Source organism: Lactuca serriola, chromosome 2 (assembly GCF_051521515.1).
Source record: "Lactuca serriola cultivar US96UC23 chromosome 2, Lser_US96UC23_V15, whole genome shotgun sequence".
NCBI classification, from domain to species: Eukaryota; Viridiplantae; Streptophyta; class Magnoliopsida; order Asterales; family Asteraceae; genus Lactuca; species Lactuca serriola.
The window spans coordinates 112,624,925-112,697,013 of NC_136409.1; the positions used below are offsets into that span (position 1 = coordinate 112,624,925).

Below are 72,089 nucleotides of genomic sequence, written 5' to 3' on the forward strand. Positions count from 1 at the left end.
TGACAAGCTAATCGAGGACTACACTAATGACGATTTCGACAAGATTGAAGATGATGAGAAAGAATTGGCTATTCTTACCATGGCTTTGTCCCCAAACATTACTCAAGGTTTCCGAGAGTATAAATTTGCTAAGGATTTGTGGGAAGCATTGATTGAGGTGTATGAAGGGAATGTGGATATGAAGCAAAGCAGACATGATTTGCTTCGTCAAAGATTCAACATGTTTAATCATATTCTTGGGGAGGCTCTGTAAGTCCAGTTGCATAATTTTATTGCTCTCAACACAAAAATGAGCATTGTTGGAATTGTGATGTCTCGCTCTGAGATAAATAAGAAGTTGCTCAATTCAATTCCTAGGATTTATGATATGAATGTGTCTATGATCAAGAAGACAAATGACTTGAGCAGGCTCTCTCTTGCTGGAGTGGTGGCTATCATCAAGGCATGTGAAATGGATGACAAGTAGAGAGAAATTAATCTTGTCAATTCCTACTCAACTGTAAGCTTAAGAGCATCCATTAATAGTGCATTTTCAGTTGTACCATCACATCATGCCCGTCCATCTTTTGGTCTACCAATGGCATCTCCCAATTCTTCTACGTCCACTTCCACCACCAAATTCACCTCGCTGACTCCAGTCGCTGCCAAAGGAGCTGAAGATAACATGGATATGATGGCTGGATTCATGAACTGCTACAATGCCTTTGTTGCTGGTGAATTAGTTCCTCTAGTTATGATTGGAGAAATCGATCAAATTCACCCTGAGGATATTGACGAGATGGGCATATCATGGCAAATTGCTATGGCGGTGTTTAGGGCGAAGAAGTTCACTCAGCGAACTGGAAAAGGATAACTAGGGAGTGAATGTGGATAAGAAAGTTTTGTTCAACAAGAGTAAGCTGAGGTGTTACAATTGTCATAAGGCAAGTCATTTTGCTCATTAGTGCACCAAGCCAAGAGTGGAGAATACTGCTGAGAGGGCTTTGGTTCCAGCTGGAAACAACAGAGAAGCGCCTCTGAATAATGAGAATGTTATGGTGGCATAATAATTTTCGTGGGAAGATCAGATGTAGGCTCTTAATCTTACTGAAGATGGAAGAGCAAATCTTGCACAAATTGAAGATGGTGAGGATGCAGATTTGCCAGAGGAGAATATGTTGGAGTTGCAGTTCGCTTTCATGGTCTCCACCACTCCTACCACCAAAGAGGTTAGTGACGTTTCATGCTCTAAATCTTGCGTAGATAAAGTTAATAAATATTATGAGCAAAATGAGTTATTAGTTAGACAAGTTTTTAATCTTAAAAATGAAACCTATGAAATTAAGAAAGTAAACAAGCCTCTTAATGAAAAACTAGATGCTCAAAATAAAGATCTAATTAGGATTAAGGATGAATATAGCATTTAGGATTAAGGATGAATATAGCATTAAAAGTGTTCACCATCGTTATGCTAAAGAGGAAATTGCCAAATTAACTGCCGAACTTGATGCGTTAAAAGCTACATTTAAAGATGCTGAATTTAACTTTAAGAAATTTGATGTGTCAATTGAGATAGTTGAATCTATGATAGAAAAACAATTGACATGGAAAATATAACCAGAAACTTGGCTTACGGTATCACAGTGTACCACCTCCTTTTAATGATAACTATACTCCGGCTTCTAAAACCATAGAGACAGAAAAATTTGTTCTCTATGTCTAGCCCCTGTATCAGTTGTAGTTAAGAATAAACATTCTGGCCCCACTAAAATTGACATGGAACTCGACGAGTTGGGAAGCTCCTACTCGTCAAGTAGAGACCACTAGTGGGACACGGAATTCAGGACCTACTCGATGAGTTGGAAGGCCCGACTTGACGAGTAGGTTCTATAAAGGAAAAACCTAATTTTTAGGGTTTGCACGCCAAATAATCTCCTTAAAAACTTGAGGCTGACCATCCATCAGCCTCCAAACCCTAAGAACGTATGTGCTAAACCCTAATCTCCATTTCCTTTCATATTGTGATCTAGAGTGACTTTTGGAGCTTGAGAAGAAGAAGATAGTGAGAAGAAGGAGAAGATCCAACAAATAAGGCCCTCGCTCTTGAGTTTGAATATCTTCTGGACTATTGTAAGCATTCAAGATTTGATTTTTATCTTAGATTATGGCTAGATCTTGAGTATACTCTTAATTTCGTGTCATTCTTGTTGATTGCCTGCATGGGGTTCATAAAGTTTGCAACTTTATGAATCTCCAAGGCAAAATGGTCCCATAGTGGGCTAGATATAACTTTTGGTCAAGCATGGATGTGATGCATGTAATTTAGGGTATATTGTCCCTCTTTGGCCATTTTGTCTTCAAGACATGAATTGAACATGCATGTCCATAAAGTCTCCATCTTTGGAACGTTTGAAGGACTAGAACCTCTTATGGAAAGGACCGATTTCAGATTCCTAGAGTCTTGAACCATATGGCTAAGCTTTTGAGATTTCCAACCTTTGTTAGACGTTTTGGAGCATTTAAAGTGCTTCTGGGGCATAAAGTTGGAAACTTTATCGTCCTAAACATCTTTAAAATTTTGATTTAAGCCCTAGAGTCCCTGCAATCAACGTATCATCCGATATGAAAACCAACGGGAAAAACTCGACGAGTTGGAACAAGATTCCATGTCTATTGGAGATGAGTGAACTCGACGAGTTGATGAGACAACTCGGCGAGTTTGCTAATGTTTTTATCGGTTTTATGGACTCTAAAGGAACTCAACGATTTGTTAGATGCACTCAACGATTTGGGGTCAACAAGGAGTGTTGACCTTGAATATTGACTTGGACTTTGACCAGGGTTGACCAAGTTTGACCTTAAGGGTATTTTTGGGATTCCGAAATTTTGACAAAACTAGTCGTATGATGATTGTAGGCAGTTAAGTTGGACATATGTGTTGGGACTTATCTGATCTTATCTTAGCAGTTCAACATTCTTGAGAAGGTGAGTCTCCTTACCATACCAATGGGTCGAAGGCACTAAGGTCGATCCATTTTATGATATGTGGTACACTAGTTGATATAGTGTTATGTGGCAGGATTGTTGATTATATGCTAGGAGGTATGCTTGTTGTATATGTGGTACGTTTGTATCAAAGACCATGGGGAGCCCGTGACACCTGGATGTAAGACCATATGGAGAGCATATGGCTTTCCTATTAAAGACCATGGGGGAGCCCATGGCACCTGGATATAAGACCATGTAAAGAGCCCATGACTTTCCTATTAAAGACCATGGGGGAGCCCATGACACCTGGATGTAAGACAATGTGGAGAGCCCATGGCTTTCCTATTAAAGGCCATGGGAGAGCCCATGACACTTAGGTGTAAGACCATATGGGGAGCCCATGGCATCCCTATATGTTGTATGCATGGCTTATGTGGTTTATGTAGCTTTTATAGCTAATACGGATTATGTGATTATGCAGATTGTGTGGGGTATGCTCTGGGGAAGTCACTAAGCATTAGCTAATAGTTTGTTGACTGTTTCTGGTACATCTGAGCCTAAGGTCAAGGGACAGGCTTGATGGCGCGGTATGCACTCTTTTAAACTAAATAAGATTCTTTTGTCATATATTAATTTTCATTATTAAGTATCAAAATATATCATAAGTTATGATTTATAATGTCATGTGCATCTTTTAAACTAAATAAGATTCTTTTGTCATATATGTATTTATTAGGGGTGAGCATGGTGCGGTTTGGTGCGGTTTTCAGACCAAACCGAACCGCAAACCGCATGGTGCGGTTTTTGTATTCTTAAAACCGTTGGGTGCGATTTTTCAATGGTTCGGTTTTTCGGTTTTTAAATGCGGTTTTAGTTTTTATCGGTGCGGTTTCGGTTTTTAAACCGTGTTACGAATTTGGTGCAGTTTTTTTTTTATTTTTTTATTTTTTTTTAATGTTTTTTGGTGCGGTTTTTTAAAACTGTAAGAACTGAAAACCATGTGCATATAAGCTTGTATTGTGCTGTTTTTTTAATACATTCATTTTCAGCTCAAAACAAAATTACATAATCAAAAATTGTAAGTCGCTTAAAATACAACTTGTGACCACTTTCACAAACTAATTAATAATTGAAGGTTGGTTGATTTTGACTTAATTTGTTACAAGTTTATTACATGTAATCGATTAGTACGTTTGGCTAACAATAGAACATTTCTTTTGCACCCCATAGAGTCTTATACAAACACAAAATAAACATATAATAAATATTTTATCGTTTATAACTATTTTAAATAGCATGTATATAATATACATTGATTGATTTATTACTATACACGCTTGCGGTGCGGTTCGGTTTTGGTGGACCAGTTTTTAGGATAGAAACCGCACCACACCATTGACCTTCGGTTTTTGCAAAAATTAAATCCGCACGAATGGTTTTTGCATCGGTTTCGGTTTTTCGGTTGCGGTTTATTGCGGTTTTGTCGGTTTTTCATTAGTCGGTTCGGTTTTTGCTCACCCCTAGTATTTATATATCTTTAGAAGTTATATAAATTAAAAGAGTTTTTATAAAAACTAGAATCTTCATTTTTTATATAAAAAAAGAAGCCAAGGAGATAATAAAATGAAAAGAAGATATGTTTGCATCTGCTTAATCAACACTCAAAGGGAAGGACTTGAATTAATATGATTAAAAGCTTATCATTTGTCTCTACGTTTTGACTAGTGAAAACAACGAAAATTTGAGGCCTTCTCTGACTCTGGTTTTCTTATCGTGTTAAAAACAAATAGCAAAAGAAGTTGATACTTTCTACTCTAAAGCCTTGTTTTGTTCTTAAATGCTTAAGAGTTTCTTTTATGATGGGAAGTGCTAGCATTTTATCAATTTAACAAATTGTTGGTGTTTCTACTAAGATCGAGTTCTACTGTATATTCATAGTCAACTTACAACCTCCCAACAGGAATCAAAGACTTCAAATGTTGTATTCTTTTCTCTTATTGTTGTTTTAATCTTTCCATGATTGTAAAATGAGCATTGGTGCGTTAAAATGGTATTAAGTTTTTCAACATTTTAAAGCTTTCGTTGTCCTTTCTAGTGTTTCTTGAAACCGATTTTCGAATAAAAGACAACAATTGTTATAAAAGCCTTTTTTACAATCTTGGTTATATTAAATGGTTATTTGCTATTATCTTTGATTTTGGAAAACATGGATGATTTTATTTATGTTAAATAACTACATACATATTTTCTATCATAGCATAAAAATGTTTATAGTTGTGAATTTTTTTGACTTGAAGTTTACATGCATACTTTTAATCAAAAAAGTAATCTTAAAAAAACAAAATGTTATATATATATATATATATATATATATATATATATATAAGTAGGATCAAATGATAACACCAAAAAAGTTAAGACTGTGAGAACAAAGTACATTCAATTGTGATTCCATGTTTTTATTTGAGGAAAAATGATAAATTTTTACGTCTTTAATTTCCATTGATGAGAAAAAACATACCCATGTTGATTTTACGTAAAAATTTATCATTTCTCCACAAATGAATATATTTGTTCTCGTATTCTCAACATTTTAGGTGTTCTCATCTAATTCCCTTAAATTTAGCATCAGTTACCAAAAAACAAAAAAATACTCGGTTTTCAATTTCTTTTTATTAATGGAACAATACTATTAATCCTTTAGCCAATTAATTTCAGCTAACCCCATCCTGTAATCGTTAATCTTAAGTGAGCGAAAAACTTATGTATAGATCTATGTGAGGCTAACAACCCCACCTAAAGTTGCAAGCTACAAGCTTGATCGTCAAATCACAACACCCATAACTTTTTAAACTATTTTATGACGTCCGATGAAGCGTTGTGTAGGGAAAATATCAATTCGAAAGCTCAATTATAGGAACTTATTGTTGCATTGTTCGGTCATCCTTAACTAATTAAATTACCTAGAGGGGGACCGCCTTGAAGTAGTGATAGTATACATTAATAAGTGAAAGGGGTTAATATCTTATAAGTGAAGTATGTGGAAGGGTATAAAATGTTATACGGAAGCGGTGAATACAAAAGAGAAGTTATAATACTAAAATACTAAGAATATTAAATATAAGGATAATACTATTCTAGTATAAGTATTTAGAACTATCTTCAAAGAATCTAAGAATTATGCGAATGAGGCAGTACATATGAGAAGAGAAGTTATAAAACCAATATACTAAGAGTATCAAATAGATCTAAGAACAATGACAATACTACCTTAACATCTTATCAAATACCTATTCATAAACAAAGATCTTATACTAAAAACTATTTAAAGAGTGTTTTCAGTGTTTATAAAAGCATGTGAATTCACCAACATTATGGTAGTCTAGTATGATTTGGTAGATATGTGGGACTACCTGTGGTACTCTTTGTTTAGCTGAATATGTTATTATCTGTTATATGTTGACATAGTGTGTTGGTTGGGTTGAGGTTTTATCGCTCCGTGTTGTAACCAACAAACCCTGGAGTATGCCAGATATTAGCTGAGGGCCAGGGAGGGCTTGCCAGAATCATATTGAAGACTCATGAGCATTCTAGATACGAGATAGGTCCGGGAAGGGCAAGTCATACTCATACTGATGGCTTATCAGTGTTCAGTTCAAGGACTGACTAGGCTGGGGAGCAAGCCAGACATAAGCTGTGGGCCGAGGGCAAGCCAGACTTATGTTATGGGCTCAGGGATAATCCAGTCTCTTAAGTTGTAGACCCATTACATGTTGTTTTTATATTTGTGCTATTTGTTATGTATCGGTATTTTGGGGGAACTCATTAAGCTTTGAGCTTACAGTTTTAGATTATGTTTTAGGTACCTCAGAGGATTTTGGGAAGGCAAAGACGTGATCGTGCACCTCCTCATGTTTTTAGTTTTACGATTTTGAGATTTCTCTGATGTAAAACTTATTTTGAAAACAATTTTCAAACAATGATGATTTTCGGATGGTTTAAAAAGTTTAAAATTTTCTAGAATTTTATGAATGTTACAAAATCCCCCAAAAAATAAATGGTTGTGTCACCAAATATCCATAAGGCTACTCAAACATCATGTTCATGTGACAATTAAATGGACTAACTACACTTAAAATACACTTTTTCAAGATTATTAATACATTTGGCTACTCTTCTTAACACCTTAGGCTACTCATTGCATAATTGTAAGTGACAAAATCCCCGAAAAAAAACAATGGCTCTGTTACCAAATATATATAAGGATACCCAAACATCATATTCATGTGGCATGTAAATGGAGTAACGTCACTCAAAATACATTTTTTCATGACTTTTGAAACCATTTGGTCTCTCATTTTATGCCTTTCACCATTCTTTTTAAATAGATACGACCACTAACTCGCTAATGTGACCAGATGTATTTTATGTGACTTGACCTTCGGTCACACATTTAGTGAAAACGAATGTGTGATTTTATGCATACAATCACTCATTTGTCATGTGATGAAAGCCCTTTTTTGTACTAATGATTACAGACTTCGACATCTACCTAAGACTTCAAAACATCACAACAACTTTGAATCTATAAATTTAAGTGGAGAAATTCCTCATTATTTTTTTAATAATCTATAGACTAAGTGTATGAAGTTGAAGGGGGGAATAGTGTGTGTAATAACAATCAAGGTGATATCAAGGAAGGTTCAAAGGGATTAAATCATCATGTTACAGAAATATATCTAACAAGCCATCATATCCCTTTTCTTCCCAATGTTAAATATTTTCCATTTGGTCATGTAGAATCCAAACTTTTGTAGCAAGTTGCATTAACGAATTAATGAGAAATTGTAGAAAATTGAGCACAGATAATTATCAGACAAGTGGAAAATAATTTTGGATTATACGCGCTGTAAATGAATGTGTCCAAGTCATTTATAAATTGAGCATAAATAATACTTTTAATTGATAAAGTTATGTGTATGATTTTATGCAGGTAAATGAATGTGTCAAAGTTATTTATAAATTATGTTTATTGTTAATTCGAACATAAATTGTGTGGGAATGACTTGCATAAAACAAAAGTGGTGCTTATACATACATGTAGAGGAAGTAGGAATTAGCAAGAATAATGTAGCGACTTAACAAGTAACAAATAAAATGTATCAAGCAAGGAGTAACGATTGGCAAGTAGCAAAATATTTTATAACAGATGTTAAGTAAGGTCCGGACATGTCATTCCCGTAACAGGAGGAAAAGACACTACCGGGATAGTTCCTCCATTAGTGAGGTAGATGTCTAATAACAAGTTGTCAAGATGAACTAATCATGTTCTTTTTCATTAGCTTAGGCTTGGAGCCTAACTATATCGTGAAATAACTCTAAGTAACAAATATGTATGATGCCGGTAACTAACCGATCTAGAAAGTTGAGTGGCATGATGTCTTATTTAATCAACGTGGAGTAGTTGAATAACATGATGTCGGTAAATAAACGACCCAGAATAGTTGAATAAAAAAGCCCATAGATTTTTGAATACATCTGACTCTCGAACTAACGATAACAATAGATCATATATTTTTTCATATCATTGCACGTCTTTCAAAAAGTATCTTTATGTCATTTTTTGACATATTAGATATTATTTTGTGTCAAAACTCATGCGTGTCCGGTGCTAAATCCAATAGGTAAACAAGCGAGAATACCTAGATCCAAGAAGTAAACAAGCGAGAAGACTACTTGGAACAAATTTAGATTGGGTGGATTTTCTTTATTATTCTTTATGATCTTTTATAGATGGTAATTGGCTTGTTATGGTTGTAGATATGAATTAGGTAACTACAACGACCAACTTGTTATTTTTAAAACAAAGGTTTTTCTTTTTGACCATTTTGCAAAACATCACAAAGTGTCATCAAATGTTTTTTTCTAAAACCATATTATAAAAGCCAAGAAATGTTATGGTGATACAAGTCTCTCTCTCTCTCTCTCTCTCTCTCTCTCTCTCTCTCTCTCTCTCTCTCTCTCTCTCTCTCTCTCTCTCTCTCTCTCCCCCCCCCCCCCCCCCCTCCCTCCTAATATGCTTTATGATCAAAGAATAAGGAGATCCATGACATAGTAAGAAAAAAGAAACTACCGCCAAATTAACATTAGCGAAATAACAAAAGCCAATCATGAATCATCTTACATGATTTTTTATTCATTTGGTGATAAATAAAGGATGCATAATTTCAAGGATGGAATGCAGGCTAGTCTAGTTTAGTACACCAAGGCCGCAACCTTGAATAACCAAAACATGATACCCATTAAATGCGCACACTATGGAGAACCACAGTTTCAATAGTGAGACCAGGTCCGAACCCAAACAATACACCCCACTCTAGACCCTCTCCGGTGGTCTCAAACCCGTCTATAGCTGATGAGTGTCGCATTTCATTTAGAATGAAGAGGACACAACTACTAAACATATTTCCGTATTCACTGAGTATGTGTCATGTGGCCCGTAGTTTATTGGGTGTAAGGCTTAGTTTTTCCTCCACTCCGTCCAAGATGGCAGTGCCCCCTGGATGTACAATCCAGAAAAGTGAGTTCCAGTCAACAATGCCCAAGGGTAGAAAGGCCTCTACCAAGCTGTTTTCAATGCTGTTCGCGATGAGTTCAGGAATGGATTTATGGAGATGGTATTTAAGTCCGACCTCTCGAATGTGTCCTCTAAGCATGCTCTTTGTATCCGGGATGATAGTCTGGGAAGCAGAAACAATCTCGAAAAGTGGCTTTTCAATATCTAGCAATGGGTCAGAGCCAACTATAATGGCCCCTGCACCATCACCAAACAAAGCCTGACCTACAAGACCATCAAGATGGGTCTCATCGGGCCCTCGGAAACCTATAGCAGTGATTTCCGAGCAAACAACCAATACACGAGCCCCCTTGTTGTTCTCTGCCAAGTCCTTGGCTAAACGAATGGCTGTGCCACCTGCATAACAACCATTTTCGTATATCATCACACGTTTGATTGAAGGACGAAGAGCTAGAAGCTCGGTTATTTGGTTATCAGCTCCTGGCATGTCAACCCCACACGAGGTGGAAAAGACAAGGTGGGTGATCATTGACTTGGGTTGGCCCCATTCCTTGATTGCGTGTGTTGCAGCTTCTGCACCAAGTTTTGGTACTTCCAAGACAACAATATCTTGTCTTTCATCTAACGATGGTGCCATGTAAGCACAAAGACTTGGCTTCTCTTTCAAAATATCCTCCGTCAAGTGCATGTATCGCTTTCTAATCATTGATTTATCACCTGAAATACCAAGAAAGAGTAATTTTTTAAAATAGATGTACTACAGTTACGTCAACAACTACATATGATTTACAAAACCTACACATGCGTTTAAATTTTGCTTTAAGTTCTTTCTTGTTCTCGCTATTTGTAACACGAAAATAGTAATCTGGATAAGTGCTCTGGAGCACACAGTTAATTGGTGTAGCAATCCCGATAGCCAAAATCGTTGCTGGACCTTCAGCTCGTTGCGCCATTCGGAGTTCCAGCACACTAACCATTTTCAGGTGAAGCTAGAAAAAACGGCAAGCAATTGAAAAATTTATTGTGTGCTGAGTAATTGGTTGTAGAGTGTCAATTTATAGAATGCGTAAATTCGTCCGTAGATTTTAATGATTTTTGTGAAGAGACTCAATAATATACAACACATGGTTAAAAAACAAAAGTGTAGCACACCTTTAATTAAAAAAATTCGTATTCAATAATAAAAACATGTTTTCATTGCAATCTTAATATAAACTAAGCATCAACTAGCATATCATAGTTGATATATTAATTGTTAACATGTCACTTGTTCTATGGTGGTTGTCACTCATTGGACACTAAACCATAGAATATAATTAAAAAAAATTTCTAAGGTTATACCAAATAGTATTGACAAAAAAAAAATAAAAGATGTATAAGTTTAAGAATAATTTTAGAATTATATTTGTTAATAATATATAATCATAGGTTGATGTAAATATATTATTTATAAAAATTTATTTTTTTTTATAAATATTTGTAACTGTTCTAATTAATTGAAAATTATTTATTTTAAGAAAATATTAATTTTCATTATTAAGTATCAAAATATATCATAAGGTATGATTCATAATGTCATGTGCATCTTTTAAACTAAATAAGATTTTTTTTTGTCTTATATCTATTTATATATCTTTAGAAGTTATATAAATTAGTAATAAATTGTAAGAGTTTTTATAAAAACTAGATTCTTCCTTTTATATATAAAAAAAGAAGCGAGCGAACAATAAAATGAAAAGAAGATATGTTTGCATCTCCTTAATCATAAAGTCATGTCCTTATACATGTAGCCTTTTGTTGATAGATACATGTTGTCTTAAAGCATCAACATCCAATGGGAATGACTTGAATTAATATAATTAAAAGCTTTTCATTTGTCTCTACGGTTTGGCTGGTGAAAACAATGAAATTTTGAGGCCTTCTCTGACTCTGGTTTTCTCATCATGTTAAAAACAAATAGCAAAAAGAGGTTGATACTTTATACTCTCTTTAAGAGATAAGCGTTGTTTTATTCTTAAATGCTTAAGAATTTCTTTTATGATAGGAAGTGCTAGCATTTTATCGAGTTAACAAATTGTTGGTGTTTCTACTAAGATGGAGTTATACTCTATATTCCTAGTCAACTTACAGCCTCCTAAGAGGAATCAAAGACTTCAAAGGTTGTATTCTTTTCTCTTATTGTTGTTTAAATCTTTCCATGTTTGTCAAATGACCATTGGTTCGTTAAAATGGTTTTAAGTTTTTCAACATTTTAAAACTTTTGTTGTCCTTTCTAGTGTTTCTTGAAATCGATTTTTGAATAAAAGACAACAATTTTTATAAGAGTCTTTTTTACAATATTGGTTATATTATATAATTATTTGTTATAATCTTTGATTTTGGAAAACATGGATGATTTTATTTATGTTAAAAAATTACATACATATTTTCTATCATAACATAAAAATGTTTATAGTTGTGAATTTTTTTGACTAGAAGTTTACATGCATAGTTTTAGTCAAAAAGGTAATCTTAGAAAAACAAAATATTGTATATATATATATATATATATATATATATATATATATATATATATATATATATATATATATATATATATATATATATATATATATATATTTGAGAATAATCAAATGAGAACACCTAAATGTTGAGAACGCGACACAGTTCTAGACCAATCAATATATAAATGCATATTAGTAATTGCATATTTTAATTAAAATAAAAAAAATCAATCAAATTCCCTTAAATTTAGGATCAGTTACCAAAAAACAAAAAAAATATATCACTACTAGAAAACATGGGGTTTTCCTACGGAAAATATCTGTAGCTAATTAGCTACGGAATTGCTACGGATCATCTACATAATGGGATGCCCTAATTTAGTAACGGAATAGCTACAGACGTCAGTCTGTAGCTATTCACTAATTAACTACGAAATAGCTACGGAATAGCTACAGATGCTAATCCATAGCTATTCTGTAGCTAATTAGCTACGGAATGGCTACGGGATACCTACAAATACTATTTACCTACGGATTAGCTACGGAGTATGCTTTCCGTTAGAATTCCATACCTAATCCGTAGCTAAGTAGCTACGGATTAGCTATAAATTTTTCTTATTTTTGATTTTTCGGGCACCAAATGTCGTTTTTTTCGCTTCTTTTTTTTCACACCACTACTATACATGATTATCTATATTTTTAGTAACCTATAGCTATTAATCTCTTTCATAAAGTTTTGTGCCCCTTCGGGATCAAGTACTCATTTCACAGTTTAACATTGTAATGTCTATACTTTTCACCAACTTGTGATGGATTATGTTTGAATATGTATATTTATAAACATGAATGAGTTGTGGTATATGTGTATGTATACGTGTTTGTGAGATGTATGTGAATGTATTCATAACCATTATAGTGTTAAACCACTAAACGAGCAATGGATCCTGTGTGTGCACACGGCTTTATAAATGATATTAATAGCTATAAATTGGTGAGAATATACATAATCATGTATAATAGAGTTCTGAAAAAAAATGGAGCGAAAAAAAAAACGACATTTGGTGCCCGGAAAATCAAAAATAAGAAAATCTGTAGTTAATCCGTAGCTAATTAGCTACGGAATAGCTACAGAATTCTAATGGAAAGCATATTCCGTAGCTAATCCGTAGGTAATTACCTACGGATTAGCTACGGAATATGCATTTCGCTAGAATTCTGAAGCTATTCCGTAGCTAATTAGCTACGGATTCGCTACGGATTTTTCTTATTTTTGATTTTCCGGCACCAAATGTCGTTTTTTTCGCTCCTTTTTTCACACCTCTATTATACATCATTATCAATATTATCACCAATTTATAGCTACAAATATCATTTATAAATCCGTGTGCACATAGGAGCTCCATTGCTCGTTTAGTGGTTTAACACTATAATGCTTATGAATACGTTCACATATATCTCACAAACTCATATACATCATCATCATCACCACCACCACCACCACCACCATCATCATCATCATCATCATCACCATCATCATCATCACCATCATCACCACCGTCATCACCACCATCATCATCACCATCATCACCACGATCATCATCATCATCATCATCACCATCATCACCATCATCATCACCACCACCATCATTATCATCACCATCTTTATCATGATCACCATCATCATCATCACCACCACCACCACCACCATCAACACCATCATCACCACCACTACCACCACCACCACCACCATCACCATCACCATCACTATCATCATCATCATCATCATCATCATCATCATCACCACCATCATCACAATCATCATCACCATCACCATCACTATCACCATCACCATCACCATCACCATCATCATCACCATCATCATCATCATCACCATCATCACCACCACCACCACCATCATCATCATCATCACCATCATCACCATCACCACCACCATCATCATCATCATCATCACCATCACCATCATCATCATCATCATTATCATCATCAGCAGCATCACCACCACGACCATCATCATCATCACCGTCATCATCATCACCATCACCATCATCATCATCACCATCACTATCACGTTTTTTCATGATTTCCTTCATTAGGTTTCCCTCTTCTCTATCACTCAGATAGTCGCACCTCCCATTCACACCCTCCCTTTCGATCTTCTCTTTCACTCGATGTCATTTTCTTACCGGAATTTGTTCTTTCTGCGTCATCGTCATCTCTTTGCTATCGTCGGTATCTCCTTCCCGTCGCTGTCATCTACATGTCATCGCCATCATCATCAATCTTTCATGTAAGGTTTTTTTTTGGTATAATTTCACTTAGGTTTTCGTTTTGGGTTACGATTCATTTATCGTGATCACTGTTTGCTTCGTCTGTTTTGAGTGTTTATGGATTTCGGCTTCTGATTAGTTTTTTTGAGTTTTATTTAAAGCACTGAATAATACCATCATCATCATCATCACCATCATCACCACCACCACCACCATTATCATCATCATCATCACCACCACCATCGTCATCATCATAATCATCATCACCACCATCATCATCATCACCATCACCATCATCATCATCATCATCACCACCACCATCATCATCATCATCATTATCATCACCATCACACCACCATCATCATCACCACCATCACCATCACCACCACCATCATCACACCACCATGACCATCACCACCACCACCATCACCACCACCACCATCACCACCATCACCATCTCCATCACCATCACCTTCACCATCACCATCACCACCATCACCATCACCATCACCATCATCATCATCACCATCATCACCACCACCACAATCATCATCATCATCACCATCACACCACCATCACCATCACACCACCATCACCATCACACCACCATCACAATCACCATCACCATCACCACCACCACCATGACCACCACCACCATCATCACCATCACCATCACCATCACAACCATCACCATCACCATCACTATCACCACCATCACCATCACCATCACCATCACCATCACCATCATCACCATCACCATCACCATCATCATCATCACCATCACCACCATCACCATCACCATCACCATCACGATCATCATCATCACCATCACCATCATTCTCAAGTAAGTCATGCAATCTTATTCTCCTTCTTTCTCTTCTACCATTAAACGAAATCTTCACCATCACTACCACCACCAAGATGGTGGCAGTCACCGCCAGCCACCACTGCCACTATGGCAGTGGGTTGTGATGCTCCAAGGTGTTTTGAGGGCTAAGTGGTGACATGGGTTGTTTTGGTCTCAAACCTTAAACCCTAGTTGGTATTCTTCCCACGAGGGCATTGTACTTATTTTGATGTTTTATGCAAGAAATCTCAAGAAAAAGGGTTTATATTTTCAATGAATTCTATATCAATGAAGTAATCTACTGTTATGAACTCATTTACTGATTATAAGCCTCATTGGATAGGTCTTAATGGGTTAAGAGGTCAAATTAACCCTAAAAAGACAAAGTTGTGTTTTCAGGATTTTACCCTAATGTGTCCATATCTTTGAGAGATAATATTTCGATCATGCTAAAACCTTTTTAGTCGAAACCAAAAGACAGAGTTTCTTTTTTGAGTCCTATACATTTCATTAGTTTTGACCAAATGCCAGAAATGCCCCTAACTAGGGTGAAATCGACCATTTACCCAAACTGGTCCGTAATGAGCTGTTTTGCGAGGCAGTTTTGTAAAAATCGTCAAAAATTGTAGACAAATCGTATAGAGTTGTGCAAATACTATTTTTAAATCTAATGACCTTTACTTAATTCATATAAAACAGTTTTGAAAAATAAGGTGTTTAAGGGGGGTAAAACAGGTCCCGAACAAGACTATAATTTCTATGTATAAATATGAAAAAAAAAATAACACTCAAGCCATTATACTTCTGATATATCAAAGTACCATAACTTAACTCTTTTTGGTCAAAATTGTATGTATATTTATGTATGTCTATGTATGTGTGTATGTATGTATGTTTATGTATGTCTGTATGTGTATGTATGTGCGAGTGTATATGTATGTGTATGTGTGTATTTAAATGTGTATATATATTTATATGGTTATGTGTTTGTGTATATGTATGTACTCGTGTATGTGTATCTACATGTATTTAATAATTACAAATATAATAATAATAATAATAATAATAATAATAATAATAATAATAATAATAATAACAATAAACGGTTGTGGAAGTGGTTAAAAGTAATAGTGGACAATGTTAGTATGGATGTGGCATTCCCAGCCAATTGGTAGATTTGTTGGTTATGTATGGAAAATATCCGAGTTCGAGTCCCATCACCCTTGTTTTTTTTGCGTTGTTCAGTTTAGGGTTTCATATTTGTTTTGTACGCCTCCGCCTCCATTTTAGCGATCGACTCCTACACTCCTCGCTTTTGTCTTCCCCCATTCGTCTTCTGTGAACGCATCCCAAAACCACCCCTCCACTCGTTGCTCGTCCCTTCTCCGGCTCATTCACCCGTTGTCCGCCTCCATTTTAGCGGCCGTTTCCCTCTGTCGCATTTCCTTCAAGTAAGTTTCTTTTTGGTTTAATTACACTTAGGGTTTCGTTTTGGGTTAGAATTTATTTCGATTTATCTTTGTTTTGATTTAGGGTTCATTTCTTTTTGGTTTACTGCGCGTTCATTCCTTCTCTGTTACCTCTTTTGCTCGATTTCTTCTTCAACTAAGGTAAACCCTTGTATCTATACCTGGTGCACATTTTGCTGGACCGATGTCGCACTTTTAGCTAGACCAATATCATAATTCTTCCATGATTACAAACTTTCCAAGACCATTCATAGTTTTTCTAAGGATTGCTTTCCTTTTTACAGCTTGATAGCTTGTAAGACCTGATTGGGATTTATCCTTTAGTTTTTGTTCCAATTATAAACATAACATTTGACAAAATGTTTTTACTGTTCTTAAGGTCAAATCCTAGACACAGTTATATTGTTTGCTTCCTCCTTCTTTGCTTCTTTGACCGAACAAAAATCTTTCAGGACGTGATGTTGCTTCTTGGTTAACCAACCTATTCTTTCCTCCCCCCCCCCCCAATTACTAGATGTAACACGAGATTTATTTTTTATAATTTTTGTTGCAGAAGATTTTTTGGATGATCGTCTTCTTCCCTCTTGATTAATACACCTTATATCTCTCTACTCGCAAAAGGTTAAAACCATAATCAGGTTCATTTCCTTTTGTTGTTTCTTCGACTTTAACTATTTTTGGCATTTAAAACCAATTTATGCATCAATTTTTGGTAAGTATTCCTGTTTTTTTGTTTTAATTTCAGGATAAGGAGGCAAATTTCACAACAAGAAGACTCACGCCCCTGCTATAATGTGTGAGGCATGTTTGTTGGAAAAAATGGTCAGGTAACCGTCTAAGGTTTAACTGTGAATAATACATCTTTTCATAATTGAGTATGAAATTGTTCTTATCTCTGATGTCTTACTTAACATCTAATGTTTTATATACTTTCTGAAAAGTTTCAGGTCAGAGCTTTGCATTACTTGCATTCCAACTACATGATTTCATCGTGACATGAAGCCACAAAACATCTTGGTATGTTCTGGGGTGATGTTAAGGTAAATGTTTGGAAAATCAACAATATTTATGTTAAATAACAACTTTTTTAAGCCATAACAATTTGTAATGACTAAAATTATAATTTTTTTAGCCATAATCATTCCCCTTTTCCATATGAAATAACTTTGTATTTTGGGTTTGCATGAACAATGTAGACAAATATAATTGTCTTTACTTTCAATTCAAGGTACAACCATGAATTATCCTTACTACAAACCATACTATATGTATATGGAAAAAAAATGATGTCCCACTTTGGGAAGTAAAAGGAAAAAAAATAAGGGTAATGTTTTAGTAAGAAAAGAAAATTAAAATATCATTTGATATAAACAAAATTAAGAATATGAAATAAAAGTAAGATGTTATATTAGACAACATAATGAAATTAAATTTCTTTTTCTTTCATTTAGTCCGATCAGAATGCAAGAAATAACAATGTACTTTCATTTCGTTGTCTAATATAACATCTCACTTTCATTTCTTATTCAAAAAATATTATATTTATAAATATTTTTCTTATTAAACCATTGTACTTTGAAAGTATAGTGCTATTTTGGGTTAAAAGTTATAAGTATATTGCTATTTATGGGTAAAATATTGATATTTTTGCTAAAAAAAACCAAAGATATTTGCTATTTAGGTAAAAAAAAAACCCGTAAGTACATTACCATTATCGATAAAAAACCAAAGTATTGTTATTATCGTAAAAAAATTATAAATACATTGCTATTATGTGTGAGTGTGACTGAAATTATTATTCTTATTAAACCACTAATGTTTTTTTAAGCTTATAACAATGCATTTTCAACAATTTTTTTGGCTTAAACTCCGCAGCAACGCGCGGGCTTAAAACCTCATTTTTATCATATTGCATTGATTTTGCCGTTATTTTACATGTTTCACTTCAGTTTTGGATTTTCAATTTTTGATAATTGAATATTGGACCTAATGGTGACTGATTTGGAGTTGGGGATGAATTTTCAGGTTATGATTTGCACAGTTAATGGACCATGTAGGGCATTGTAAGTTCATATTTCTTTAAACATACTTTCCTTTTATTTTACTACCAATAAATAACGGACACAAATATGTTATTTTTGGGAACTAGACGTAGCACTTTCAAAGATTTTGGTAGCCATGAATGGCATATTAGAGTGGTGAGTGGTTTTCAAATGATTAAATCTTGGTGCATGCATATATTAGCTTTACTTTCTATTTTTATTATGGATTATTGATCATTGTATTGGTAGCCAACTTCTAGTGATAACAAAATGATGAATGAGTCAATTATTGTAGTGATTCAACAACATGATGGAGTCGATTATTAGAAGGAAATGTGTTTTTATTTTTGAGCTAGTTAAATGCAAGATATACATGTTTATTATAACATCTAACTTTCATTTTGTCTTACTTATAACGTTGTACTTTCGAAAATGTTCCTAATTATGGATATATTAAAAAAGTAAATGAAAGTACATTGCTATATTTGTATTTTTTGTGATCATTGATTATTTTGTGTTGAAACAGGAACAATATGATTCAAAACTCAAATTGAAGAACACTTGTCGGCCTTTATCGATTCAGCTTACTCGGTAATTTGCCAAACAATCCACCATATAATTCTCAAATTTATGTATGTAAGCATTTAAATAAACATTTGTAGTTGACACTTTTAATGTGTATTATTAGACACATTTAATGTATTATTAGACAATGTTCATTTGTAATATGCATTTGTATTTGAGACTTTTAGGTTTATTAGTTTTATTGTAATGTTATTTGTTTTTTGGTTGAATTTAATGTAACGAGTTTTTCCAATATTTTGAACAAAAAAATGGATTTTTTATAAATTTTTGCTGTTTTTTTATTTTAAATTAAAAGTAATTACCTACGGATTACCTACAAAAAATTTGTAGGTAATGTTAGCCGTAGCAACTCTGTAGCTATATATTTCCATAACAATTGCGTAGCTATTCCATAGCTATTTTGTTCCGTAGCTATTCTGTAGCTATGTTAGCTACGGAAAATTTCGTAGCTATTCCGTAGCGATTTCATAGCTAATCCGTAGCTATAATTTTCCCACGGGTTATTATGCTACATGCATTTTTCCGTAGCAATTCTGTAGCTATTTACTTTTAGCTACAGAATAGCTACGGATTGGGTTGTAGCTATTGCACCAGTTTTCTAGTAGTGTATTCGGTTTTCAATTTCTTTTTATTAATGTAACAATACTATTAATCCTTTAGCTGATTAATTTCAGCTAACCCCGTCATGTAATCATTAATATTAAGTGAGCGGAAAACTTATATATAGATCTATACGAGGCTAACAACCCCACCTACGGTTGCAAGCTGCAACCTTGATCGTTGAATCACAACACCCATAGCTTTTTAAACTATTTTACGATGTCTGAAGAAGCGTCGTGTGGGAAAAATATCAATTCGAAAGCTCAATTATAGGAACTTATTGTAGCAATGTTTGGGCATCCTTCACTAATTAAATTACCTAGAGGGGAACGCCTTGAAGTAGTGATAGTATACATTAATAAGTGAAAGGGGTGAATATCTTATAAGCGAAGTATGCGAAAGGGTAGAAAATGTTATGTGGAAGGGGTGAATACGAAAGAGAAGTTATAATACTAAAATACTAAGAATATTAAATATAAGGATAATACTATTCTCGTATAAGTATTCAGAACTAACTTCAAAGAATCTAAGAATTATGCAAATGAGGCAGTACATCTGAGAAAAGAAGTTATAAAACCAATATACTAAGAGTATCAAATAGATCTAAGAACAAGGACAATACTATCTTAACATCTTATCAAATACCTATTCATAGACAAAGATCTTATACTAAAAACTATTTAAAGAGTGTTTTCAATGTTTATAAAACATGTGAATTCACCAAGATTATGTTGACTGTTTCCAAAATTACATGTATTCCTAGGAAATCGGAAGAGAGAAAAGACATCAACATGATTGATCAACTCACAAAAATTGTAACACCCAAGATCAGAAAGGCCAAGAAAAGGGAAGAAACCCTAAGTCAAGGAGTGGACTCGTCGAGTCCAGGGAGGAACTCAACGAGTCGGAGCGGGATCCGGGGGATCGAGTAAGAGACCAACTTGGCGAGTCGGCTCGTGAACTCGGCGAGTTGGGTCTGAACGAGGAAAACCCTATATCCGGGACTTGGAGCCTATTTTAACGTCTCATTCTCCCCCTAGGGTTCTTTTACTACCTCTTTACCCCAGAACACCAAACCCTAGCCACCATATCCGTTTTTGAGCTAGATCTTGCCTTGAAGAAGTGCATTAAAGCTTGGAGAAGGAAGAAAGACCTTGGAGGTGCAAGAAGGGACTATAGATCCGGGATTAGGAAGACATTTCAGACCAATTGGAGGTAATAAGCTGTTGCTTGGACTCTTTTTTTTCACCTAGATCTATTCTTATGTGTGAGTTTTGGACATTTTTGGCATGATAAGTAACCATTTCGAGCTAGAGGTCCAGATCTGAGGTTGCTACCTCAGATCCATGCTTGTTTTGGTCTAGAATCCCCTAAAGTATCAGCCCTTGGTATGTTGGAGAAGTATGTTTGCCATTAACCCTAGTTTGAAGTGTTTTGAGCCTAGATCTCTTTAGCTACACGTAAAGTTTGCCACTTTACGTGAGGAATAGGCCTTAGAAGTATGGATCTATGAGTTGGAACCCCTGTTTGGCTCGAAAAGCCACTGCATGGATTAAGAGCTGTAGCGACTTGGCGAGTCACATGGGTGAACTCGGCGAGTTGGATGAAGATGGACAGGAACTCGACGAGTTGGAAGAACAACTCGGCGAGTCTGTTGATGATTGCCTTGGACTCAACGAGTCTGTTCTTAGACTCGGCGAGTCAGGTCGCGAAACCCCAAACCCTTCGAGTTGAGACTCGAATCTGTGAGTCGGGTGGAGACTCAGCGAGTTAGACAGGTCAGGACTCGGAAATAGTTGGACTCGGCGAGTCATGGACTGACTCGGTGAGTCGAGTCGCGAATTGAAGGACCCTGAGCATATGAACTCGACGAGTCATTAGGTGGACTCGGCGAGTAGGGTTGACCTGGAAGGTTGACTTTTACCAGAGTTGACTTAGTTGACTTTTAGAGGGCTGTCAGACTAAGTGTGACAACCATCAATTTTCGGTCAAGTCAAAGTCAACTAAAGTCAACAAGTCAAAGCGGTCAACTCAATTTGCCGTGAGTATTAGAGTTTACGTTATGTAATTTCTAAACAACTCTCTATTCTAATGAGAGATCATAAATCGAAAAGTACGTACATCTAGATCTCCTTAACCTAAAACGGTGGTACGTGGAGAGCCAAACCGATAAAACAATGTTACATACTCATCGGGAGTATGCAAGATCCTTAAACAAGGCTTAACGGGGTTTACGGACCTTGCAGTGTGAAGCCGGACACTCAAAAAGGTCACCAATGAAACCTCTCTCAATCGTTTTCACTCCATCTCTTCTTATCAGAAATCTCTCCCAAATCTCTCCAAGAATGTGAAATCTCTCCCAAATCTCTCTTTGTATGAGAAATCTCTCCAAGAATGTCAAATCTCTCCCAAATCTCTCTTTGTATGAGAAAGCTCTCCAAGAATGTCAAATCTCTCTAAGTATGTGAAACCTCTCCCAAATCTCTCTTTATATGAGAAACCTCTCTAAGAATGTCGAATCTCTCCCACATATCTCTTTGTATGAGAAATCTCTCCAAGAATGTCAAATCTCTTCCAAATCTCTCTAAGAATGTGAAATCTCTCCCACATATCTCTTTGTATGAGAAATCTCTCCAAGAATGTCAAATCTCTCCCAAATCTCTCTAAGAATATGAAATCTCTCCCAAATATCTCTCTGTATGTGAAATCTCTCTAAGTATGTCAAATCTCTCCCAAATCTCTTTGAGTATGTGGAATCTCTCTCAAATCTCTCTCGAAATCTCTCCCAACTTTCTATAATCACTCGGGGCATTCCGACCCTCGAATTTGGCGAAAACAGCCCAAAAGCGGAAGTCTACGCGAAAAACGGGCTTGAGGAACCGAAACCCCTCTTAGGACCCGAAAGTCCTCTTAGGAACCGAAACCCCTCTTAGGAACCGAACCCTCCTGATGAAGAAGGCTGCTGAACCGAACCGAACCTCACTCAAAGAACCGAACCGAACCTCACTCAAAGAACCGAACCGAACCTCACTCAATGAACCGAACCGAACCTTCGCTTCTGACCCTTCGGACCGAGCCTTCGGACTGAGCCCCTCGCCTTCGCTTCTTGCTTCTGGTTCGCACCGTTCGCTTCCGGCTCAGCACCAGCAGGGACCGAACCTCGGCCTAGGACCGAGAGGTCTCGCTGGGAACGCTTTTTCTCCCGGTTTTCGACTAAATTCGCATTTTAGGCCCGTTTTTAATTGTTTTAACATGGGATTTTCACCCAAAACTTTATTTTAACATATAAGGACCCTTAACTATTAATTAATCACATTTTTAAGGATAAAACCTTATCCAAAAGAGAGTGAGTGAAGTACAAAGGTAGAGTGTTGACTTTACTTATTTCCATGACACAAGCAACCACTCCCATACCCACTCCATGTCACTATTCACCACCAGCCCATCCCTAGTCACTTCATAGGTCCTTTCTCACTAATTTCAACTATTCCCACGTTCTTAGGGCTGGAACATCCATCCTCTCTCCTCACACTTTAGTCATTCTCTCATTTTCACCAAGAATCACACTTCAAACTCTCTCATCTTTTTCTCTCTAATTCGAGAATTTCAAGGCATACTCCAAGACTCTTCTCCTACAATTAGTAAGTATCATCATCTTTCTTATGATTATTACATATCCTCCTAATCAAAATCAAAGATTGCTTACAAAAACATCATCACATTTTTGTTAGATCTTCGAATCTTCAAGTGATTCTTCAAGTGTTCTTGGGTTGAACACTTCTCTTCTTCAACACTTACCTACTGAAATCACTCAAGGTGAGTTCATACCCCTACATTTTTATGTTTTCTTAAGTTTTTAGGGGGGGAATACAAGTTAAAACACCAAGAACATAACTAAATTTTTCTAACAGCTTTCATCAGAAAAGTTGGACTCCATTCACGGACTGTTTTGGACAACTTAAAATTTTTTGTTTGAAAAACTGTTTTAGTTGTAAGTAATTCCAGTTCTTAGCTTTAAAATGACTACTTTCACATCTCCATACGATTTTCTACAATTTATGGTGATTTTTACAAAACTGTCTATCATTTCAAACACCAATCCGGACCAGTCTGTGATTATGGACTTTTTCACCCAAGTTGGAGGTCATTAAAAATCATGATAAAAATTATGAGTGAACTAGACACATTTTGGGAACTCTCAGAATTTACGGATTTAGTTTTCGACTTCGTATGATTTTTCTATGGCTTTTCTAAAACAGTGCAGGAAGGTCTAATTTAGTTAACATCATATAATTTTCATAACACTTTGTATTATGTTGAGCAAAGTGTATAAATATAAATTCTAAGTATTGAATGTGTTTCTTTGTAAATTTTATCATCATAAACTGAAAATAAGTCATTCATGATAAGATTATTCATTCATTTAGAACACGTATATAAGCTATAATAAGCATAGTTTAATGGATTTCATAACACTAACGCTTTTTCATAAAAGAGTTCTTATATATTACAAACATTTTGGATAAAACTATAATAGGTATAGTTTATGATACATCACATAACACACACGTACAAAAGGGTACATTCATACAGAAATGTTTTACACTCACGCACACAACTCGTAAACTTGTTAACCTAAACTGTGAGACAATCTCTTTCCGTACGTCCGAGTGCGGGATATAATTCCTGTTAGTTATAATCAGAGTCTCCTGGAGGGAGAACGTGATAGTTGTGTATAGATCTATATTGGGTTTGACACCCCACACCTTGCTGCTAGCTACAGTGGGACCTGCAGGTCTACGGGTGACAAATGTCATTTCAGTTTTACGACGCCTGAGAAACGTCGTGGCAGGTTCATTTAGTCATAGTATGATTATAGCGACTCACATAGGGATATAACAATACATAAAGTTTACGGGATTTTTATAAAACTTAAATGGGTTTTATGTCGATTTTAAAATCACTTATTATCTCAATAAGTACAGATATTACTGTACACTTTCGGTTTTGGTATTTATGACTACACATCATTTGAAACCACACTTATATCTTTAAGTATGGACAATACTTGTTATTTTCTCGGTCCTGGGATTTAGGACTACATATACATAAAGTATTAACAAACATAAGAATTTACGGGAATTTCATTTAATTCAGGCGCGTTTATGTCAATTTAAACACATATCATTTTCTATTAGTAAGAGAGGTTACTTATACATTTTGGTCTTCGGTTATAAGACTACATTACATAACTTTTATAAAGAAAATATCGGATTTTCTGGATACATATACTATCGCTTTTACAAGGAAAACGGTTTACTTCTCCAACAAAATTTCTTATGAACTCACCAACCTTTTTGTTGACACTTTTTCAAAACTACTTGTATTCTCAAGAAATCAATAAACAGGTAACCAAGTGCTTTTGAGGATGGGACGTTAAGGCGTCAAACATTTCATACTTATTGTCTACATATTGTAATTGATTTAGAACATGTAATTCATACAATGATGTAACTCTTTCGAATAGATATATATGATTGGTTGTATTTACTTTGAGCACTATTATACTCGTTGTTGTGATACTATACATGAAGTCCTCCACCCCCGGACGTTTCCGCCATCCTTGGTTTGGGGGTGTGACACTAAGTGTCATATTGATATTGGTAGCTCGGAGAGCAGGAGGAGCAGCGGCTCAGGGGATTGTCGATCAGCAGCCAAAGGATTATCGACGGAGCTCAGCAGTTTAGGTGAGTTTCCTTCAAGTAGGAACAGGTCTAAGGCCACAATGCCGACCCGTTTAGCTAGTAGTAGTTTCCGGATTTTGATCCGATGCAGTAGTTGGTATGTTTGATGCCTTCGTGGCTCAGACGGGATTTATGTGTTATGTGTTCTGGGCTACGGCCCGATGCAGTATGCAGTATATGTGTGTTCATGCTAGTTGATATGTTTATGTTATGTTATGTTCAGTTAGTTTCGGACTTCGGTCCGATGCAGGGGGCAAGGCCCCAGTTAGTCCGGACTTCGGTCCGATGCAGGGGACAAGGTCCCAGTCAGTTTCCGGACTTCGGTCCGATGCAGGAGTAAGGCCCCAGTTAGTACGGACTTCGGTCCGATGCAGGGGACAAGGTCCCAATCAATTTCCGGACTTCGGTCCGATAGAGGGGGCAAGGCCCCAGTTAGTCCGGACCTCGGTCCGATGCAGTGGGCAAGGCCCAGTATGTGCTATATATGTTATTGTATGGTATGTGGTAGTTTGGGGGAGCTCACTAAGCTTCGTGCTTACGGTTTTCAGTTTTGGTTTCAGGTACACAGTTTTTAAAGGAGGAGCTCGAGAAGATTGCAGTGCACACACCATAGTCAGTTAGCCTGGGAATGTTTTACTCTGATAATGAGATTATGTTTTGAATTAATACTCTAAAAATTATGTTATGATTTATGATACAGTTTTGTAAATATGGTTTTAGTAATGTTTTAAAAGAAATTTTTAGTCGTGATTTTTGGGTCGTTACAAGTTGGTATCAGAGCCTTGGTTTGAGGGATTCGGACATACCCTCGGGCGTGTCTGAACTCAAACTAAGGGATTGGTATAAAGGTTTTCAAAAGGAAAAGACAGTTTTGTAAAAAGAGTTTTGAGAAAGAAAACAGTTTTAGTAAAGCAAAAGAATTCAGAAAGAAAGGAGTTTTGGTAAGAGAAAAGGGTGTGGTGCATGCAATCAGCCGAGCTCAAGTAAGTACTCCCAAATTACCCATACAAGTTTATGTTATGAATATCAGTTTCAGTTTCAGTAGAACAGCATGCTAGAATAGGACTAAGGATCTAGGATATGTGCCTGCTTTATGTGTTTCAGCTTGATAAGAATTTCATGCTAGTAATGAGTAGACAGTAGTAGGATAGCCTGTGTAGGTTATGCCTGATAGTATGAGCTTAGCATTGTATGCTAGTACAGTTTCTTGTTTTGAGAATAGTTTTTCCTGAGTATGTTTCCTTTATCCGAATGCTACTTGCTTTGTGCTTTGTGGGACTCTGAGTGATGGGAGTTAGCCATTAGGTGAATACGTCACATCACATGTGAGCAGGGTTGAATAATCTCAGAGTGCTGGATTTGGCCCTATTGCGCAGCTCTTGTCTGAGTCCAACCGTTGTAGGGACGAGTCTTTTACTCGAAGGATTATCCGAGCCTCATTTCATGTGATGGTATTCAGGTGGTGGCTAATTGGCATTACAAGGAGGCCTTCAACAGCTGAGGACTGGTTGGGTGAAGTCAGAAGTCCCCTAGGGCAAGCCTAGGATGAGAGTAGCAGAGATCAATAGTAGAGAAAAGGGGACTTGATGGAGTTGAGGTAACTCTTGAGGAAAGCACGGATAGATGTGGAAGGTAAAATGGGCCCGTACTACTGAAAGCAGAGGATCCGTACTCGATTCAAGAGGGGCCAAGGCAAAACCAGGGAACTAGTAGAGTGTGTGAGAGATCCCTCAACAGTAGTGTGTAAATTGATCAGGAATTGTTATATTTTCAGCATGGTGACGTTGCGCGAAATATTAGTTGGCAGTTCAGGTGCCGGGGAGGGATCTGGCTCAGGCTCTAGAGCCGGGCAGCTTGAGGATTTCATTTCCGCAGAGATCATGTGCAACATCATTGATCAGACTCCAGTGATTTTCGGTTCGGTTAGAGGGGCCATTGTGGAGCTCATGGACAGTCATCTTGAGGCCTTTAAGGCCGAGATAGTTTCAGGATAGATTGGGGCTCGTCTAGACCCCGATTCTTATGGAGTTCCAGGATCCATCGGGAAAGGAGACCCCATTTCTAGTTTTTGCCATCAAGGGACAGGAGTGAGTGGGGCACCCTGTCTCCAAGAGAGACCTTTGCATGATTGGATAGTGGAGGAGGTTACGCGAGCCATTCGCGAGGATCTGCCCGACATGGTAGTGAGGATCACTGATAGGTTGATTGCGAAGCTCCAGGATCAGACAGCTGTTGTTCAGTCGACGGGCGGTGTCGACAAGGTAACGCCGGAGCGAGAGACGGGCAGGGAATTAGAAAGGAAGAGGAAAACAGATGAGACTCAGGTAGCCACAGGTTCGGGTAAGAGGCCCAAGGGGTCGGATTTGAGGACAAGGGACTATCAGAGCCGCAGTCGATGCAGGAAGTGCGGTAGGACGCACCTGGGTGCGTGCAGGCGTAGAAGTGGTGGCGATGCCGGATGTTTCATGTGCGGCCAGATTGGCCATTTTAGCATGGATTGTATTGTTACCATCGCCCATGGACTTGATCCGATATGTTTCCATTGCAGTCAGAGGGGCCACAAGAAGGCCCACTGTCCGAGTTTGTATACAGCAGGGCAGGTGCCAGCTCCTGCCCTTGGGACTTCAAGTACCGCCAGTGGTTGCCGAGGCCGGGCAAGGGGGCCCACGGCTCGGAGCCAAGTTTTCCGGTTGATTTCAGCAAGGATTCGAGCAACGCTAAGTAATGGAGGTATGTATCTTTTACCTCCCTGTCAAATATTATTCATGATATTATTGTTAGGTTGCTGCATTGATGTCAATAAGCATATGTGTTGGGTATTATATTACCTGCTTGTGACGAAGTTTTATGCCATCTGCATACCATGGGATTAGAATGGTGAATTGGAGGTCGTTCCCTCTAGATCAGGTTACTTCATATGCGGTGACTGTAACATGTATGTGTAAGATTCAGTAGTGCCTTACTACTTGCGAAAGGCGTTAGTCGGTTAATGATCGGTTATATTCTCAGTAGTGGTAATCCAGAGTTTTTAGTAGAGTAGCTAGCGGTCAGTAAGGAAGTGGGTTGGGGATGTGCACCCCAAACGCAGGTTCTCGGGATGTAGTCCCTAAAGCAAATACAGTTAAGGATCGAAGGGTGCTCAGTTAGATAGCAAGAAGGGTGCGGATCTGGTAAGAGTAGTTGGAGCACTGGCAGAGGTAAACGTTGGCGGGCAGCATATCGCCCTTTTAATGGAAGGAAGGTTAGGAATCCTTTCGACCAGTGAGAAGTAAGGAGTTAGCCGAATCCAAGTGAGGGAGAACCCTCTGAGTATACAAGGATAAGAGTCACGTAGACCCAGAATGAGTGCGCGATCTCTGAGAAGAAAAGATAGTAGCACAGTGATTGAAGGGTTGAGGAGTTGAGAATTGGGAGTTTGAGGACCTTCCCAGCAGTTAGTTTATGTAATCGAGATGGTTAGAAGCTGGTGGGGAATCCAGGATTGGAGGACCACCTGTAGGGCTCAAGTGAGTCGGAATGAGGATCCTGAGAACGGTTAGCAAGAGATGCTTTCGTATTAGTAGCCAGCGACAGAGTCAGCATGCAGAATTGTGTAGATTCAGGAGTTGGGAGTTTGGAAACTTCCCAACAATAGCTTCTTGTATCCGGATTAGTAGACGGTTGGTTTGGGAACCAAGCCGAAGAGTTCCTCGACGAAGTGCTAAGTATATCAAGGATATAAGATATCGAGGTTGATGCAGTATTCAAAGACTGAGGGCTGGTTTTGAGAAATCAGGATGAGGAATCACTAGCAGGACTAGGGATAGTCAGGATGTCCTCAGCTAGTAGTAGAGTGTTGTAAGTCTGCGGGGGGTAGCCGTAGCATTCACTAGCAGTTAGATAGTAGTAGAGTGTTGTAAGTCTGCGGGGGTAGCCGTAGCATTCACTAGAAGTTAGATAGTAGTAGAGTGTTGTAAGTCTGCGGGGGTAGCCGTAGCATTCACTAGCAGTTAGATAGTAGTAGAGTGTTGTAAGTCTGCGGAGGTAGCCGTAGCATTCACTAGCAGCCATATAGTATTAGAGAGTTGTAAGTCCGCAGGCGTAGCCGTGACCTTTATCAGATTGGTAGGCAACATGAGCACGTTGTTGGACGCGGGAAAGCAGTAGTACCCACCAGTTCGGGTGCAGCAGTGAGGATATGGGAATCCATGGGTTAGATTTTGGGTTTCCCAAATGGTTCAGTTATGGTTAAGTCGGCGATTTGGCATTAGATTGTCACCTCAGTTATGAGATCAGAGTAGTAGTGGGCCGTTGGGGTTCGGGTATGTTAAGGGCTACCGTCAGTCTGGGAGCCATCATGTTGTTAGTCGTGGAATTGATGATGTCAGGATGTGACGTTTAGACCTGATCAGTGGATCGGAAGGTTGTTAGAGCCACAGTGACAGGATAACTAGTGGAAACTAGTTCCAGAGAAAGATTTCATTCAGAAGTCATGGGAGCGACTGAGTGAGGAGTCCTTGGACTCCACAATTGAGTTGGAGCTCGGTGTTGCAAATAACGGACGAATGATTGGTAACCAGGAAGGTCTTGAGATAATTGGGAAGCAGTGTTTCATGCAGTTCAGTGTTTCGGGCAGCTCAGTGTTTCAGGCGTATTCAAAGTTTCAGGCATGTTCAGTGTTTCAGGCAGTTCAGTGTTTCAGGCAGTTAAGTGTTTCAGGCAGGTCAGCGTTTTAGGCAGTTCAGTGTTGCAGGCAGTCCAGTGTTTCAGATGGTTGCAGTGTGATGGTCAGTATTAGTATGTGTGTTGGAATGCAAGTGCTGACGGTATAGTTGTTGATTTGGAAATGGCAAGTCCCTCTCAGCAGGATCAGTTGAGCCTTCTGTCAAGTATAAGTGATCTGTAAGGATAGCTAGGCAGGTAGCTTTTCTTTCAGAATGGAAGGCTCGAGTTAGTAGGAGTTGAGTAGTCAAATGAGAGATAAGCAGGCTGGTTCCAGCAGCATCGATTCATTATGGATGGTAGAAATAGATAGAACAGTTATAGATAGTCGAACTATCTTCAGGAGTCGCTGGGAGCAACTAGGAGATTGCGATGGAGTGTAGTGACCGGTAACTCAGATATCGGAAAATTACTTGGACCAGGGTGATCTCAGTGCATCCGGTAGGCGGATGAGGGGTAACAGAATTTTCAGTCGGAGAAAGTAACGTTAAGGAAATTATGGAAAAGAGAAGAATTCAGTATGTACCAATACTATTAATCCTTTAGCTGATTAATTTCAGCTAACCCCGTCCTGTAATCATTAATATTAAGTGAGCGGAAAACTTATATATAGATCTATACGAGGCTAACAACCCCACCTACGGTTGCAAGCTGCAACCTTGATCGTTGAATCACAACACCCATAGCTTTTTAAACTATTTTACGATGTCCGAAGAAGCGTCGTGTGGGAAAAATATCAATTCGAAAGCTCAATTATAGGAACTTATTGTAGCAATGTTCGGGCATCCTTCACTAATTAAATTACCTAGAGGGGAACGCCTTGAAGTAGTGATAGTATACATTAATAAGTGAAAGGGGTGAATATCTTATAAGCGAAGTATGCGAAAGGGTAGAAAATGTTATGTGGAAGGGGTGAATACGAAAGAGAAGTTATAATACTAAAATACTAAGAATATTAAATATAAGGATAATACTATTCTCGTATAAGTATTCAGAACTAACTTCAAAGAATCTAAGAATTATGCAAATGAGGCAGTACATCTGAGAAAAGAAGTTATAAAACCAATATACTAAGAGTATCAAATAGATCTAAGAACAAGGACAATACTATCTTAACATCTTATCAAATACCTATTCATAGACAAAGATCTTATACTAAAAACTATTTAAAGAGTGTTTTCAATGTTTATAAAACATGTGAATTCACCAAGATTATGTTGACTGTTTCCAAAATTACATGTATTCCTAGGAAATCGGAAGAGAGAAAAGACATCAACATGATTGATCAACTCACAAAAATTGTAACACCCAAGATCAGAAAGGCCAAGAAAAGGGAAGAAACCCTAAGTCAGGGAGTGGACTCGTTGAGTCCAGGGAGGAACTCGACGAGTCGGAGCGGGATCAGGGGGATCGAGTAAGTGACCAACTCGGTGAGTCGGCTCGTGAACTCGGCGAGTTGGGTCTGAACGAGGAAAACCCTAAATCCGGGACTTGGAGCCTATTTTAACGTCTCATTCTCCCCCTAGGTTTCTTTTACTACCTCTCTACCCCATAACACCAAACCCTAGCCACAATATCCGTTTTTGAGCTAGATCTTGCCTTGAAGAAGTGCATTAAAGCTTGGAGAAGGAAGAAAGACCTTGGAAGTGCAAGAAGGGACTATAGATCCGGGATTAGGAAGACATTTCAGACCAATTGGAGGTAATAAGCTGTTGCTTGGACTCTTTTTTTTCACCTAGATCTATTCTTATGTGTGAGTTTTGGACATTTTTGGCATGATAAGTAACCATTTCGAGCTAGAGGTCCAGATCTGAGGTTGCTATCTCAGATCCATGCTTGTTTTGGTCTAGAATCCCCTAAAGTATCAGCCCTTGGTATGTTGGAGAAGTATGTTTGCCATTAACCCTAGTTTGAAGTGTTTTGAGCCTAGATCTCTTTAGCTACACGTAAAGTTTGCCACTTTACGTGAGGAATAAGCCTTAGAAGTATGGATCTATGAGTTGGAACCCATGTTTGGCTCGAAAAGCCACTGCATGGATTAAGAGCTGCAGCGACTCGGCGAGTCACATGGGTGAACTCGACGAGTTGGATGAAGATGGGCAGGAACTCAACGAGTTGGAAGAATAACTCGGCGAGTCTGTTGATGATTGCCTTGGACTCGGCGAGTCTGTTCTTAGACTCGGCGAGTCAGGTCGCGAAACCCCAAACCCTTTGAGTTGAGACTCGAATCAATGAGTCGGGTGGAGACTCAGTGAGTTGGACAGGTCAGGACTTGGAAATAGTTGGACTCGGGGAGTCGAGTCGCGAATTGAAGGACCCTGAGCATATGAACTCGGCGAGTCATTAGGTGGACTCGGCGAGTAGGGTTGACCTGGAAGGTTGACTTTGACCAGAGTTGACTTAGTTGACTTTTAGAGGGCTGTCAGACTAAGTGTCATATTGATATTGGTAGCTCGGAGAGCTGGAGAAGCAGCGGCTCAGGGGATTGTCGATCAGCAACCAAAGGATTATCGGCGGAGCTCAGCAGTTTAGGCGAGTTTCCTTCCAGTAGGAACGCGTCTAAGGCCACAATGCCGGCCCGTTTAGCTAGTAGTAGTTTCTGGATTTTGATCCGATGCAGTAGTTGGTATGTTTGATGCCTTCGTGGCTCAGACAGGATTTATGTGTTATGTGTTCCGGGAATAGAGAAAACGCCGGAGAAGGAAGGAATCGCCTAAAACATCGTCTGAAAAAAAATAGTCGTCGTGAGAAAGAACGAGAGAAAAAGAAAGCGATAGTCGCATAGCTCCCATCGCCGGAAGTCGGATGAAGGTGTCATTGGCGGCTGAATCTTCTTGTTAGGGTTAGTGAGAAAGTAAAACGTTTTATACCCTTGAATTTTACATTTACAGCCTATCTATTTAAAAGATATTACATTTTTACCCTCAAAATTTCATTTTTGAACCTCTATTTAAGTTGATACAGTACAATTGGGTTAAAACTTAAAAGTTAAAATGATATTTTTATAAATTAAATATTTTTAAACATTTATTTCCTAGTTTTTGTCGCAAATGTATGTTCACGATTAATTATTATTTTGTATTATTGTCATATGAAATTAAGCTTTATGTTCAAAATTAAATTTATCATTTATTTTGTAGTATCTTTATTATTTTTTGAAGTAAAAAATAATATGTTATGCTACAGGTAAGAGGCAAATTTAGTATTTATAAGTAAGTTATTTAGTTACTGTTTGTTTAAAATGTTTAAAATAATTTTTTTAGAATAATATATTAAATATATTTAATGTTGAAAAGTTTGTATACAAAAGCATTTAGATTATATTTTAAATGGGTCGTTACTTATAAAATACTTGATTAAAAAAACTATTAATTATAAATATTAATTTTTCATATATTAAAAAATATATATATCTTCATAATATAATTATTAAAAACAATCATAATTAATAAAAAACATATCATTATTAGCTAATGATTAAAAGCTAATTATTAAAGAGTAGTATTAAGTAGTGAAGGGATATGGATAGATCAGGCCACTACTAAACATATTTCCGTATTCACTGAGTATGTGTCGTGTGGCCCGTAGTTTGTTGGGTGTAAGGCATAGTTTTTCTTCTATCCCGTCCAAGATGGCAGTGCCCCCTGGATGTACAATCCAGAAAAGTGAGTTCCAGTCAACAATGCCCAAGGGTAGAAAGGCCTCTACCAAGCTGTTTTCAATGCTGTTCGCGATGAGTTCAGGAATGGATTTATGGAGATGGTATTTAAGTCCGACCTCTCGAATGTGTCCTCTAAGCATGCTCTTTGTATCCGGGATGATAGTCTGGGAAGCAGAAACAATCTCCAAAAGTGGCTTTTCAATATCTGGCAATGGGTCAGAGCCCACTATGATGGCACCTGCACCATCACCAAACAAAGCCTGGCCTACAAGGCCATCCAGATGGGTCTCATCCGGCCCACGGAAACCTATAGCAGTGATTTCCGAACAAACAAATAATACACGAGCCCCCTTGTTGTTCTCTGCCAAGTCCTTGGCCAAACGAATGGCTGTGCCACCAGCATAACAACCATTTTCGTATATCATCACACGTTTGATTGAAGGACGAAGGTCTAGAAGCTCTATTAGTTGGTTATCAGCTCCTGGCATGTCAACCCCACACGAAGTGGAAAAGACAAGGTGGGTGATCTTTGACTTCGGTTGGCCCCATTCCTTGATTGCGTGAGTTGCGGCTTCTGCACCAAGTTTTGGTACTTCCGAGACAACAATATCTTGTCTTGCATCTAACGATGGTGCCATGTAAGCACAAAGATTGGGCTTCTCTTTCAACATATCCTCCGTCAAGTGTATGTGTCGCTTTCTAATCATTGATTTGTCACCTGAGTATAACACAAAGAAAGATCAAATTAAAGTAAATGTACTACTATAGAGTTACATTTTCAACTACAAATGATTCACAAAACCTACACATGCGTTTAAATTTTGCTTTAAGTTCTTTCTTGTTTTCGCTATTTGTAACACGGAAATAGTAATCTGGATAAGTGCTCTGGAGCACACAGTTAATCGGTGTAGCAATCCCGATAGCCAAAATCGTTGCTGGACCTTCAGCTCGTTGCGCCTTTCGGAGCTCCAGGACACTAACCATTTTCAGGTGAAGGTAGAAAAACTGGCAAGGAATTGGAAAAGGAATTTCTGTGGTGAATGATGGTGGTAGAGTGTCAATTTATATAATGTATAAATTATGCATGGTTGGGAGGGTGGTACGTAGATTTTAATGAGTACGGTGAAGAAATTGAATAATGTAACGTATAATATTACCGCTATAACAGAAGTGTAGTACACTTTTTACTAGAAAATTCATATTCAATAAAACCATGTTTTCATTGCATTCTTTTACTAAATATCAATTATTATATCATAGTTAATATATATATATATATATATATATATATATATATATATATATATATATATATATATATATATATATATTCAAAGTTCTCGTTTATTAGTTCTAAAAGTTTACTTTCAATACTTCAAATCGTTAATACGTAACTTTGTTTATCGTTAAAATCACTATTCTAAATAAAATCATTAGAATTATCGACAAATTCATAAGAATTTTCGAACGGATCATTAAAAGAGGAGAGACGAGTCTATGTTTACCTAAAGGATGTCTATACACCCTTAAATTCGAAATTTTGTTTACAACATATATAATGGCAGAAGCGGGATCTTTCGGTAGTAAAAGCAACGATAAAATAATAGTTGCACTAGTATGTATAACCGCTGCACTTCAATAGAAGAGCAAAAACGTATTTTTAAAAAAATTACATTGACTTGCTGAAAGGTAGTAATGGCCCAGGAATCACTTAGCTCCGCCCATCAGCATAAAACATAAATTTTATGAGACATGCATTAGCAAAACAAAAAAGACATCCTTGCAATATAATAACAAACATGTAAAACAATTAATTATTTTAATCTTTCAAATTTGTCAATCATAATCTATTCTTAATCTGTAAGGTCCTGAAACGGATCTTACCAGTGATCAAACAACAAACACAATCAATAATAATATAGAACAAGTAGAAACAATAATGAAAACAAGCTTGCACACGCTTCTATTAAGAAAAATGTCTTGTACAACTTGTCGAATAGCAGCCGTGAACTCTGTGACATCAACAACTAACAAAAGACCTAGTACACCTCTATATATACTGGACCCGGGCCGGCCTTGGGTTTACGGCCGTAACTGGACCTGGGCCGGCCTTGGGTTTACGGCCGTAAACAGGCTTACGACCGTAAAATCCTAGCATATTGTAAACTACTCTGAAACTACCAAAACATGCATATTGACTCAAAAGAACCTATTACATTGAAAGCCTAGACCAAACCATTAATTAGACCCTCCAATCCCCGCTTGGTTTGGTGCTAGCTTGAAGTCAATCTTTGTCCACGATCATCACATCGTCTAGCCCCATAGCTCCATTCCACATCCGTTTGTTAATAATCTCAGCAACCATAGTGGTGTATTCTTTCGCGGCTAACTCAAATATCTCCTCAGCAACCCTGATCTGAAAATGGATTAAATGATGAATGTTCCATTTTCTAAACTTGAACAAATCCCTTCTATCATACAAACGAATGCACCCCTCCTTTAGTTTGATGACATCAGATGATGTGGTTTCATCAAATACCCAGTAGAGCATAGAGCTTAAGGATCCATCCGGGTAATCTTGAAGCACGGGAATTTGTTTGACCTGATTGATAGCAAGCCACATCACCACCTAGAGTGGATTAACAGTTTTGGGATCAATAACATCAAGATACTGCTTTATCACAGATTCAGCAGTCTTCATAGACGGAAAACCCTTCTTTACTTGATCTTCCAGAAAGTGTTTGAAGTTAGTTGCTTGCTGACTATCCGTCTGGTTTGAAAATGGAGACTGAAACAACTCTAAAAGATCCACCCTGATCCAAGAATTAAAATAATGACAATCATTATAGAGCTCCATATTGCCGCTCTTTCTGCGAACAATCCACATTTTCAGGGGATCATGAGAACCCCAAGATACAATTCCTGACCTATCACCATACGTGTCTCTAAATCTTACGGCTTCGAGATCCGTAATAGTGATTGTGGATTAATTTACTGGTGGATTCTTGTCGAAACTCCTCTTGAACAAGAGTTGTCCCTTCTCGGCGGCTTTGTCTTGTTATCTCGAATAATCTCTGCAACATGTGGAGCATGAGCAGGTTCTTCTTCAAAACGATTCACCACTCGAGAAGTCTAAGCAGTTGGCACAACAATAAGATGAGCTTGAGAGTAAAGATGGATTTTGTGCTCATCTGCGGATGTCTTATACTTATCACTAAAGTCTTCCTCAAGCTTCTTCTTGAGATTAAAGTAGCAGGAGGTCAGAAGATTGAAATGATCTTGGAGCTCAGAGATTTGTCTGGACTTTATTGCCTTATCTTCTTGGAGATCAGAAACTTGAATCTTCAAATTCGTATTCTCACTCAAGAGATCTTCAACTCGAATACTGAACTCAATATTTTTCTGATCCAGCACATTCACTCTCTTCTCAAGTTCATCAATCACGGAGTCATCTTATCTTGTCTGACCTTCCCTAAAATCAATTCCTTTGCCCTTAGAAGAAGGTGCGACAACTTATTCCTGAGCAAGATGCAAGGCCAAACGCACAGAGGCCGCATCGAGATCTGTTCTTGGAGGAGAATATCCTGGTGGAACAGAGGAGCCATCGGCTTCAAAGAATGTGCTAGGGCCTTCACGTAAAGGTTCTGTAGTTACAATAGCAGGAGTGGTAACTGTTGGATATAGTGTCTAAGCCCATAACTATATTTGGTATGTTCTTGACCCGACCTGGCATGGTCCATTTGGGTTGCACTTCACCCGAACAATTTATGGATAATATTGAGAATAGTACAAGTTATGATTTATTAATATATTATAAGTTCTAATATATTAATATAAGATCATATTATTTAATTAGTAGTGATCTATAATTAATCTAGGATTAATTTAGTGATCAAAAATACTACTAATTAAATATGGGCTTCTATATTTATATAGTGTGGGCCTATGCTTATTTGGAATGGGCTAGGCTTGGATGGAGAAGTCCATGGATACTCCATGGAGCTTTAACCCATGGATCTCATGGAAATGAAGAGACATGGGTATTAGGGTTTACATGGATGTAACCCTAATCCACCACACTATATAAAGGAGGTCTTGGTTCTTGAAATCACACTAGTTGACACTTGTTGAGGTGAGGGCCGATTTCAAGAGAAGTGGTGACTATTCTCTCAAAGTTCCAAGTTTGTGGTGATTTGTGACTTTCATTTGAGGCATCCACACTATTGGTGCTAGGCTCAAAAACTCCAAGCAATCAACTACAACTACAAGGTAAGTGTTTCTACTAGCTTTATTTGATTCAAGTTCCCCATGCCATGCTAGTTAGGATATAAGCCTTGGAAAATTAATTATTTGCATGTATCTTAGACAAACATAGATCCAAGGTTTATTAGGGTTGCATGTACACTTAGGAAGTGTTAGAATGCTGAAAACCCATCAGTGGTATCAGAGCCTAGGCTTGTTTGTTTGATACTTGTTGCAATATGGTTGAAAAAGTCGAAAAATTGCTGTCTGACTGCTGAACTCGCCGAGTCCATGGGGGGACTCGCCGAGTTCACTTGTATCTTCAACCTACTCGCCGAGTAGGTTCATGCACTCAGCGAGTAGGGTCGACAGAGTGCAGGTTTTCGACTTTAGTTGCTGGAAATTGATTAGAAACATTACCCTAAACTGTTTTGGTACTTGAAAACTTGTTTTAGAAGGTGTAATGTCTTTTCTAACTCATTTACAACAACTAGTTATCAAAATTACAAAGATTAAGTATGATTTTGATATATGAAAGTGTTCATGTTCATGATCTTGTTCTTATGATGTTTAGATGATCATAGGAATTATGTGTAACCTATGTGGTAGATTAATTCTTGATCATAATGTGATTTAATGGAGTCCATAACTTGTCCTCAAGTTATGGAAAACCAAAAGTCTCTTGGATTGAAAACCATTAAAAGAACACAAGAGTTAGAAAAATGAAGATTCTTCATTTTATTACTCTATTAAACTCATAAGTTACAAGAAATGAAAAGTTTTGAAAGTTTACAAAAACTTGCGCTCAAGTTTTGGAACAAGTAAAGTGAAGTTAAAACTTTAGTTCCAACCCTTAGAATTTTAAAAGTTAAAATTCAACCCTTATACTTATATTATTATGATTTAATAATTATATATATATATATATATATATATATATATATATATATATATATATATATATATATATGTATAAGAACAAAGTCGTCTTACCGCTAGTACGCATCATTCACGAAGCCGGTCTATAAGGTGGGTATAAGGTTGTTGCCTATAAAATGGTGACTTAATGGGTGTCCACTCTCACCCACCGCTTGCTTGACCGGTGGAGGGTCGTTAGCCGAACGGGTAAGACAAGGACTTATAAATTCTCATTTAAAGTATGATGAATATTATAAAGTAACTAAATGTTTTATTAAATTCCGAATCTTAGTTACTTTAGGAAAAATGTGAATAAGGTGCTAATCCATGAAATTACACTTTACACTTTGTTTAAGTCGTTGGTGGAGCGTGTGTGGTTAACCGACACACTAACTTGGACTTAACAAGGTAGGTAAAGGGTGACTTAAGGTTTATAATAGTATCGATGGAGCGTGTGTGGTTTACCGGCACATCGATTGAGTGATAAACTTTAAGGGTACCAAGTTATTTGCATGGTTACTTCACACCTCGTTTTGTGATCCTCGGCATCCCAGTCACAAAACTTGGAGGGCACACTCGAGATTGAAACATGCCTTTGAAAAGTTCATTGAATCTCAAAGAATCTAGGAATTTCTAAGAACCAATCAAAAACCTAATATTTAAACATTTCGGTTTTCGTGGTGGAAATTGGTGAATTGTCATTCACCTACCTTTCAAATATGGTATAGCTTAGATTACGACATACCTCTTCTAAGTTATATTATATTGTGATTGGATCCTAGCCTTAATATTACATTTGGGTGTTTTATTAAGGACTCTCTTATATCTAAACTAATCTTGTTCTCTTCTTTTCAGATGTCTTCTAATAATGCTGCTTCTGGCTCTAATCCTAATGGCTCCTTTACCCTTATGAACTTGTGTGGGAAAGTCACCTTTGATGGATCCAACTTCAATGAGTGGATCAGAAACATCAGGATGATTACCCGCTACGAGGACAACGAATATGTCCTTGACAAGGAGCTTAAGGAGATTGATGAGACCACTGTAACTCCTCAGGAGATCGCTGACTTTCGGGCACATGAAAGGGATGCTACGAAAGTGGCTTGCATCATGATGGCCACAATGACAGCAGAACTCCAAAAGTCTTATGAGGATTTCTACCCTTATGAAATGCACCAAGATTTGATGGAAAGATACCATCAAAGTGCAAGGCAAGAGAGGTATGAAATCATCTGCTCTATGATAACAACCATGATGAAGGACGGGGAATCCGTCACGAGCCACATGCAGAAAATGCAAAGGTATGTGGATCGTTTGCTGAAACTTAATGTGAACTTCCCTGAGGATCTTGCAATAGATATCATTTTGCACTCCTTACCATCGTGCTATGATCAATTCCGCATGACATATCACATGAATAAGGAAGAGGTCACACTCAGCAAACTTCAGGGACTTCTCAAGACCGCAGAATCAGGTCTTAAGGGGAAGTCAGTTGCTATCACTCCTACTTCAAACTCAACTCCGGTTTTGGCAATTGGGAAAAGTCGATGGAGGAAGAGAAAGAGATCCTCGAAGGGTACCAAGGCTCGGACCCTTGATGGCTCTTCTTCAAGTGGAACCAAGAAAGGTTTCATCACTCCTTCTTCTGACCCAAAAGAGGCTGAATGCTTCTATTGCCATGAAAAGTCTCATTGGAAGCGGAACTGCCCAAAGTACCAGCAGGATGTGAAGGATGGGAAAGTCAAACCCAACCATGCAAGTATTTACACTATCATTTCTAATAACTCACCCCATTCTAAATCTTGGGTCCTTGATACCGGTTGTGGTATTCATATTTGTTGTGACTTGCAGGGACTAAGAAGAAGTGAGAATGTGGAGCAAGGAAGAATAAACTTGATCATGGGGAATAGGAAAGCTTCACCTGTCACCAAGATTGGAGTTTATACTTTATCGCTAAGTAGTGGGTTTAATTTAGAATTGAATAAATGTTTTTATTCGCCAGGAATGACAAGAAATATTATTTCCTTTCATGCTTTGTACAAACAAGGGTTTACCTTTTCATTTAATAATGAAGTTGGTTCTATTGATGTTTTCTATAATAATGTCTTTTATTTTAAAGCATTACCTTGTGATGGTATGTATGAAGCTGTATCTGTTGTAGATAACTTAGGAAATAATGTTTTGTGTATTGATTCTACTAATCATAATAACTTGGATAAAGCATCATTATGGCATTGTCGTCTTGGACATATAAGCAAGAAACGCATAGGCCAACTCCAAAAGGATGGAGTCTTGGAATCATTTGACCTAAAGTCAGATGATAGTTGTGAATCATGCTTACTTGGAAAAATGACAAAGTCACCCTTCACAGGCTCGTGTGAGAGGGGTGAAGGTTTGTTGGACCTTGTACACACGGATGTGTGTGGACCATTCAAACATGCCACAAGGGATGCTAATCATTATTATTTGACTTTTACTGCTCATTACAGTAGATATGGATATGTCTACTTAATCAAGCATAAGTCAGAGACTTTCGAGAGGTTTAAGGAATTTAAACAGGAAGTCGAGAATCAATTGGGCAGGAACATTAAGATGCTTCGATCCGATCGAGGAGGTGAGTATCTTAGTTCAGAGTTCCTCGACTATCTTAGGGAATGTGGGATTGTCTCACAATTGACACCTCCCAGGCACCACAGTTGAATGGTGTGGCTGAGAGGCGTAATCGAACCTTGTTGGACATGGTTCGTTCCATGATGAGTCGAGCAACGCTACCAATCTCATTCTGGGGGTATGCCTTAGAGACTGCCGCCCATATTCTTAATCTTGTCCCTACAAAGAAAGTTGCCAAAACTCCTCACGAGATGTGGACTGGTAAAGTACCTAAGCTAGACCACATCAAGATTTGGGGTTGCGAGGCTTTCGTGAGACGCGAGACTCATGATAAGCTCGAACCTCGAAGCGAGAGGTGTATTTTCATCGGCTACCCACAGCAATCCTTTGGTTACCTCTTCTACAGACCTAGTGATAATGTGGTCTTTGTAGCAAGAAGAGGAGTTTTTCGAGAGAGAGAATTTATAAGCCAAGGAAACAGTGGGAGGCAAATTGATCTTGAAGAAATTCAAGAGTCAAGTGGTGAAGGAACTTCAAACCCTAGCCCTCAACTCGAGGAGGAAACTCCTGTTGAGCCAGCTGATGTGCCTGTACCTCTTAGGCGTTCCACGAGAGTTAGGAATGCACCTGAGCTTTATTATGGATTTCATATTACTGCGGAAGGTGAGACACTTATTAGTGATGAGACACTAGTAGGTCTGGATGAACCTAACAGCTACACGGAAGCCATGCTACTAAATGGAAAGAGGCCATGGATAGCGAGATACAATCCATGTATGACAATCAAGTTTGGAACTTGGTTGAGAATGTACCTGGTCGTAAGACTGTAGGGTGCAAATGGGTCTTCAAGAAGAAGACCGACATGGATGGTAATGTACACACTTATAAGGCACGACTGGTTGCAAAAGGTTATTCTCAAACTCCGGGAGTTGATTATGATGAAACCTTTTCACCAGTGGCCAAGATAAAATCTATTAGGGTTCTGTTAGCCATAGCTGCGTTTCATGACTATGAAATATGGAAAATGGATGTCAAAACCGCTTTCCTTAATGGAAAGTTGGCTGAGGATGTTTACATGGTTCAACCAAAGGGTTTTGTCAGTACAGAGTACCCTAATAGAGTGTGTAAACTCGAGAAATCTATTTATGGATTGAAACAGGCACCTCGCAGGTGGAATCTTTGCTTTGATGAGAAAGTCAAGGAATTTGGTTTTTCAAGGAGTGAAGATGAATCTTGCGTCTATATCAAGGCTAGTGGGAGCATAGTCAGTTTTTTGGTACTGTATGTGGATGACATACTACTCATAGGAAATGACATCCCAACCCTGCAGGAAGTTAAGTCCTGGCTTGGGAAGTGTTTCGCTATGAAGGACCTTGGTGAAGCTGTCTATATCCTAGGGATAAAGATTTTGAGAAACAGGAGTAAAAGGCTAATTAGACTTAGTCAAAGTACCTACTTGGACAAAGTGTTGAGAAGATTCAACATGCATAACTCCAAGAAAGGAGAGTTACCCATTCAGTGTAACGCCAGATTGAGTAAGACACAAAGCCCTAGTACTGAGGCTGAGATAGCAGAAATGAGTCGACTGCCTTATGCTTCAGCTGTAGGATCGATCATGTATGCCATGACGTGTACTCGGCCTGATGTAGCCTTTGCTTTGAGCATGGTTAGCAGGTATCAGGCGAACCCTGGCAAGGAACACTGGACTGCGGTAAAGAATATCCTCAAGTACCTGCGAAGGACTAAGGACTGGGTTCTTACCTTCGGTGGGAGTGATGACTTGAGAGTTGTAGGGTATAGTGATGCTAGCTTCCAGACTGATAGAGATAATTTCCGCTCTCAGTCAGGCTGGGTCTTTACCCTAAACGGAGGAGCAATCTCTTGGAAGAGTTCCAAGCAGGAGACAGTGGCTGATTCCACTTGTGAATCAGAGTATATAGCAGCAAGCGAGGCAGCAAAGGAGGCGATATGGCTAAAGAACTTCATCGGAGTTGTACCAGCTATAAAAGAGCCAATGGAGATTTTCTATGACAGTAATAGTGCGGTTGCCTTAGCCAAGGAACCAAGGGATCACGGGAGATCCAGACACATCGACAGAAAATACCATTTTATCAGACATCGAATCGAAGAAGGACTCCTCGTGGCGAAGAGGGTATCATCGGATGAGAACCCAACAGATCCCCTCACGAAGGGACTGAGTAGGGTTAAGCATCTCCAGCATGCTCGGAGCATAGGACTAAAGGATGATATAAGTTTTAGTATTTAGATAAATTATGAAATTTGTAAAGTGTAATTGACATTTGATGATGAATAAAAGGTGTTTTATTTATGAGTAAAGTGTTGCTATCTCTTGTCGATCTTTTACTATATTTCTTTTGCATGTTTTGACTTCCAGAATAATTATGTTTGGTGTATCATATTATTCAAACCTCCACAGTCGGTCATATGTCGGAAGTAGGTATGAATCAAGACTGTCATGATTGGTTGCAGAGGTCTAAGGTGTTGGACATGGCTACAACAATCATGAGTGCTCATCAGTTCTGAGCATTGGACTCAACCCACGCTCACTGGAATCACTTCATGGAATTTTATCTCGAGTGATCGTGAGACGGTAATATCATATAAGTCTTCAAACCTAGAGATATGATTTGTTACTTACGAGTTGGTTATGCATTGATTGTACGAAAACACATTGGTAACTCGATGTTATAAAACGTGCCTTTGTGTGTAATTCAATGAGTGGTAGAACAAACATATGAGTCGAAGTTTATCTGTTCCTTCTTGGGTTAGAAGCTGATATCTGGGCCCCTCGATGATTTTGTTTTGACCTATGTACCGGGCCCGGTCAGAACTAAATTGATGTGTTCAGTTGAGTTCTATGTCAAACAAATCGGAAATCGGGAAACAAATGTTGGACAATAAGCAAGACAATGTTCCATGTATTTGTCCGGCTGATATCTAGAACAGAGGATTATATGATCACTTATCTAAATGGCGCGTTCTTGTTCAACAGAGTTTAAAGAGCTACGATTGCTGATCGGTTCCTGAAATCATACTTGCAACTCTAGTTATTAGACTTATCCAAGCGGGAGACTGTTGGATATAGTGTCTAAGCCCATAACTATATTTGGTATGTTCTTGACCCGACCTGGCATGGTCCATTTGGGTTGCACTTCACCCGAACAATTTATGGATAATATTGAGAATAGTACAAGTTATGATTTATTAATATATTATAAGTTCTAATATATTAATATAAGATCATATTATTTAATTAGTAGTGATCTATAATTAATCTAGGATTAATTTAGTGATCAAAGATACTACTAATTAAATATGGGCTTCTATATTTATATAGTGTGGGCCTATCCTTATTTGGAATGGGCTAGGCTTGGATGGACAAGTCCATGGATACTCCATGGAGCTTTAATCCATGGATCTCATGGAAATGAAGAGACATGGGTATTAGGGTTTACATGGATGTAACCCTAATCCACCACACTATATAAAGGAGGTTTTGGTTCTTGAAATCACACTAGTTGACACTTGTTGAGGTGAGGGCCGATTTGAAGAGAAGTGGTGACTATTCTCTCAAAGTTCCAAGTTTGTGGTGATTTGTGACTTTCATTTGAGGCATCCACACTATTGGTGCTAGGCTCAAAAACTCCAAGCAATCAACTACAACTACAAGGTAAGTGTTTCTACTAGCTTTATTTCATTCAAGTTCCCCATGCCATGCTAGTTAGGATATAAGCCTTGGAAAATTAATTATTTGCATGTATCTTAGACAAACATAGATCCAAGGTTTATTAGGGTTGCATGTACACTTAGGAAGTGTTAGAATGCTGAAAACCCATCAGTGTTGGGTTTTGAGCATTCTAACACTCCTAAGTGTACATGCAACCCTAAATACCTTGGATCTATGTTTTCTCTATTATACATACAAATAAGAACATCCAAGGTATTATCCTAATCTAGCATACAAAACAATGAGTGTAACAAGATAGAATACATACCTCTTTGATGTAGAAAGTCTTCATGAAGCTTGAGTGCCTAGCCCCAATAGTGTGGAAGCCTCAAATGGAATCACAATCACCAAAACACTTAGAATAACGTGAGAGAATTCTACAACTCATGAAATCGGCTAGCCCTTTCACTTCACACTCTAGTGTCCGATTTGGTCAAGAATAAGATGCTTATATAGTTAGGGTTACACCATGTAAACCCTAATTGACATGGCCTTTCATTTCCATGATCCATGGGTACAAATACACCATGGAGCATCCATGGACCATCCTATGGGTTTTAGCCCAACTTGATTATCCATGGAGCATTAGCCCACTATACAAGTATGGATGATTTACACAATCAACCCATATATTTAATTAGTCTTCTTTTGATCACTTAATTAATCCTAGATTAATTCTTGATCAATACTAATTAAATAATCTTATTATTCTTATTATTAATATACTAGAACTTATAATATATTAATAACCACAAGTGTCTTATTTCTCTCATTATAGTCTATCCAAGTGCATGATGGTATGCAACCCAAATGGACCATGCCGGGTCGGGTCAAGTCTTACCAATTATAGTTATGGACTTAGACATTAATCCAATAGTCTCCCACTTGGATAAGTCTAAAAATATTATTGTCTATGACTTCAGGAACCAACTGGCAATCGTAGCTCTCAAAAGCTTCTATCGAACTCTGACCTTGTAGATGAACTCTGACCTTTGTCAATGACTTGTCCATTAGATAAGGGATCATATATTCCTCCATTCTAGATATCGTATGGACTGAGACATGGATTATAATCATTATCTCTGTCCATTTGTTGTTTCTCGATTTTCGATTTATGACGACTAACTAATTGAACAAATCAAATCAGTCTTGGCCCGGCCGAGCACTTCCATTTGTCATCATCAAATCATCGAGGGGCCCACAGATATCGCTTTTATCCCGAAGGTAAAAGGAACGGATAAACTTCGACTCATATGGCTTGTTCTACTACTTGTTGAATCATACACAAAGGCACGTTTTATAGCACCGAGTTACCAAATGCGTTTTCGTGCAATCAATGTACTATCAACTCATAGTAACAGCTCATATCTCTAGGTTTGAAGAATATAAGATATTATCGTCTCATGATCACTCGTGATAAAATCCATGAAGTGATTCCAATGAGCGCGGGTTGAATCCAATACTCAGAACTTATGAGTACTCATGAGTGTTGTAGCCCTTTGTCCAACACCTTAGACCTCTACAAGCCAACCCATGACAGTCTTAATTCATATCTACTTCCAACATATGACCGACTGTGGATGGTTTGAATAATTTAGTCATTCCGGAAGAATAACCTAGTTTATTCGGGAAGTCAAAACATGCAAAGTGAAACACAATAATAATTGAATCCAATATGGTATCAACCCTTTGAACATAAATAAAACACCTTTTATTTATCACCATATGATTACACATTATTCATTGTATACTATTTCAGCTATCAACTTTATTCTTGAATTTAAAACAATAGTTGTCCCATGCTCCAAGCATGTACACTATGTTTTCTAAACACTAGTCATGCCATACACCAAGTATGCATACTATGTTTGTCTATGATCTTTACTTTGTGAACTAGATCAATTGAACATAACTTCAATGATTCTCTTTTCACACTCCCAAATCCTTACCGCAAATGCAAGAATTCCAAATTCATGCCATTTACTGAAATCTGTTAGATTCTAAACTTATATGCATTGATCCTCTTGTAATGATTATGCACAAAGTCAGAAAGACTTGACAACAAAAATTACAGAGCATTCCAAAGGAGATCAACTCCTTGGAAACATCCTTCTTGCATTAAGTTTTCTTAATCTTACACAGATTGAAAATTCTAACTTTGAAACATTTCCAGATTCCTTTTTGACTATCACTTCTGACCAAGAGTTGCCTCCTTACAGACTATGTCAATATGGTCCTTCCAGAATTATCACTATACTTCCAACTGTCCTTGAGCAACCAATCTTTGGTAAACCTTAGATTGTCCTCGACAATTGTTTAATCCTTTTAATCATATCCAGTTCTAAACCTTTTCCCTTCTTAATGCCCTAGGCATTTGGAAAATTTTAGAAAGGATGAATATAACACATGTAATCGATCCTATATCCGAAGCATATGGGACACGATTCATGATGTCTCACATAAAGACTAAACCAGTCTTTTGCTATAACATTTCCATTTCTATTTGCCAAGTTCTCATAATTCAGATCATGAAAAGGGATGCCGTAATCATAATCGAATTTTAGAACGCAAATAATGGACTCATATACAAAATTTCCTTATGTTGAGCCATTCCAACACGAAATTCATATATATCCTTGACTAAATGATTAAAACCTCACGATCTAAGCTTATAGATTTGAGATGAAGTATAATTTCCTCTCCCTTAATTATAGCAAAACAACTCTTTCCCAATTGAGACTTTTTGTTTTCTATAATTAACATTGCTAGCTTGCAATACTTATCATAATTATCATGCTCCCACTAACATGATGATTATTAGCATAACACTTATGCTCCCACTAGCTTTGACATGTACTCAGAAATCAGCTGGACTTCTAGAAATCAATACTTCATTGACTTTCTTACCAAAGTTTAGATTTCTGATACTAGATTGTTTTGATAAAACTTTATCAAAATCATACACCTTCCCTTAGATAGCACACTTGTGTTTCTAAAAAATTATGAAGAGGTATGCCATAGTCATAATGGTTAGACCTTTTTGCCATTTCTCACAAGTCCAGGTTAGTGTGCTGGTAAACCACACATGCTCCACTAACGACTTTGAGAATGCAAATATCACAAATGCTATCTAGCTAAAATCTACTTAGTGAAAGTGTTTCCTCACCATCATTTTCATGAATTGGAGAGAAACCTTATGACACTTAGATTTAATGGTGTATGTGTTCTTATCCATGTGAATTGTCAAAACCTTAGTCACAGGACAAGGGTAATGACAAATCCAAACTCATATGGATTGAACTCAATCTTAACTTCTTGCCACATGGCAGCTCAAGGGCCTGCCATTGCTTCCAAGTTGTTGTGCAACACATTGAGAACTCTAAGAACTCATATGCAAAGCCAACTTTAACTGGAATGGGCACAGAATATGTCACCACGATAGGTTATAAACCTTAAGTCGTGTGCTAGTGAAGAACTTCAGGTTCTATTCTTGATTAGTTCTTGAGACTTTCAAGACCTTTAAGACTCCCACTGTCCTCTTGACCTATAAGACTCCCTTGTCAAACATCCAAGAGATAGTGTGGATTCTAATCAAGACAAACACTTCACAAAATTGGCCTTAGTTGGTCTTTGTTTTATCCAAAACATCACAACTTACCAATTTCAAATGTACAAGAGTACAAAACTTTTACTACAACTTACCAATTTCAAATGTACAAGAGTACAAAACTTTTACTCTTACATTTGACAAGTGTTTTAAACCTTCTGTTAAGACATGTCACTCAAATTACAATCTTGGAGTATGACTCTAAGACTCGTATTGGAACGAAGTATGACTCATCTTCTTGATTTAACCATTTCAACAACTCAAGTTCCCTCTTCTTAGTCATAAGAATGCACTAAGATTTCCTTAGAGAACTAATTTTGATATGGTTTCTTAATCATTAAGATGATCACAAAATTGATACTAAAGTACTCTCCCATCTTTTCAGATTTGAGAAACTTTTATCCTTCTGCCTAATTTGATTCTTCTATTCGCTCTGCCATACATTGGAACCTTTTCCAATGTCTCAGAGTTACACTTAAGCTTGTAAGTATAATCATATTTACTGAGCTTTAGTAAACTATGACGAATAGTCTTATCAATCTTTTGTGGTGGACTTAATCAGTGCACAAGAATGTGTACTCGATCCCTTAGTCCATTACTTGACCCACACATCCATGTGAACGAGTAATTAGTCTTAATTTTTCCAATACTTGAAAGTTCTCATTCATCATGCAATACAACTTGCGTGATTCCAAGTCCCGGTCCAATTGAAACTTGGTTGATGAGAATCTTTCCTTATTTGGTAAATTTAGACATTACCACAAATGAAAGAATCAATTTCATATTTCCACTCTTGCTATTAATGGAATCTTATAAGAAACAATTTTCCTCAAATGCCACTGTAAGGATATTTTAAAATAAATTAAATCAAAAATTTCCTTTTATTTTAAAACTTTTGCGGAAAAACTTATCCTTACAATCCATATGAAAACTTGTTGTTATCTATTCCTAAGCAATATCTCATAACTCCTAAGAAGTAGCTCAAGAATCTGATCTTCAAACTACGCGATAGAAAACCATCTACGCGATCAGATTCAGCATATTCTTTCTTTAAGTTTCTTCACTTTTCTTTGATTCTTAAAACATCAACATGTGACCCAGTCACATCATGTAATAAGAATCTCAGAATAGAAACTTAGCAGAGTTAGATAGTGGACTTTACCTGAAGTAGAGTCAAACTTATTGACTTTAACATCCTTAGGTAAATTTTGGCAGCTTCGCAACCAATGCCCCTTTCTTTGGCAATATAAACATATGGACCCTTTGATAATGGTACACGAGACTATCACAGACTTATCTTTTCTCTTTACGATTTGGTCAACCGAGTTGACTATGGCCGATCCCTTTCCACTGGGAAGAGAGAGCTTTACTAGATATCCAATGTCATCATTGTCAATGTCCATAAAGTTTTAGGAAGTTGATCTTATCAAATAGATAAGATCATTAAGGGTCTTGTCATAGTCTTTTTCATAGGTGTTCCAAAAGAACTCACTATGTGACTTAGAAAGTGATTGAACCACCAACTTTCTCAAGACTTTGACACCCAACTCTCCCAGCTTGTCAATATGTGACTACATCTCCAAGATGTGATCACACCTAGACCTTGTCTTGCCAATAGGGCCTGAGTGACCTTAAACTTTTTCAAGAACTTGTGGGTTAGGGAGAATAATTGGAGGAGGTGAATGAAGTATGATTTCCAAGGGACATCATCTTCATTTAGGAAAGCTTGTTTCAAGAGATTTGGGAAGATCATAAATGTCTAAACCAGACATCTTTTGGGAGACATTCAAGATAGTTGAATTTTAAAGTCCTTAATATGACACCCAATATGAAATATTAAGGCTAGGACCCAACAAACTATTTTATAACTTAGAAGAGGTATGCCGTAATCCAAGCTATAAAATATTTGAAGGTAGGTGAATGACGATTCACCAATTTCCACCAAGATAAACGAAATGTATTATTAGGTTTTAATTGGTTTTGAAACTCCTAGATCTTTGAGATTCATTGAACTGTTCAAAGGCATGTTTCAATCTCGAGTGTGCCCTTCAAGTTTTGTGACTGGGATGCCGAGGATCACAAAACAAGGTGTGAAGTAACCATGGAAATTACTTGGTACCCTTAAGTGTTTACCCCTTAATCGATGTGTCGGTTAACCACACACGCTCCATCGATACTATGATAAACATTAAGTTACCCTTTGCCTACCTTGTTAAATACGCGTTAGTGTGCCGGTTAACCACACACGCTCCACTAACCGACTTAAACAAAGTGCAAAGTGTAATTTCATGGATTAGCACCTTATTCACATTTTTCCTAAGTAACTAAGATTGGGTATTATTAAGAGTTTAGTTACTTAGTATTTATCATTAATACTTTTAATTAAGGGAGAATTATAGTCTTGTCAAACCCGTTCGGCTAACGACCCTCCACCGGTCAAGCAAGCGGTGGGTGAGAGTGGACACCCATTAAGTTGCCATTTTATAGGCAACAACCTTATACCCACCTTATAGACCGGCTTCGTGAATGAGGCGTACTAGCGGTAAGACTGACTTTACTCTTATACATATATATTATTAACTTATAATATTATAAAGTATAAGGGTTGAATTTTAACTTTTAAAATTCTAAGGGCTAACTTGGAATTAAAGTATTCATAAGAGAAAAATTTACAAATTCCAAAACTTGAGGGCAAGTTTTGAAACTATTCAAAACTAATTAATTCCATGATTTATGTGTTTAAAGTAGTTTTAATCCAAAAACTCTTCAAGTTCCATAACTTGAGGACAAGTTATGGAAGACTTTAAACTAATTAAAAGAATTAACTCTTCTTTATTTTATAACTTATGGAATTAATTAAGGTTACACTTTATTTATTTATTTTTTAAATGAAGTGACTCTTGAACCTCCATAACTTAAGGACAAGACTCTTCATCTTTTGTAACCATTGCCAACTTTTATGAGTTTTATGAAACTTAAATGTGACTTTTCATATAACTTGAGGAGAAGTTACAAAAACACATTTTAGAATCAACTCTTAGATTAATTTGGATTGAAAACAACTATTTCACTCAACTTTCTATTAATCTAAGCAACTCATAAGAACAAGATAATTCAAATCAAACTTTTTCATGTAATTAGTCTAACACTTTAAACTAATACAAAACATGAATCTATTGACAATTATCTTTGAAAATGGATTAGCATGAACATTACCACATCAAAAAAACAAGTTTATAAGTTCAAAAACAACTTAGGGTAATGTTCCTAGTCCATTTCTAGCCAAAAAAACTCGAAAATATGCTGTCTGGGGGTCCAACTCGTCAAGTGCATGAACCAACTCGGCGAGTTGGATCGAATTGATCACATTTTAGGCATGGACTCGCTGAGTCCTTTGATGGACTCGCCGAGTCTGATGATCAGACAGCAACAAATTCGTTTTTTCAGCTTCTATTGCATGTATAACAAGAAAACAAGCCTAGGCTCTGATACCACTGTTGGGTTTTGAGCACTCTAACACTCCTAAGTGTACATGCAACCCTAAATACCTTGGATCTATGTTTTCTCTATTATACATACAAATAAGAACAGCCAAGGTATTATCCTAATCTAGCATACAAAACAATGAGTGTAACAAGATAGAATACATACCTCTTTGATGTAGAAAGTCTTCATGAAGCTTGAGTGCCTAGCCCCGATAGTGTGGAAGCCTCAAATGGAATCACAATCACCAAAACACTTAGAATAACTTGAGAGAATTCTACAACTCATGAAATCGGCTAGCCCTTTCACTTCACACTCTAGTGTCCAATTTGGTCAAGAATAAGATGCTTATATAGTTAGGGTTACACCATGTAAACCCTAATTGACATGGCCTTTCATTTCCATGATCCATGGGTACAAATACACCATGGAGCATCCATGGACCATCCTATGGGTTTTAGCCCAACTTGATTATCCATGGAGCATTAGCCCACTATACAAGTATGGATGATTTACACGATCAACCCATATATTTAATTAGTCTTCTTTTGATCACTTAATTAATCCTAGATTAATTCTTGATCAATACTAATTAAATAATCTTATTATTATTATTATTAATATACTAGAACTTATAATATATTAATAACCATAAGTGTCTTATTTCTCTCATTATAGTCTATCCAAGTGCATGATGGTATGCAACCCAAATGGACCATGCCGGGTCAGGTCAAGTCTTACCAATTATAGTTATGGACTTAGACATTAATCCAACAGTTGGAGTAAATGGAAAGCCCTGAGACAAGCTAGAATCCAGATAACCAAATCTAGGATCTCGTCATCTTCTTTTAGACGGAGGCTACGAAGTCTGGTCTGTTGAAAAATCACCCTGAAGTGGTTTAGATGTAGGTGAGGCAACATCAAGGGGAGGAATCCCTGACACTGTCACCATTGGAATTGAAGAAATAACCACTTGTTCTATAGTAATGGGGGTTGATTCGAGAGCGTATTCTGTATCCCTACTCTCCGTTGCCTTGTGAGAAACATCACTGAGATTATCTAGCAGCGAGTTGAGGTTGACGTTTGACAGAAAATCATCATTAGTTCCAAAATTAGTTGGAATCTCATCTCCATCGAAGCCTGTGAGATCAAGGTCTTCAAATTGATTAGGCTCAGCAGTATTCCTAGAAGACCCATCATTATAATCTCCTTCAACATGAACTGTTTGTAGGTCATGCTCCTCTGCTACTGACACAACAGGAGCAACAGTTTCTTCTCCTTCTTGATCCGACACGGTGATCACACCTCCTTCTGAGATCACCTTTTCCAACGAAGTGTGCTCCGATGATATCTTATCTGAAGATCAATGTGACTCGGTGGCTTCATTCGGTTCAGCAAATCGTCTGAACTTAACCAAAGGATACAACCCTTGAAAGTTCACCTTCCCCTTGCGATTCTGTTTAATGAGCCCAATGGTGTGGGGACCCAAGGACTTCATATCGAGAGTTTCTCCCTCCTTTACCAAGTCAGGAAATTGTTTATTGATAAAGAGCTGAATGAACCGCGGGTACATTAAGAAGGTATCCCAAGTGGTGGCATTAATGTTGACCACAAACTCGTCCAAGATAAACCTAGAAAAATTGAAGTCGATCCCCGCAGAAAGAGAAACAATGGCGCCGATGTTTCTCAGGGATATCTCATCTGCACTGGACGTTCTGCCAGAGATGCAGCTCACGAACACGTGGGCTAGAAATCTCCAATAGGGTGGCAGAAGCTTATTCATTGTTGGTGGAGAATCACCTTCGTACCCCATCCTCCTTAATATCCTCTAAGCATTTTTAATACCAATCTCTGTGGGAAACCTCGAAAGGTCGTTGATCAGTAGGGTTTCTCTCACAAAGGTCTCATCGATAACAATCTTGCATCCTTGAACGATCGCATTCACGGTCACAGCTCCATCATCGTCCCTTGTCATTATGGTAGTTTGCCAGAATTCCCGAATGATTTTATGGTAGACAACCGTGTTCATAGTGATGGCAGAGGCCAGACAGCATTCTCGTAATCCGTGAATCGTCGATTTGAAGTCCCCATGGGCCACCAGAGTATCAGCGAGAACCATAGCCAGGTTGTGCATATCTGCAAATTTTAATGCTGCCATTTTATCTGCACTAAAACACACCAAATAAGACAAGAGAGAAATTTGAGCACATAATATTTTAAATAATTTAATTTCGAGCCCAAGAGTGAATTATCAATTTTTAAAAGAAAATTATATTTCAGGTCAATGGGGAGTTTACGGTCAACATAAAGTTTATGGTCAACACGAGTTTACGGCCGTAAACTCGTGACCGCAAGCCTGTGGCCGCAAATGAGTTTACGGTCGTAAGCTCCTTACGGCCGTAAGTTTGGGCCGTAAACTCCTACATATCCCTTTTCGTTGATTTTAGGCTCAAAAACTGGTTAATCTCTAAAACAAACACATATTCACGGTCGAAAATATGATACCTTTGAAGCTATCCGAACAATTTCACCAAAAAACGAAAAAAAAATTTGAGGAGAGAGAGAGAGAGAGAGGAGGAGAGTTTGCGGCCGAAAATCAAAAAGTGAGGATGATTCTGGCTGTAAACTCCTTAAATACCCAAGAACCCTTTACCTGCTGTCCACACAGTGTAAGACACAATCCAAGTTTTTCAAAAAAATTTAAAACAAATCTTTTTGAGGATTAAAATTACAACTAAAATTAATAATAAAATAAAATAAAGTAAAATAAAATTAATTTGCAAAAGTTAAAAATTAAAAATTAATAGTTAAATTTTAACAATTAATAAAATAAAATGAAAAATTAAAAATAAAAATAAAAATTAAATTAAAATTAAAATTAAATTAAAATTAAAATTAAATTAAATAAAATGAATTACACAACAAAACACAAGAATTTAATTACTGATAATAAATTTATGACACTGGGATCAAAGTTGTTGGACAACCCTATTCCACTTGTCGGTACCCTTATTTTCACGTCTTCGTCTGATCGATCGCCAGTATTGTGGTCCACTTAAGCACGAAACATTTATGACAGAATTTGGACAAATTACTAATAACATGACATTTTTAGCCCTTATTCTTAAATAAATTTCCTTGTGGCCATTTAACTGACTACAACCAGGGATATTGTTGTCCGCCTAAATTGAGCAGCAAGATCTACAAACAATCTGTATGTGTTCAAATTTTAATTGTACTAGAACATGTTTCCCGCTTCCTGATATGCTCCAGCCATCAAGGACTTCCAGAATACTCCTTACACCGGGTGAGCAGACAATTATTAAGAGAGAAAATACATTTAGAGTGCATATGCTATACATCCAGGTCGGATCTCTTCCAATCACGCAGATGATGAAACATATGACTAACTGAAGTTTTAGAGCGATTGAGAAGAGAATGATGCATATACTGTGTACCAGGTCGGATTATGAGTCACGCAGAGGAGACAATATATGGCTAACAGAAAGAAAGAATTGCATAGAGAGAAGATGCAGAGAGATAGAATTACATATGTTACAGTCCAAGTCGGATCTCTCGATCACGCAGAGAATGCAACATATCACTAACAGACAAAAAGCAAGAAAATTACCTTCTACAGACCTAGTTTATCAGAATTCCTAGTCACCCCATCAAAACCGGAATTAAGCACAGAATCCACACATCAAGGAAAAGTGAATCCACAGTTCTAGATATGGGTTCTTTAGTGAGACCAGTAGATTTCCGTGTATATCTCGCTTCTCAACGTATCCGAGTGTTGTAATGTCAGGCTAAACGGATCTAACTAGGTCAATGTTTGTCAAGTCCTTGAGTTCCTTATGTTCAACTCTCCCTAGTCAAGTCCATTTAAAATATTTCGTGCCTACCAACGCATCGAGCACAGAGCGTAGAAAATTCAATTTAGGTACGTTACGCAGATTCAGATTGCTTGTTATCACTTGCTAATATCAGTTCCCGTCACAACACCTGCAAACAAAACTATCAGCAATATTTTTAATTTTCTGGATTTTTATTGTTTTTGGATTTTTGAAATTTTTTATTGTTTTTGGATTTTTGAAATTTATATTGTTTTTGGATTTTTGATTATTTTGTCCCCCTAAATTTGTGAATTGGTGAGAATAAAAATAAAAATAAAAATAAAAGGAAATAAAATGCACAAATTTAAACTAACCTACCTACAGAAACAAAAATAAATTTAAAAATTTTTGAAGAATTAAGAAAAAATAAAACAGAAAATCTTACTCCTAAAAAGGAATCATTATTAGAAATCCCACAAGCACATCAAAACAAGATTTGTTAAAAGGCTTAGTGAACAGATCCGCCACATTATTAGCAGTGGGAACCTGTTCCAGCCCGATTAGTGATCGTTCATAACAATCTCTGATGAAATGAATTTTAATATCGATGTGCTTGGTTTTAGAATGTTGGACTGGATTTTTGGCAAGTTGAATTGCGGCCTCATTATCACAGTAAAATGGGGGTTTCTAAGTAATTCAAATCGTAGTCCAACAGCTGATGTTGGATCCAGATAACTTGAGAACAACAGGCAGATGCAGCAACGTATTCCTCATCCGTTGTTGAGGTTGAGACAATGTGTTGCTTCTTGCACTGCCATGACACTAGTCTGTCACTAAGATATTGACACCCTCCTGAAGTAGATTTCCTGTCAAGCTCACAGCCTCCATAATTACTGTCAGCAAAATCATATAAATCAAATTCATAATTCTTCAGATACCAAATACCCAATTTTGGGCTACCTTTGATATTCCGAAAAATTCTTTCAACAACAATAAGATGTGAAAGTTTAGGATTAGCCTGATAATGTGCACATTGACAAACTGTAAACATGATGTCAGGTTGGCTTGCAGTAAGATACATCAACGATCCAATCATCGATCTGTAGTGTGTCTGATCTACGGATTTGCCATCAGAATCTGGATTCAGAAGAGGTCTTTCAGCCATTGGCATTGATGAAGATTTAGCTTCGTGAAACCCGGACTTCTCAAGAATATCCTCCACATACTTGGCTTGATGTAGCAGGATTCCTATTGAATTTTGTTTGACCTGAAGCCCCAAAAACATGGTCATTTCCCTAATGAACTCATTTCGAACCTCTTTTTCATAACACCTTCGAATTCCTTGCAAAGCTGTGGACTGGTCGACCCAAAGATAATGTCGTCAACATAGATTTGAACCAGAATCTGATCACTACCGACATGCTTGATGAACAAAGTTTGGTCGATAGTGCCACGAGAGTATCCATGATCGAGCAAATTCTTTGTTAGAGTCGCATACCACGCTTGAGGAGCTTGATGTAACCCATACAATGCCTTGTCCAACTTGTAGACGTGATTAGGAAACTTCGAGTCAACAAACCCAGGGGGTTGATCAACGTAGATTTCTTCCTTCACCTTGCCATACAAGAAGGCAGTCTTGACGTCCATTTGGTAAACGGTGAAGTTCATGTAAGAGGCATATGCAAGGAAGATACGAATAGCCTCCAAGCGAGCTACTGGAGCATAAACTTTAGTGTAATCAAGACCCTTGACTTGTCGAAACCCGCAAACCACCAATCTAGCTTTATTTTGCACTATAACCCCTGAATCATCCTACTTGTTTTGATAGACCCATCGTGTGTCAAGAGACTTTTTGCCCTTTGGCAACTCAACCAACTTCCAAACCCCGAGTTATTCAAATTGATGTAATTCTTCATGCATTGCATCTACCCAGCTGGGCTCATTCAGAGCCATTTCAACATTCTTGGGCTCTATTTGAGAGATAAAGCAAGAGCAAAGACAGGTATTGACATCTCCACTCTGACTTCTAGTTTTAACGCGGTCGCCCAGCTGACCAATGATGTTTTTGATCGGATGATCACGTTGATACCTTGAGGGTATTTCTTGGCTGATATCATTAAGTGAGATAGGAAGATTGTGAATATTGAGACTTCCTTCATTTGCTGATTGAGCCGCGCCAGACGACTCTGCCACAAACTCATTTGAAATATCTTCAGGAAAGAGTAGCTCCATAAAGGTTGAAGTAACAGCGGAAGCATCTTTAGACAAGAACTCTCTTTCTATAGGAGTGAGTGGTGTAGCTTCAACATCAGGAGTATCATTCTGAACTGGAGATTTTGTACTATCATGATGCACAGATGACTCCCCCTCAGGCGAAGTAGAGAACTCCCCCTCAGGTGAAGCAGAGTACTCCCACTCAGGCGAAGCAGAGTACTCCCCCTCAGGCGAAGCAGAGGACTCCCCCTCAGGTTGTGAAGAGGATACCGTTGGAGGTCTGTAGACAACTTCTTCGATTTCGTCTTTAGAAACATTCTTCGAACCAGAGACAGATCCAGATGAGCTACCTGAAAACACATTTATGGATTTGAAAACAGATGTGTAATCAAACAACCAATCCGGGCCTACTCGAGCATTCGTCTCATTTTCTTCCAACCAGCACACGTCATAAGATTCTACAACCTGCTTTGTCTTCTTATTGTAGACCCTATAAGAGGTGCGAGCAGCATACCCAATGAAGTAACAATCATCGGCTTTGGCATTAAACTTCAGTTGGTCTCTAGGTGAAGAAGGGTGCAAGGGCAGCCAAATACACAGAAATGACTGACTGAAGGCTTGTGACCATATAGAATCTCATACCAAGGAATCTAATCATCAACTTGACACGATAGAAGAGGTGTAGCAATGCAATATCGAGGCTTCAAGTTTTCTAGGATTTTTTTTCAAGGCTTCCGACTTTTGAAGGTAAGAGGCTAAGTTTGTATTCTTCCTAAACCAGGATTTAACCCCTTTATTTATAGGGAGTTGATTTGAACTCCAATTAATAATTATCTGACAATTTAGTAGTTATATAGATTTTTTGTAATTATCCAAGAAACAAATATTTCCATTACATTCCATATTCTTAATGTTTTTTAAATTAATTAATTAACAAAACAAGTCCCTAAAATCAATATATTTTCAGTTATGATTTATTCTCTTCCGTGTAACCCAAAAGGACATTGCTATTTATAGTAATATTATTGACTTGTTTTAACTATGAGGACCAGTTTCCAATAATTCTAACTTTCACTTTGGCATTAACAAAAGTCAGATTCAGTACATACTACAAATAAGCAACAAGTGACAGTCCAATGCAACTATTGTACTTATCACAATTTAGCTATAAGGAGTCCGAAGACTAATGACTTCAAATTCCTTTGATCTTCATGATATTTCTAATGAACTGGTGACATGGATTACATGTCAAGCTCATGGTTTAAGATTATTTTTCCCAATACCAACTTGTAATTGTTGGATTAGGTGTCTATGCTAATAACTAAATTAGTATAATCTTGAATTATTCGCAAAGTCATTTTGGGTTACCCTCAATCCTACTAACTGAATATGATGACTTTTATAGAGAGATATTGGTTTATTGATTTATTATATGATTAATAAATAGCAATAAATGTATTATGAAGATAATGTGTTAATTAGAAATAGTAATATTTAATTAATAGTTAATCATAAATTAATTGGATTAATTTTAGTATTAATTGTATTAATTGAAAGTGCAAGGGTTAAAGTGTAATTATTCAATAGTTGAACAAGAAAGAGTCCAGAACCTTCCTTGGAAGGAGGTGGACGAAATTTAGGTATTCCAGGGCATTTGGAATATTCCTTGTAGATAAGTAGGAAGCTGGATAATTACCATTTTGAATAAATATTATTTTATTCATGTAGAGTTATCTAGGGTTTTGAAGTTGTACTATAAAAAGTACCGTTAGCATTTAATTTTCGGTCACTCCTTCTTTGATAGAGAAAGACGAAATTATACTCACATCTTTCCTCTATCTTCAAGTATCGTAGTTGCTAGGGTTGGGTGTGAACCATCAGAGGCACGACACTTGTGGTGCTCGTTTCCAAAACTTTGAAGAAGGTTTTAGATTTGTTTACTACAACAAATCAAGAGGTATGTAATCTCACTTTATTAATTTGGATTTCATTAAGAAAATTGTGTAGTTTGATAGTTCATAGTGTGTTGCCTTTATTTTAAAGACATAGATCCCTTAGGTTGCGTGTGCACTAATACAATTAACTGTTAATTGTTTTTTTCTACTTAGAGCATTGTTGGTAGTAACCTACCTTATTACATCAGTGGTATCAGAGACTATGGATGTCTTTCATCTAACTGCACATTGGTGAATCGATCAACCAAGTTTTTTTTTATTTTCTGGATCTCACGACGTGAGAGTTTATGCTAACAATGTGAGATATGTCGAATTCGATAATTTCAAATTTAACTGCCTATTATGATTTGCATGCCTTTTATTTAGTATTTATTTTCCTTAAATATTTTCCAAATCCCAATTTGTTGCATATTTGATGATTAAATAAAAGCCTATAAATTAAGAGATAAATCTTTGAATTGATTAATAATTTAATTGATCAATATAATTAATTTTTATATGTGTAAATGATTAATTTAGATTTTAATTGATTTTAATAATTAATGTCAATTCCCTAGTATAATCCAACTATTGGATTTAGAAAACTATTTCTCACAACTTGAGCATCAGGTTCTCACGACGTGAAAACTATTAATGTCAATTCCCTAGTATAATCCAGCTATTGGATTTAGAAAACTATTTCTCACAACGAGACACCCGATTTACCTCTCGGTTCTGGAGGAAGTTTCAAGAGGAATTGGGCACACGATTACATTTTAGTACCACCTTCCATCCACAGACAGACGGGCAGAGTGAGCGGACGATTCACACCTTGGAGGACATGCTTAGGGCATGTGCGATTGATTTTGGGGGTAGTTGGGATGACCATCTACGTCTAGCTGAGTTTTCTTATAACAACAGCTATCACTCGAGCATTAAAATGCCTCCATATGAAGCCTCATACGGGAGGAAGTGTAGGATGCCCGTTTGTTGGGGCGAGGTTGGGCAGAGGGTACTTGGGAGTACCGATATCATGCTACGGACTACGGAGAAAATCCAAGTGATTCGGGATTATTTGGTCACAGCAAGCAGTCGTCAGAAAAGTTATGCCGACAAAAGACGCTCCAATCTTGAGTTCTAGGTGGGAGATTATGTGTTGCTTAAAGTCTCCCCCTGGAAAGGTGTGATTCGATAAGGATTTATCTATAGGAAAGAATGGTATCTTTGCTGTTAGGTCTAATCCGGATCTGTTCTGATATGTCATTTTGTTTTCATCATCTCTAAGTCTTGGAAAAAGATCCAGAGTGATTCCAAGTTTCTATATGTTCATTATATTATGAATTTAAGATCTGGAGAAGATGGGGTGTTATTTCCAATCATAAATTGGTTAGAATGGATCCAAACTCTAGATCAGTGGGCAGTCACCAGCTTTTGCTAGTGCTGTGATTGTCCACAATGTGAATTTTATATCTGGAGTTTGGGAGATGCTTTCCATCTAATTCCAACTCTGAGACTTTCATTTGTATGTCCTTTACTTCTATTAATTTTTTTTGGACGAATTCTACTCACAAGTTAGGTAGAATTGGCCAACATCACTTGACTGTATTGTTGGAAACAGAAGTGATACACCATATTGTAAAATTCATATTTAATTCATATTTTGGAGTTAGAATGAGTTCTTTATAGTTGTGGAATCCTGAGAAATCGTAGTTTCCAATAAAATTTAGTTAAAGCTACGTTTCTGTTTTTAGATTTTGGAGTAAATCCGTTTTAAACAGCATGTCTGTTTTAGAGACCTTGCTGTGATTACTCTTTTCTCAACTCATAGCTTCATTACTTCTCCTTTCTAACCTTTAGTCCTTCTTAGGTGAGGTTTTGAAGTTTGCTCAAGCTTGGTAGCATTATTTGATTCTTAGCTATCTTTACTACTCACTCAAGGTGATTTCTCTCACACCGTTGTATTGATGACTGTGTTTGCTAGTTAGCTTGCGTGTGATTATTTGAATTTATTATAAAAGCATGCTATATAAGTATTGTTTTAATTCGTACATGTGCATTGTATGTAACTAATCATGGATATGGGGACACCACCAAAGGATACGGATTACCGTTGCAGTGGGTAGGTAGGATCACCAACGTAATACTCATCGTGAGGTGCGGTGATTAGGGCCAAGTGATACGGGATCTTCCCGGTGCGGCTCAAACCTACAAGTCCTTCTTGTATTATCGGTGTTGATTCGTTCTTTGCCCTTATTATAAAACTATAATTGGAAAATGGATTAGGGTTAGTAAATATGAATGTTAGTACAATGTATGTGTTTGAATTCACTAAGCTTTGTGCTTACAGTTTGCCTTATAACTTTTCAGGTGTTAAGATTAAAGAGGCTAGGGCTTGACATGGAGCACCGGGACATCACTACTAGTTATTTTGTTGGGACCTTATTATTATTATTACTTCCGCATTTATTTTATAAGATTATTAAGTAGATGGATTATGTTATGACTATTTCAGTTGTTTTAATTTAATGTAAGATGGGTTTTAAAAGTTTAAAATTTTTGCAAAAATTTGGGTGTCACAAGTTGGTATCAGAGCCACAATTTGAGGGAACTAGGCCTTCTTTTAGATGTTCTAGACTCAAATTTGAGGCTCTATAAGAGTTTATTTTCTTTTTCAAAGATTTTTCAAACTTTCTGATGACTAGTAGTGGAAGATGTCGCGGTGTGTCAGTCGGCCAGCCAAGTAAGCCTTATTTCGTATGTTAAATGTTTATGTTAAATTGTTGACTATGAATTGGATTCTACTAGTCTTAAAATGTTAGATTACACACTTACTTAATGTTAACATGTGAGAGAGTTGTACAATTAACGGCTAGAGCGAGCTCGAAATTTTGAAACTAGACGCGAATGCGAAATTGGAACTTGTGTGGAAGGTAGTAGAAGGGCCCCTACTATTTGAAACATCAGTGCCGGTTTCGGGTCGGGGCAAGGTTGAGAATATTTCGGCAAGATGAGTGTTTCGTCTTCCTAGAAATATCTAGGCTGAATTATTTCTAAATATTTTTCTCCTTCTACGGATATAGATGGCTCCGCCTGCTCGCCTTAATCAGCTCCAAATGGAGCAAGTTAGGAATATTGTCGCTGAGGAATTCAATAACGCTTTCAACGAACTAATCTCGGGCGTGACCAATGACATAATCAAGCAGGTCAAAGCTCTTCTGGATGAGTGCCTCGCAGCTATTCCTGGGGGAGCGTTACCGGCTCCGCCCGTTCGGGATTCGCCATACTACTTCGAGAAGTTCAACAAGTGTAGCCCTCCTCTTTGGAACGGTGAATCTGAACCAGTTGCTGCTAAGCACTGGGTGTCAGATGTTGAGGGCGCCTTCATGACTGTTGGGTGTCCGGACCAATACAAAGTTGTGATCGCCATGAATCAGCTGCGAAAAAGGGGAAAGACATGGTGGAATACCATCACCGCTCTATTAAACGAAGAAGAAGTGAGGGCCATGTCTTGGGCCCAATTTGGGGAGAGGTTTGAGGCACAATATGTGCCTAAGGTGGAGCAGCAGCGGATGCAACAAGAGTTCATGGCCTTACAGCAAACTACCGAGTCTGTTAGCGACCTGAACGCCAAGTTCTAGAGATGCTATCTTTTTGTCCCTCGTTTGCTGGGAACGAGGCCTGGTTGGTCAGCCGATACACTACCATTCTACGTACCGAGATTCGAGAATTCGTTAGCATGTAGGAGTTCCCGACTTTATCCGTGATCATGGATGCAGAAAGGAGGAGGGAAATCGAGTTGCAGACCCAACCCAAGAGGAAGGCCAATGACACCTCCTCCAAGACATCCGGAGATACCCAGAAAAGCAAAAGCAGGGTGGTAAGTCAAGGTATGAGTACAGGCCGTCTTCAGGTCAGGGCGAGAAAAATCTGTTGATATGCTACAACTACAAAAAGCCAGGGCATCATTGGAAAAATTGTAGGGCTCCCCCTGCGACTGCAGTTCCTCAGATTACTTCTGCTACTCCCGTCTGCTATCACTGCAATGAGATGGGACACAAGAAGCCCGAATGCCCGAAGTTGAAGGCTGGTAAAGGAGGCGGGGGTACAAATCATGCAATTGCATCGTCTTCTAAGGGACCCACTATGGTGACACGAGGTCATGCTCACCAGATGACTACGGATGAGCCGGTGATTACCGCGACAATGGTTTCTTTTTTTTTTCTTTTCTCTCCTGCCATTATTTAATAAATGGTAGTTAGAATTGTTTACATGATTGTATGTGGTAAATCAGGCACTTATTTGCTAGATTCTGAGCCCGCTGTTGTTAAGTTTGATAGCGATGCTACCCATTCTTTTGTATCTCGCACATTTATTAATCATTTAGGGTGTAGTATCGGAAAATTGGCTTGCCCAATGGTTGTCGAAGTTGCCGACAACTGCACTATTTATGTCACCGATGTTTATCGGGGTTGCACTCTCGAGTTTTCTGGAGTTGAATTCCCTATTTGATCTTATCCCTATTGCAATGCGAGAGCTCTGCGTTATCGTAGGCATGGATTCGCTTGATGCGTTTGATGCGCAAATCCACTGTCGTAAGAAGGAAGTTTGTGTTCGAAACCCTAGAGGTGGAGAACTTATTATTCAGGAGGACATTCCCCGCCTGGCTATGGCTTCTTGCTCTTCTGCTATAGCACTAGACGGCGTTCCTATCATTTCTGACTTCAGTGATGTCTTTCCGGAGGAACTCCCTGGCTTGCCACCTATTCGGCAAGTGGAGTTTTGCATTGATTTGGTGCCAGGTGCGACTCCGGTAGCGGAATCTCCTTACCGCTTGGCACCACCTCAAATGAAAGAGCTCCAAGATCAACTTCAAGAACTAAGTGATAAAGGGTTTATACGGCCAAGCTGCTCGCCTTGGGGTGCTCCTATTCTCTTTGTGAAGAAGAAAAATGGATCCCAGCGAATGTGTATTGATTATAGGGAGCTAAACAAGCGCACGATAAAGAATAGGTACCCGTTGCCATGTATTGACGATCTTTTCGATCAGCTTCAGGGAGCATCTTGGTTTTCCAAGATTGATTTACGTTCCGGTTACCATCAGATGCGGGTTCGTGAAGAAGACATTGAGAAAACAGCATTCTGTACTCGATGTGGGCACTTTGAATTCGTGGTGATGCCTTTGGGGCTCACCAATGCACCCACGGCGTTTATGGATCTCATAAACCGGGTGTGTAGCCTGATGCTTGACTGTTCGGTCATAGTGTTCTTAGATGATATCTTAGTCTATTTTAAGAGCAAAGAGGAGCATCAACAACACCTTCGTGAGATTTTGGAAACTCTGGCAAGAGAAAGGCTTTATGCCAAATTCTCAAAATGTGAATTTTGGTTGGAAGAAGTTCAGCTCTTGGGGCATGTGGTAAACAAACACGGTATTAAGGTCAATCAAGCCAAGGTTGATGCGGTTAAACAATGGAAGATTCCAAAAACACCTTTTGAAATTCGCAGTTTCTTGGGTTTAGCCGGTTATTACAGAGGTTCATTGAAAATTTCTCTAAAATCGCCGTACCACTCACCCGATTGACCAAGAAATCAATGAATTTCGTTTGGGGCCCGAAGCAGCAGCTGGTGTTTGATGAGTTAAGGAAACAATTGTGTGATGCTCCGATTTTGGCCTTACCTGATGGGGTTGAGGATATGGTGGTTTACTGTGATGCATCGCTTCAGGGTCTTGGTGCCGTGTTAATGCAACGAGATAGGGTAATAGCCTATGCCTCTCGACAGCTGAAACCCCACGAACGAAACTACCCCACTCATGATTTGGATCTTGGGGCTGTTGTTTTTGCTCTTAAGATTTGGAGACACTATCTCTATGGAGTGAAGTTTATCATAGACACTGTCCATAAGGGTCTGAAATATTTGTTCGAGCAGCGGGATTTGAACATGAGGTAGATCCAATGGTTGGATGTGGTAAAAGTAGACCTGGCAATTTCAGACACGAAGACACGAATCTGTGAGAGACACGACACGACACGAATACACGACACGAATACATCTTAAAAATTGAGATAAAGCTTATTTCTCATCGTGTAATCGTATCGTGTCAAATTTGTGGCTGACACGTTTTCATGACACGAATACACGAATTGCCAGGTCTAGGTAAAAGATTATGATTGTGAAATTCACTACCACCCCGGTAAAGCTAATGTGGTAGCTGATGCTCTAAGTCGTAAACAATCAGCCGAACCGATTCGAGCTAAGTGTCTCTGGATCACGATGGTGTCGTCTTTGTTAGATCTAATCCGGGACGCCCAAAAGACGGCAATACTGGAGGAAAACATCAAGCGTGAGAAGATTGGGAAAGAGTTGCCTAAGATGGAATGAGACGGGCGGGGTTTGCTGACTCGCTACGGTAGGGTTTGGGTTCCATATGCCGGGGGAAATCGGAAAACCCTAATGGATGAGTCTCATAAGTCAAAATTTTCTATCGATCCTGGTGCTACTAAAATGTATCGGTACCTTCATGAGGCTTACTAGTGGCATGGAATGAAGCATGATGTGGCTCGATTTGTGGAAGAATGTATGACCTGTCGGAAGGTCAAGGCGAAACACCAGAAATCGCATGGGAAGTTGCAACCATTGGAGATTCCTGAATGGAAATAGGAGAATCTAACCATGGACTTCATTACAAAACTTCCTAGAACTGCCCGAGGATCCGATACGATATGGGTGATTGTTGATCGTTTGACTAAGAGTGCTCACTTTCTGGCTATAAAGGAGAGCTCATCGGCGGAGAAATTAGCCGAGATCTTTGTTCGGGAGATTGTCTCATTACATGGGGTGCCCGTTTCTATCGTCTCCGATCGAGACACCCGATTTACCTCTCGGTTATGGAGGAAGTTTCAAGAGTAATTGGGCACACGATTACATTTTATTACTGCCTTCCATCCGCAAACAGACGGGTAGAGTGAGCGGACGATTCAGACCATGGAGGACATGCTTAGGGCATGTGCGATTGATTTTGGGGGTAGTTGGGATGACCATCTATATCTAGCTGAGTTTTCTTATAACAACAGCTATCACTCGAGCATTAAAATGCCTCCGTATGAAGCCTTATACGAGAGGAAGTGCAGGATGCCCGTTTGTTGGGGCGAGGTTGGGCAGAGGGTACTTGGGAGTACCGATATCATGCTACGGACTACGGAGAAAATCCAAGTGATTCGGGATTATTTGGTCACAGCGAGCAGTCGTCAGAAAAGTTATGCCGACAAAAGACGCTCCAATCTTGAGTTCCAGGTGGGAGATTATGTGTTGCTTAAAGTCTCCCCCTGGAAAGGTGTGATTCGATTTCAGAAGCGGGGAAAGCTCGGACCCCGATTCATTGGACCCTACAAGGTCATAGCCCGTGTGGGGAAGGTGGCTTACCGTTTAGAGCTTCCTGACGAGCTTAGTCTAATTCATAATACGTTCCATGTGTCTCAGTTACAAAAATGCGTTGTTGATGAGACCGCTGTGATACCACTGGAGGACATACAGATTGACGAGCGTCTCAATTATGTTGAGAAACCAATCGCTATTTTAGAACGAAAGACGAAAGCTGTCCGCAACAAGACTATAAACCTGGTTAAGGTGCAGTGGCAACATAGGAAGGGTTCAAAATGAACTTGGGAACCAGAATGCGAGATGCGGGCTCATTATCCGGATTTGTTTCTAGGTGTTGACTTCGAGGACAAAGTCCGTTCTTAGTGGGAGAGAGTTGTAACGCCCCGGTTTTTCTCGGTACGTTTGGTTATTTTAATTTAATTATCCTTGTAACCTTGGGTTAATTTATTTAACCAATGTCTGATTTCTTATGTTATTGGACTCTTTTGATCATCTTGTAAACTCCTTTTATTGAAGTCCATGGACTATGGGCCTATTTGCAAAGTCCATCTAGTAAATAGTACTTAATGTGTTAATTGAGTCATTTGGAACACACACAAGAAAAACACTCTAAACCCTCCCTCTCTCTCTCTCTAAAATCGTCTTCTATCTCTTTGGGATCAAGAGCAGCCAAGGGGCTGTTGTTTGGAGCTTAATTCTTGTTCATTTCCAGCTTTGATTCATATTGGTATGAACCTCCTTATCATTTCTTACAACTTGATTCATAACCTTGTTCTAGTTTTATGGTTTCATCTTCACTTCTTCTCCTTCATATTTGATTTGTAATTGTATGTTATACATCATCTCAAGATGCTATCTTCACCCCATATATGGTGGATGATGGATCTAGGGGATTACATGTGGCAAAAGAGCATGGAAACCCTAAAAGGGAGAATGGTGATTTTATGTGCTTTATGTTCATTTTCATGTTGATTGTTATTAAAGTCTTGCGGAAAAATGAAATCCTAATGATACCTAACCCTTTTTAGTACCACCATGATCATGGGGAATAAATTGGGATGATTAACACATCTTAAAATGTGTTTCAAAGGGAGAAGGATGGATAAGCCAAAAAGGAATCACGGGTGGCTACGATTCTGTTTTCCATCAGATCTGTAGTCATATTGTAAAACTCATATCCTGAGCTCTAGAATTCAAACGGACCCCAAACCAGTTCCAAAAGTTCACAAATTGAGTTGGCTAACTTTCTTAAGCAGGCCAAGCTCACTGATAAGGATTTATCTATAGGAAAGAATGGTATCTTTGCTGTTAGGTCTAATCCGGGTCTGTTCTGATATGTCATTTTGTTTTCATCATCTCTAAGTCTTGGAAAAAGATCCAGAGTGATTCCAAGTTTCTATATGTTCATTATATTATGAATTTAAGATCTGGAGAAGATGGGGTGTTATTTCCAATCATAAATTGGTTAGAATGGATCCAAACTCTAGATCAGTGGGCAGTCACCAGCTTTTGCTAGTGCTGTGATTGTCCACAATGTGAATTTTATATCTGGAGTTTGGGAGATGCTTTCCATCTAATTCCAACTCTGAGACTTTCATTTTTATGTCCTTTACTTCTATTAATTTTTTTTGGACGAATTCTACTCACAAGTTAGGTAGAATTGGCCAACATCACTTGACTGTATTGTTGGAAACAGAAGTGATACACCATATTGTAAAATTCATATTTAATTCATATTTTGGAGTTAGAATGAGTTCTTTATAGTTGTGGAATCCTGAGAAATCGTAGTTTCCAATAAAATTTAGTTAAAGCTACGTTTTTGTTTTTAGATTTTGGAGTAAATCCGTTTTAAACAGCATGTCTGTTTTAGAGACCTTGCTGTGATTACTCTTTTCTCAACTCATAGCTTCATTACTTCTCCTTTCTAACCTTTAGTCCTTCTTAGGTGAGGTTTTGAAGTTTGCTCAAGCTTGGTAGCATTATTTGATTCTTAGCTATCCTTATTACTCACTCCAGGTGAGTTCTCTCACATCGTTGTATTGATGATTGTGTTTGCTATTTAGCTCGTGTGTGATTATTCGAATTTATTATAAAAGCATGCTATATAAGTATTGTTTTAATTTGTACATGTGCATTGTATGTAACTAATCATGGATATGGGGACACCACCAAAGGATACGGATTTACCGGTGCGGTGGGTAGGTAAGATCACCAACGTAATACTCATCGTGAGGTGCGGTGATTAGGGCCAAGTGATACGGGATCTTCCCGGTGCGGCTTAAACCTACAAGTCCTTCTTGTATTATTGGCGTTGATTCGTTCTTTGCCCTTATTATAAAACTATAATTGGAAAATGGATTATAGTTAGTAAATATGAATGTTAGTACAATGTCTGTGTTTGAATTCACTAAGCTTTGTGCTTACGGTTTCCCTTATAACTTTTCAGGTGTTATGATTAAAGAGGCTAGGGCTTGACATGGAGCACCGGGACATCACTACTAGTTCTTTTTGTTGGGACCTTATTATTATTATTACTTCCGCACTTATTTTATAAGATTATTAAGTAGATGGATTATGTTATGACTACTTCAGTTGTTTTAATTTAATGTAAGATGGGTTTTAAAAGTTTAAAATTTTTGCAAAAATTTGGGTGTCACATATGGACTATTCGTATCCAACATAAAGGACAATAACTCTATTCGTCATGATTTACTGATGTTTCAGCAAATATGGTTGTGTTTATAAGATTGAGCATAATTCTGATACTTCGAAAATATTCAAAGAGTAGTAGAACGAATAAGAAGATTCTATTAGGTAGAAAGATAAGAGATTCTCCAATCTGATAAGAAAGGAGAATACTTTAGTATCATGTTATAAGATCATCTTAATGATTTTGGAGCTATATCACAATTAATCCTTGAAGAACATCTTAGTGCAATTGTATGACTAAGAAAAGGAATCAGATATTGTTGAAATGGTTTAATCATGAGATGAGTCATACTTCGTTTCCAATCAAGTTGTAGAGCCATGGTCTAGTAACTACAAATCATATCTTGAAAATCATTTCAAACTAAGAAGGTTAAAAACACCTCAAAATATGTGGAGAAAATTTGTTTTTCTTACTCTAGCACATAAAGAATTAGATTTGTGATTTTTTTTTGTTAATCGAGAACCAAAGGATAAACTGCAACATGTTCTGTGAAGTGTTTTCTAATGGGTTTGAGACATAAAAACTTTCCTAAGTGCACATGCAAACCCTAATTGCTTAGATCTAGGTTTCTCTAATTGAACATGCATTCTGTCTAAGACTTTCAATACTAGATCTAATGTAAACAATTGATTCTAATCATATGAATTAGGATCTAGAACAATACCTTGGATTACTTGCTTGATACTTCTTCTTCTTGGAGCTTAGAGTCATAATTGTCACTCCTCTAATGGCTTACAAACACCAACTAGCAAGAAGATGATTTGAGAGAGAGAGAGAGAGAGAGGAGGGTGAGAAATCGGCCCTATGGTTTCTTGCCTTTCATGAGTGCCGATTTCCCTAACCCTAGGGTTCTATTTATACTATGGGATACTAGGGTTTCACCTTTAACCCTAATTGAATAACTTAGGCCCTAAGCAATCCAAGATCCTTCTAGATTTTAGGCTTGGACGATTTTAAGGTTCCCAAACCCTAAATTTCGTCCACCCCATTATCTATAAGGATACATAGCCCAAAAACACAACTATCACACATTTGACAGTTTATGCCCCTTTATTCAATTAACCTCTTTAAGTCACCAAATCAATTCTTAATTAATATATGACTTATATTAATCAAATAACATTATTAATCCTTTAATATATTATTCTCATAATATATTAACAATAATATTTCTTCTTTCTTAACAAATCATCCTGTCAAGTTGCTATGGTGAAGGCAACCCAAAAGGACCATGCACAACCGGGTCAAGTACTTACCAAATATAGTTAGAGCCTTAGATACTAATCCAACAGTCTCCCACTTCGATAAGTCTAGTAACTATATATGCAAACACAAACCGATTAGAAATCGTAGCTCTCTAAGACGCTGTCAACTATGATCTTATCAATCTCTTGTCCTTTAGATAAGGGATCGTATAGTCCT

The 72,089-nt window shown here is 37.7% G+C and overlaps 1 protein-coding gene, 1 long non-coding RNA gene and 1 pseudogene across 6 annotated transcripts; 1 reads left to right on the plus strand and 2 right to left on the minus strand.

Moving 5' to 3' along the window:
* Window positions 1-9,178: 9,178 nt before the first annotated feature.
* LOC145086630 (chalcone synthase H3-like) lies at window positions 9,179-10,521 on the minus strand. Its single transcript, XM_079024448.1, has 2 exons — window positions 10,344-10,521; window positions 9,179-10,261 (listed from the first exon to the last, which is right to left on the minus strand). Exons 1-2 carry the CDS (start codon window positions 10,519-10,521, stop codon window positions 9,456-9,458), a joined length of 984 nt encoding a protein of 327 aa, XP_078880574.1. The 3' UTR covers window positions 9,179-9,455.
* Window positions 10,522-16,418: 5,897 nt separating this feature from the next.
* Window positions 16,419-19,459, plus strand: LOC145090400 (uncharacterized). 5 transcript variants are annotated; one of them, XR_013701540.1, is made up of 7 exons: window positions 16,419-16,634; window positions 16,717-16,793; window positions 17,206-17,290; window positions 17,398-17,479; window positions 17,594-17,692; window positions 18,678-18,715; window positions 19,221-19,459. It is a non-coding gene; the product is annotated as an uncharacterized LOC145090400 (long non-coding RNA). The 5 variants fall into 5 exon arrangements; XR_013701543.1 differs by having other exon boundaries at window positions 17,206-17,273; window positions 17,600-17,692; window positions 19,221-19,458; XR_013701542.1 differs by having other exon boundaries at window positions 17,209-17,290; window positions 17,600-17,692; window positions 19,221-19,458.
* A 14,369-nt stretch (window positions 19,460-33,828) lies between these two features.
* On the minus strand, window positions 33,829-34,975 carry LOC145089478 (chalcone synthase H3 pseudogene; annotated as a pseudogene).
* Between the last annotated feature and the right edge of the window lie 37,114 nt (window positions 34,976-72,089).

What these genes read in the sequence shown, in the direction of transcription:
- LOC145086630 (XM_079024448.1), bottom strand. Translation starts at nt 10,521, where the DNA reads ATGGTTAGTGTGCTGGAACTCCGAATGGCGCAACGAGCTGAAGGTCCA. An exon ending in AGCAAAATTTAAACGCATGT is followed by an intron (nt 10,262 to 10,343) that starts GTAGGTTTTGTA and finishes TTGGTATTTCAG; the next exon opens with GTGATAAATCAATGATTAGA.